This window comes from Pyrus communis, chromosome 9 (assembly GCF_963583255.1).
Source record: "Pyrus communis chromosome 9, drPyrComm1.1, whole genome shotgun sequence".
NCBI classification, from domain to species: domain Eukaryota; kingdom Viridiplantae; phylum Streptophyta; class Magnoliopsida; order Rosales; family Rosaceae; genus Pyrus; species Pyrus communis.
In genome coordinates, this window is record NC_084811.1 from 20,197,309 (window position 1) to 20,269,397 (window position 72,089).

General features: G+C 36.8%; 4 protein-coding genes and 1 pseudogene across 4 annotated transcripts in view; 3 read left to right on the top strand and 2 right to left on the bottom strand.

Moving 5' to 3' along the window:
- The window catches only part of LOC137744741 (pentatricopeptide repeat-containing protein At2g41720), a 5,789-nt gene extending 4,409 nt beyond the window's left edge, over nt 1-1,380 (top strand). The window contains exons 8-11 of the mRNA XM_068484533.1: nt 1-6; nt 470-590; nt 983-1,108; nt 1,293-1,380. The exon at nt 1-6 is cut by the window's left edge and continues 99 nt beyond it. Of these exons, the coding sequence (XP_068340634.1) occupies nt 1-6; nt 470-590; nt 983-1,108; nt 1,293-1,360 (321 nt within the window). The 3' untranslated portion in view covers nt 1,361-1,380. The remainder of the gene's footprint in view (nt 7-469; nt 591-982; nt 1,109-1,292) is intronic.
- Nucleotides 1,381-1,653: 273 nt separating this feature from the next.
- Nucleotides 1,654-4,964, top strand: LOC137744482 (AP2-like ethylene-responsive transcription factor At2g41710; annotated as a pseudogene).
- Nucleotides 4,965-5,207: 243 nt separating this feature from the next.
- LOC137744742 (uncharacterized) lies at nt 5,208-7,271 on the bottom strand. The gene is made up of 5 exons (XM_068484534.1): nt 7,160-7,271; nt 6,436-6,544; nt 5,932-6,351; nt 5,784-5,839; nt 5,208-5,685 (listed from the first exon to the last, which is right to left on the bottom strand). The coding sequence occupies exons 2-5, from the start codon at nt 6,491-6,493 to the stop codon at nt 5,509-5,511; spliced, it is 711 nt and encodes a 236-aa protein (XP_068340635.1). The 5' UTR covers nt 6,494-6,544; nt 7,160-7,271; the 3' UTR covers nt 5,208-5,508.
- Nucleotides 7,272-26,835: 19,564 nt separating this feature from the next.
- LOC137746196 (ABC transporter A family member 1) lies at nt 26,836-48,265 on the top strand. Its single transcript, XM_068486270.1, has 40 exons — nt 26,836-27,287; nt 28,756-28,835; nt 29,073-29,241; nt 30,218-30,300; nt 30,921-31,137; nt 31,506-31,723; nt 31,863-31,923; nt 32,122-32,208; nt 32,711-32,943; nt 33,066-33,180; nt 33,268-33,357; nt 33,773-33,996; nt 34,085-34,197; nt 34,433-34,539; nt 35,197-35,259; nt 36,008-36,094; nt 36,510-36,608; nt 36,691-36,875; nt 37,198-37,252; nt 37,359-37,430; nt 37,717-38,427; nt 38,578-38,756; nt 39,394-39,604; nt 40,086-40,169; nt 40,945-40,986; nt 41,075-41,171; nt 41,522-41,649; nt 41,752-41,856; nt 42,336-42,482; nt 43,086-43,343; nt 43,443-43,578; nt 44,176-44,255; nt 44,444-44,551; nt 44,826-44,976; nt 45,686-45,822; nt 45,916-45,990; nt 46,115-46,415; nt 46,663-46,796; nt 47,871-47,929; nt 48,011-48,265. The coding sequence occupies exons 1-40, from the start codon at nt 27,201-27,203 to the stop codon at nt 48,090-48,092; spliced, it is 5,670 nt and encodes a 1,889-aa protein (XP_068342371.1). The 5' UTR covers nt 26,836-27,200; the 3' UTR covers nt 48,093-48,265.
- A 3,463-nt stretch (nt 48,266-51,728) lies between these two features.
- Nucleotides 51,729-55,824, bottom strand: LOC137746135 (heat stress transcription factor B-3). The gene is made up of 2 exons (XM_068486215.1): nt 55,300-55,824; nt 51,729-52,596 (listed from the first exon to the last, which is right to left on the bottom strand). Exons 1-2 carry the CDS (start codon nt 55,540-55,542, stop codon nt 52,108-52,110), a joined length of 732 nt encoding a protein of 243 aa, XP_068342316.1. The 5' UTR covers nt 55,543-55,824; the 3' UTR covers nt 51,729-52,107.
- Nucleotides 55,825-72,089: the final 16,265 nt, after the last annotated feature.

Consider the following 72,089-nt stretch of genomic DNA (forward strand, 5'->3'; position numbering starts at 1 on the left):
TTTGAGGTAATCTACACATCAAACTTCCATTTATGCACTTGTTTTAGTCAAGGTAAATGCTGTAATAGTTTGCATCATGCTATTTGTTGGTTACACACACATGATATGAAGGCCAAAAGTCCAATTACATTGGCATCATATTGAGACAGTACTTGTTCTTACTTTATGGTGCTCTAGCAAAAGTTCTGCATGTTATACATTGAGTCTCGAAGATAAGAAATATAAGAAATTACCTAGCGAATCCATGTGTAAGAGTTGGGTGGAGCACTGTCTTAGAACAAAGATTTGAACTTCGTCAAACTGAAACCACAAATGTGCCGTGTTTGCATGCAAAATTTAATTTTTGCTTGCTTCTATAGGCTGTAACTATATGTGCTATATGTGGCCATTCAACAGTGTAATGCAAGATTCACCTTACACTATCTCATGCTTATGTCAAACTCAAAGTCCAAACAATATATTTGCGCAGGTACTGCAATGGATGGTGGATGCTGGAATTCGACCATCAAGCCAAATGTACCTTGATATATCATCTTTTGCACACAAAAGCGCTGGAGCCGAATATGCTACTCTTATAAAAGAAAGAATTGGTATGCACATGAATATATCCTTTTACCGAATTCTGTTATCTTGAAGACTATACTTTGTTTATGCCAGTTGAAATATTTGGAGGAATTGGTGTTCCCTTTGGGATGTGGTTGGGTAGGTAGGTATGATATATATGGGTTTAGTTAAAACATGAGCAATTCGATTGTGTGAGAATTTTTTTGTGTACCTGTTTTTGGTAGTACTAGTTTTCTGATTCTGTGATCAGAAAACAAAAGTTGTGCGGTAGCTGTTCAGTTTGTTGAGCGTGCCAATGATGAATATGTTTTCAGTCTAAGTGGTCTACATTTTTCCTTTTGCTCTTTATCTTCGCAAAGTCCTTCACGTCACTTATTGAATGATTAGATAACTAAAATCGGGTTATGAACTTGTGCAGAACTTTTAAAAAGAAAATCTGGTTACCAAGATTCGACAAGCGAGCCCTGCGATACACAGTCCACCTCCTCGCTGATAAGTAGAACGAAGGAAGAGAACCACAGGCTGCTGGAATCAACAATGGCTGGTACGTATGCAGTTGCCGAGTACCATCTGTAACATATTTGATAGGCCGAAATGCAATATAGGAGATGATGTGTAAGTTTTGTAGAGCTCGTCCGAGATGAGAATGGTTGGAATGTTAGTAATTGCCTGATGTACAGCCTGTAAATGAATTCTTGTTCCACATTCATGTGTATCTGTTTGGACAGAACCAAATTGCAGTCTCTCCAACCGTTTCGATGTAAACAGATTCAAGTTAAAGTGGCATAATTTGTAATCTCAAAGACTCAAGGTGATGATGTAGCATGATTAATGGTACCATAGATTTCTCGTTACAAACGCTTTGAAATTTTAACAATCAGAATGCTCGTTGGATGTCATTACAGCGTATTTGAGACCGTCAGTCAGTGATCATACCAAGTAGATTGTATTATGGCCAAGAAATTCGGATCCATAATACTCAAAGGTCAATCCAGTGAGGAACGAAACACATTAAAAGGAAACTTCAAACAATTAGTCTGGCCTTGCCGATGGACTTGGTTGGCTCTCCGGTGGCTCCTCCTAAGAACCATGCGGCGTCCGCGGTTAACGCCGCTGCTACGCAGCATGCACTTTGAAAAGCATCCTAAATTACGCAACTACCCCGCTTCTCATCCTAGCCGTTACAACCTTTTCAACAATAACTTGTCGAAGCATCATGACTGCCATCAAGAAAACAAAACAGGGGCACATTCGTAATTGCACCTCCCCTTCATCTTCTCTCACTGTAGCTTTTCCCGTCCACGGTGATTCACTGAAACGAACACAAACAAAACCCGAACAACTCACTCACACTCAGGCACTCATCTCTCTCTCCATTTCTCTCTCTTTAGGGTTTTAGTTTGGGTTAAACTGGAGTGGTCCCAAGACCGAAAGCGGCGGCAGTGGCGGTGGGGAAGCAGAGGCGTCGGAGGAGGTGATGGCGACCGATCAGCTAATGGTGTACAGGGGGGTGACGAAAGCGAAGAAAGAGAGAGGATGTACGGCAAAAGAGCGCATCAGCAAAATTCCTCCGTGTTCTGCTGGAAAACGCAGCTCCATTTACCACTCGGTAAGTAAGCTCCTCTTTCTCTTTCTGTTTGGTTGCTAAGAAAAAAAGAGAGGAATTTTGATTAGATTTGATTGGGAATTTGGGTATGAAAATGTAGGCACAGGTGGACAGGTCGTTATGAGGCTCATCTCTGGGATAAAAGTACTTGGAATCAGAACCAGAATAAGAAGGGAAAACAAGGTCTCACATACCATATATATATATATATATTTGGTATGTGTATAAATATTGTATACATGTGTAATTTCTGACAAGCATTTGATTTCTTGGATTGTGCATGCAAATGTTGGCGCATGATGATTCGATACATATTCCAGTTTACTCGGGTAAGTTGGGGGTTCAGTTTGTCATAGATTACTCAAGAAAGTGGCAATTTCTCGTGTAAGCTATCGGTTTAATTATTAATCCTTGAGTAGCGTAAGGAATTTACAGGGGCCTATGACGATGAAGAGGCTGCAGCTAGAGCTTATGATCTTGCTGCCTTGAAATATTGGGGTCCTGGCACTCTCATCAATTTTCCTGTGAGATTAATGCCATTGATTTGCTGATTTCATTTTATTGTTTTTATTCACTTGAAATTTCGTCCCTTTTTGGTATTTGGTTTAGCATTTGTTTTACTGTTGAGTATACCGTAAGTAAGAGAACACACTTAAGTTTTTCAAATCAGCATCTCTGTTCTTCATGCCAATAAGTAAATATTTTCGAGTTGTCAACTAAAATATTATATTTGTTCAAGTTAGCTCTTCCTTCAATTATTACACAAGGGATCTTGAAGAGATGCAGAATGCCAGAAGGTGTCAAGGGAGGAATACCTTGCATCTCTTCAGAGGTGTGTATATAGATTTTGAGTACACATTTTTTTAAAAGAAAATTTGAAAGTACATATTTGAATCTGAAAGCTTTGCATATTTCTAATTGTAATTCTCCTCCTGCAGAAAAAGCAGTGGTTTCTCAAGAGGAATTTCTAAATATCGAGGGCTTTCTAGGTATGCTTTACCTTTAAATGTTACTTGTATGCCCAATATATTAGACTCGTTTCTCATAGGACTTCTTGGCACATTATGTTATTCCTAAAGGATGCTCATTTATAAGTTTTGAGATTGAGCTTTGTTTCTTTTTCTTCTCTTTTTTCGGCGTCAACCATCCCAAACTGGGTTGTGGACAGAAGTAAAAAGCTTGTTGTATTTGATAGTTTGTCACAAGAATTCTACATAGAAAATTATACATCATTCAAACTCATCGAGTGATACAAGAAAAACTCAATCCACAAGTGGTTTAAATAATGTTTGTTATTTGTATTTTCTTCCATATCGTGTTCTTGGTTGTTAATGTTTATAGCCCCCATTTTGAACCAAACAAACCGTAGAGAACCTATCCATCTGGTGCATTGCATCAATACAGTATCAATTTTTTGTGTTGCTGATTTTCAGCTTGTAGAGAGGCAAAAATGTCTCCAAATTTGTGCAAAGCCAGTAATTTATATTGTGTTTCTTCATTCCGTTCTGAATTTTTATTCTTTGTACACATAACAGTCGTTGGGAGCCGTCATTGTGTCATATGGGTGGATCTGAGTACTTCAATAGCATACATTATGGTAAGTCCTAAACGGATGCTGAACTGAAGCCATATTTTGGATAAGAGGGCTCTGAAAAATCTGTTTCCTTGATCTGAATCTTCTGCAAAACAAAGTCGCATATGGAGGCTTTCGAATATATTATATTCCTTTCATCTGGATTACTACCTGAATCAGTGCCACTTTGCATGTGTCTTGTATGACTTAAAGGTACAGGCATTGATCCAGCAACAGAAAGTGAACTTTTGGGAGCTTTTTGCATTGAAAGAAAGATTGACCTAACGAGTTACATCAAGTGGTGGGGACCCAACAGATCTCGTCAAGCTGAAACTGGCATGGAATCGTCAGAAGAAACAAAAAATGGTTGTGTTGGAGATATTGGAGTTGAACTTAAAACATTAGAATGGGGAATCCAGCCTACTGAACCATAACAGATGCCCCGTTTGGGCATCTCTCATGTAAGTAAAAAGCATAAAGGTACCAGAGTCTCTGCCATGAGCATCCTCTCATGGTCAGCTGCCTATAAGAACTTGCAAGAGAAAGCATCACAAATGGAGGAAAACAATGCAGATAATGATGAGAATGAAAACAAAAATACCTTCCACAAGATGGATTATGGCAAGGCAGTTGAGAAATCCACAAGTCATGACGAGAGACTTAGTTCTGTATTAGGAATGAGTGGTGGAATGTCTCTCCAAACAGATGTGTTCCCGTTGGCTCCCTTCTTGTCTGCACCACTTCTGACCAACTAAAATGCTATCGATCCCTTGGTAGATGGCATTCTTTGGAAGTCGCTTGCTCCTGTTCTTCCTTCTGGAATTTCTTGTACGACTGAAGTTGGTATTTTCAGTTCAAGAATCTCTCTCCTTTTGTTTTCTTGTGTTCTGATTCCATGAGAAATAATAAGCCAATACTTTGCTTGCTCCATATGGTAATGCAGATTACAAAGACAGAGACAAGTTCAACTTTCACTTTATTTCAGCCCGAAGAATGATGTTGCATTTCCTTTTGCTCTAAAAGTTGGTGAAGTGCATGCTAACAGTTTCTTGACGACCTCTATTCAGAAGGTTTTACCTACGCATGACATGCGATAAACGCAGGGAAAAAAGTGCGCAAACATTTGATGTGGCCTTGATAACGAAGAGGTTTGTACTACATGGGGTGTATCTTTTTATAATGAAAAACTTTATTGTATGCTGACAAGCTGGTTTCATAGAATGGGTGCGTTTCTTGTTCTTGATTTGAATAATTTGTACAGAAAGCATGGTTATTTGTAAAAATGCATATATTTGAATCACTCTGGTTTCAAATGAATGATGGTAATGGAAAAGGTATGAAACCGTTGCACCGTAATCTGATCGAGTTAAGCTTACCATTCACGATCGATATGATCCTTGCAAGACTCTGAGGGTATGAATTGAATTGAAGCTACAATATTCAAATTTTTCATTCCTACTTTCGTAACCAAACAACCAGATACAATTAGTTAATCAATAGCTAGCGACCCGTCAGTCGTAACTACTATATAGTGTGCATTGAACAAAAGAATCAAAGCGTTCATCACATGATGGGGACCACAGAGTTTTGCATCAAGGAAGAAGAGCATTCACATTCTCACTTACAAACAAACCAAGAATCTTCAATCAACAAAAAGGAAACCATCTAGAACTACTGTGACTAACATCAATTTCAAGTTGAATTGATGCTCCATCGCATGTGAGTATGTCACATTTAGATTGAAGGGGAATCGATCCAGTGGAAATTATGGTGTGTTCGCCAACTTGAAGTCACAGTCCTCCCAAATCAAAAGGGAATCAGTATAGCCATTTGGTGAATTTGGAGTCTTGCAAGGAGGTGGAGAGTCAAGGTTGTCAGACTGCCAGGGGTTTCGATACTCAGGTATCTCTTCCAAATCCATATACTTCGAGGGACTCTGGGGCTGAAACAAAGAAAAACATGAGGGTTAAGAAAAGTCGAACCCAACAAGAGTAAATGCAGAAAAAAGTAATCTTCTTGGCAATGAAATGCAAAACTTACCTCAGATTTACTTGGCAGTGAAGATGCACATGAAGATGTAAGCTTCTCGGAAGAATCTGAACAAAAAAATGAATGATCTGATAAGTTGAAATGCCCAGGAAAATAACCAATTTCAAGAAACTCAACTATTTTTTAAAAGATGTAATACCGCCATGTACTCCAAGTGCCATCAGAAACTGACGAAACTGATGAATCTCATCAATGTCCTGTGCTTTCATGCACTCTTGATGATTGTGCAGAAACCCTTCCTCTGCAATATTATCAGGACAAACAGGCTGCTTTGGCATTACCCTCTGCTTTGTGTTGTTCTTCACCGGTGCAGCCCGTGTGTTTGAAATATCACGTAACGCGTTCCTGGTACTGGTCTGAACTTTATCTGAGGCTTTAGACAAGCCCTTGTTATTGCTTGCATCACCACAAATGATTACCTTGGAAGACTGCTTTTTTGATGCCTGAGTCAGAGCAGCAGGCTTCCCTGAATTCGATAAATCACCAAGCGGTTTCCTTCCACCAAGCCCGCCTTTCTTTTTTGTTTTCAAGGCATCACCCTTCCCCACAAGAGAAGCTCCTGCCATACATATTACAAGGGTTAAACTAAAACAGCCCAGCAAGAATTTCAGACACTAAAAGCATAACTAGACTCGATAATTACCCTTAGAGTGAACACTCAGATTCTGATCTTGAAACAAAGCACCGAGTGTTGATGCCATTGCCGCTTTTTTTTTTTTTTTTGCAGCCAATTCAGTTTAATCTTCTGCTAACTGTAGAAACAATCCGAAAAGAGAGAAAAATAAAGGAAGGTAAGCATTAGATATAATTCAGAATACGGAACCGAAGAGAAAAGATACAATGCAGAAACACCTGTTTAGCATATTCCTTCTCACAGACAACTTAACGTGCAGAATGACCACTGATTATAACATGGCCAAAAGTAGGGCTTGAAAATGAAAAATCACCCGAAATCAAAATTAGGGCTTGAAAATGAAAAATCACCCGAAATTAATCTACAAGATTTTTACAAAAGACTCAAGAATTAGGCACCCAAGAACAAGGAATCCATACCCCCATGACCCAAAACAAAAATACAATTCTGGGTTACCTTGTTCATACTATTCAACTGCCAATTCAGCTACAAATCACCACCGAATCCCTAAAATCCTCCCTAACTCAGGATTAGGCATTCGCCCCCAACATTGGGGGTTTTTAACAGTTAAATATAGATAAATGAAGAAAGACTCGACTGAATTCATATATAAAATGAACCCTAATTCGAACCCAATACGATTACAGAAACCCTAAATTAGTTTTAATTGAACCCTAATTAAACCCAAATTAATGACAAGGAATCGGAAATTGAAAGACGAGGAAGTAATTACCAGTGAAAACAGACGAACTGAAAGAAAAAGTGAGAGTGGAATTTCAAGTGACTTCGTAGAATAGCGTCGGAGGGAGAGACAGATGAGAATTACAGAGGTGCGGGAAGATTTTCAAATTTGGGAATTGAGGGGGTTTGGGTTTGGCCATCTAAGTGTAGATGTTAGGGGTTCCAACGGTAACTTAGTGTGCTTTCACAATGTTACCCCTCATTTGGAAGCCTATCTACATAAATGACATAACCATGTTTATCCGTCGGATAATAGACACTTTGAATCCCTACCGTCCTTTCCAAATTTTGACATCGTCGCTACGTCTAATTTTCGTCCAAAATAGTTCTCCTTCCAATTTAGTACCTTATTTTTTTTCATTTGCCCTAAAAAAAAATTTCTTCTTTCCTTTTTAATGATATAATAAACTATAGAATTGAACTCTATGTTTTTTACCTTCGTTTACAATTGGTCTACAAGTTAAAAATCTGTTAAATGAAGTTTTTGAATTAACAAAGTGTGCACTATTAGATCATGTCATTAAGGTCTTTTATAATAAGTCGGAAAAAAGTAAGTGTGACACTAATATATTGAGCTTCTTTAGGAAGCACGTTCCTACAGTGGGATGTAAAAGGCCTACAAATCTAAAGTATGACTATCACAGTTATTGAACTCATATTAATGTAGCAGTAGTGTTATAGGTATCAAACTCAAGTTGTCTAATTCCTATATATAAGTATCACACTCACTCAAACTACTATGAAAAGCCTACTTCTGCCAAAAAGTTTGTTCGTCTTAACTCTTATGTGGCACACATGAATGAAGAAGAATGATGGGAGAGGCTGGAAGACATAAGGAAAAACGAGTGAAAACAACTTAATAAATTTTAGTTTTGGTTTTGTAGTTTTCATTTTATCTATATTTCTTCTACATCTCTCCACCATCCACTCTTTCATCCATTTGTTTTTACTCTTTTTCATCCCTCATTTTCTCATGTGTTTCCTCTCTACCATTAACAAAAAAAGTGAAAGACCAAAAACAAAACAAGAAAAGGTTAATTGCATATTTGCTGCCTTTGCGACCAATTAATTCCTTTCTATTAATGAAGCTTCCATTAGAAAAAAAAAAAAAAAAAAAACAAAACAAAAGAACAAAACCGTCCTAAAGTACGTAGAAAGGTCCTTTAATTGCTATGTTTTATGCATAAAGAAATATGATTTTTAGATTAAAATCATGAGTAAGATCAAAATCTAATTTTAATCCCTTGATATATTAATAATCTCATTTATTAATTATATTTTTATTTTTTTAATTATTTCTCTTTTCTTTCTAATTTTTAATGTATTAATTTTATTTTATTATAATTTTCATTTTCATTTCATTTATCCTACTATATTTTATTGTAAACATTTAGATAAACTAATTTTTGTTATACAATATATTTCAATGTACTTTGTCTTCTTCATTTAGGTACATTAAATTCATTACAATAAATTTATGTGCATACATTTAGGTACACACATTTCGATACATACATTTCGATACAAACATTTAGGCATTAATTCAATATAATACATTTTGATACTAACATTTTGATGCATACATTCCGGTATACACATTTATGTGACAACCCGTCCCTAATTTTACGTTTTTATTAATTTTAAAAGCGTGAATTTACAAAAATTCCCTAGAGGCAAGGACTTTGATTTCCGTTGAGACGGGTTGTCACATTTAGGTACATTAATTTAATACATTACATTTCGGTGCATATATTTCGGTACATACCGGTACTAACATTTAAATACATTAGTTCAATATAATACATTTCGGTACACAAATTTCTGGTACTAACATTTAGCTACATTAATTGAATCCTTTCAAGTTTGAAGAATGTTAAATAAAATTAATAAATTAAAAAACTCCTTTTTGGTCAAAAAATAAATTAAAATTTGTATATTAATAAATTTAAATATTTAACGGGAGACATTAAATAAAATGCACATTAATTATTTTGAATTAAAGGTACATCAAGGGATTATAATCAATATGTAATCTAACACTAGGTTTATTTTAAATTTCAATTTTCTTGAATGATTAAAGTTAAAAATAAAAAATAAAAACCCTTAAAATAATGTATAGTTGTAATATTCTGAGATAAGTCTTGAGAGGAAGCCCATAAAAGACCTCAAGGTCCAAAGATCAAGTTACCAAGCTCATTAATCAGCCCAAGAGTTTTTGTAGACCGAGCACCGTCACCTCCATGCGCCAATTGATGAGTCGAATTTATAATTTTTACTTTACCCTATTATTATAATGTTTTGGTAATTATTTTGGTAAGATTTTGATAGTTTGAATTATATTTTCAATGTAAGACTTCTGAGTCTTTATTGAGCAAAAAATAATCAAACGGGTGAATTTTGGAGTGATTCCAGTTGGAGGACGTTTGTGAGTTTTTCAACTTATTTGTGTCAAAGTTTTAGATTTTTTTTTGCCAAGCACTTAATTTATGGCAATGGAAATAAAGGATCAGTGCACAAAGTCATCAATGTGACGTTTTGGGCTTATTTGGGCTTTTTGTCATCCAAGATGGTGGCTTTTGGCGATGTGCCCTTATGCAAATATGTTCAGGACATCTCAAACTTAAAAATGAGTCACGATGTGCCTGTTTTTGAAGGTATCTAAGGCCTTGAATGTGGGAAATCTTTGAAGGGGCAGATTCTCCACATTAGTGTAGGATTATGTTTTCTAGTTTATCGTAACTTATTTTGTTTCCTAGTTTCATTTTATGACATTTTCTAGGAAGGATTTTTCTATTATAAATAAGGCTTATTTAGCCATTAGGGTTCTTAACGCACTACTTCAGAAAACTTGGCTTAGAGAGCTTTTGACGATTCAACTTTATTTTACAAGGTATTTTCTATCCATGCTTTTATGTAGTCTTTATTTAATTGTTTATGATATTATGCATGTCTACTTTGAATTAGTGTTTGAAACTATCTATTTGTCTTAATACTTTGCGACCATTAGGATGTTTAATTAAGTAGTTTGATGCAATTCGGTCAGAATACCACTGGAGGACTGAGTATGGCTTCTTGTGGTTGATAATTGTAATTTCACTTAAGGTGAATATCACGCTCTTAAGGGTTGCTTGGTTTTTTAAGAGCAACTCCACCCCTAAAGACTTTGCGCCAGCACCCAACTCATTTATCCACTTCAGTGAACAGTAATAGGCCAAAGCATCTCCATCCCGAAAAAAATGTGCTGGCACCCAGTCTAAAAATGCACTGGCACAAATGATATCCACCCCTACAAAATGCGCTGGCACCCAGTCCATTTAAAATATTAAATAATTTTTTTATAAAATAATAAATTAACAAAATAGTTTTAATTTCGGATAGGATTTTTAATCAATCTCGTCACGCCACGTGTCATTATCCGAACGTACTATTTTGTGAATAGATTTCCGTTAAGATTTTCAACCAATCCCGACAATTCACGTGTCACTTCCTATTTACAATAATTTAGGCAAGATTTCGATAAGATTTTCAACCAATCTTGTCACGCCACGTGTCATTATCCGAACGTACTATTTTGTAGATAGATTTCTGATAAGATTTTCAACCAATCCTGACATGCCACGTGTCACTTCCTGTTTACAATAATTTACCCAAGATTTCGATAAGATTTTCAACCAATCACGTAGTGCCACGTGACATTGTCCAAAACCTCATCTTCTCTTTTTTTGTCCATATAAACCCTACATCCCTACATCCATCCTCACACTAAACTCAATCCTTTTTTTTAGCTCAGAATTCTTCTTTATCGTTTTCAAATCTTGAGTTCTTACAATGTCTTCTTCAAGGAGAGTGTATAAACAGTTGCAAGAGCAGCAGAAAAGGTTGTTGGCACAATAGGAAGAATTGGTCAATCTTGACGAAGGTGGAGGTGGAGATGAGGCCTTCGCAATGGAGGAGGATGAGGATGATCACCATAGAAGGCGGAGGGCCTCACATTCCCGCCGTATCATGGAAACTGTGGGTCAGATAGCCAAACCCAGACGTGCGGCAAACATCGATAGAAGAAGGGAAAAATGAGGTAAATATCTCTTGGAAGATTATTTTATTCCCAACAGCGTTTTCCCTGATCATGTTTTTAGACGTTGTTTTAGAATGCAACGAAGTTTGTTTGATAAAATCATGAGTGCTGTTTGCAACCATGATCCATATTTTGTGCAAAAAGATGATGTTTTTCATGTTCTAGGTCTTCTTCCTGAACAAAAAATTACGGCTGCCTTGTGAATGCTTGCATATGGAGCATCTACAGATCAAGTGGATGAGATCACAAGGATGGGAAAAACAACAGTTCTGGAGTCCTTGATGCAGTTTTGCTCTGCAATTGAAGCCCTTTACACCAATGAGTACCTTCGAAAACCCACGCCAAGGGACATGCGGAGGCTTCTGAGGAAGGGTGAGATGCGAGGCTTCCTTGGCATGATTGGAAGCATCGACTGCATGCACTGGACATGGAAAAACTGTCCAAGTGCGTGGCAATGAGCTTATGGCGACAGAAAAGGAGCCAAAAGCATCATTTTGGAAGCGGTGGCTTCTTTTGATACATGGATTTGGCATGCTTTTTTTGGTGTTCCAGGAGCTCAAAATGACCTAAATGTCCTTGCCCAATCTCCAGTGTTTGACGAACTACTACAAGGAAATAGGCCGAGATGCACATATTGGGTTAATGGTAATAAATACGAGGGACCATACTACCTTGCAGATGATATTTACCCAAGGTGGTCAACATTTGTCAAAACAGTGCCACATCCATAGAGTGAAAAAAGAAAAACACTTCGCAAAGTGTTAAGAAGGGTGTAGAAAGGATGTCGAGCGTTGTTTTGGTATCCTGCAAGCTCGTTGGGCAATTGTCAGGGCTGCAGCTAGAATGTTTGATGTCGAGGCTCTTCGATCCATCATGATGACATGTATTATTCTCCACAACATCATTGTTGAAGACGAGTATGATTATGATATCGTCGATGAATAGGAGCCGGATCCGATGAACAACTCAAGAACACAAATCTACTATGCTCATGACCGGACCGAAGATCCCGTGCAACGCGAGCCGTTGGAACTGGATGGACGTTACAATGAATTGGTCATTCAGCGGTACACTTCATTGCAAGAGCCATACTAGCACACAACCCGCCAGAATGACTTGATTGACCACCAGTGGGGATTGCATGAAGGCGAAGATAATTAAAATAAGGCTTGTGGTTGAAGAATAAAGTGTATTGTTTTTTAAGTAATCTTATTTAGTGTGTTTTTTTTTTTTTTTTTTTTAAGTTTATATGGTGAGGTTATGTAATTTTATTTTGTGTTTTTTTTTAAATGTTTATTTGGTGAGTTTATGTAATCTTATTCAAATATTTAAATAAAGTACAAAAATTACATAAGAAATAAAATAAAGTTCTAAAAATAAATAAGAAATTACATAAGAAATTAAATAAAGTTCTAAAAATGTTAAGAAATTGCATAAACAAATAAATACAAAATTATACAAAGTCTGTGGAGTTAGGATATGTGGTGCTAGGATCTTGGTTGCTAGGATTTCTGTAGCTGGAACCCCCTTGACTTGTTTCGGCATCTCTTGCACGCCTCCTTTGCACGACATCTCTTTTTTCTGATGTCCAAAAATATTTTGAATTCGGAGACAGTCCTACTAGAGACTTGTTCATAGTGTCACGATCTGCTTGAGTCATCCTTTCTTCTCTAAGCATCTCATTCTCTCGATGAAGTGCTTCTCTAATAATCTCGTTCTCTCGATTAACTATTTCTCTTTGTCTCTCAGCCGCCGCATCACGAGCCTCAGTAGCTGCTATTATTGCTGCCATAACAGTAGCTTTTTCCTCATCTCTAGCCTTTTCCCATGCCATGTTCAGTTCACCTTGGCGAGCAAGTTCCTCCATATATTTAGTGTAGTCATTTTTGGAAGAACTACCTTTTTTCTTTGATGCCTTTTTACCTTGAGGCCTGAGGGACTGACAAGTCGGTTGGGTCTCCGGCACTTCTTCAGGTGTCCCTTCCGTGTCTTCAAATGTGTTGGCTTCTTGTTCAGCCGTGTCTGCTTTTGGCGAACTGTGTAGACCCATACCGTGTATGACAACTTCTGTATCAGTTGCCACAATTTTGTATCTAGGGCAATCTTTGACAATTTGCCAACATTCCCATTTGTTGAATGATTTGTTACGATTCTTTGCATTGTAGAATGCTTGTGCTTGTAGTGTCTATAAAAATGTGGGATAAGATAGTATTAAAAAATACGGGTGTAACACAAATAAATAAATTAAAATATTGATGGGCGTGGAATGCATATAAATTACATAAGAAATTACATAAAAATAACATAAGAAATTAAATAAATTAAAATATTGATGTGGGTGGAATGCATATAAATAAATAAAAATATTGTTACCTGATCCGCTAAACTTGTCCCACTACGCAGATTACCAGAAGCATGAGAGATGGCATTTTTCCAACAAGTAAAGGATGCGTTGAGTTTTTTCCAACGACCTTGAAGACCTTGACTAGATCTGGCATCTTTTCTATGTACTGTAAAGCAACATATTATATTGCAAAGATGTATTGATGCAGAAAGATTATTAAGGTGTTAGAGAAATAAGGAAGAAATGTAGAGAGAAAGAGAAATGTATTATTGTAATGTTTTTTCAATATTACTCAATTACACTCACTACATTTGTTATATACTAACTCTACAAGCTTGTTCAGTAAGACTTGTTATAACTGCCTTAACCTCCTTATAACAAACCTACTAATCCATTGACACATGGCACACTATCTAACCATTCATTATATATTGTTAACATCCTCCCTCAAGCTCAGGAGGAGGATCACGAAGGCTGAGATTGCAACAATGAGCACGAAACAATGGTGCAGAAAATCCTTTAGTCAGAATATCAGCGAACTGCTCAGTAGACGAAACAAACTGCATATGAAGTAACTGTTTAGCAACCCTTTCCCGAACAAAATGAATATCAATCTCAATATGTTTGGTTCTTTGATGCATCACTGGATTGCAGGTAAGAGCAATGGCAGACAGATTATCACAGAACATTGTTGAAGGAGTCGATATGGCAATCTGCAGAAATGCAAGAATCTGCTTTATCCAATCGATCTCAGTAGCTGTTGTAGCAATAGCGCGATATTCTGCTTCAGTAGATGATCGAGAAACTGTTTGTTGCTTCTTGGATGACCACGATATGGGATTATGCCCTAAGAAAGCAACAAAACCAGTTGTGGAGCGTCTGTCATTGGGATCCCCTACCCAGTCAGCATCACTAAATGTATTCAGCTCCATCTCACCTTTGACATATTGAAGACCATAGTGTTGAGTCCCTTTAAGATAACGTAATATCCGTTTGACAGCCAAGTAATGGGACTCCATAGGGCAATGCATGAACTGACAGACTTGATGCACAGAAAATGCAATGTCAGGGCGTGTGAAAGTGAGATATTGTAAAGCACCCACGATACTTCTGTATAATGCAGGATTAACAAATGGTGTTCCATCATCCTTGAGGAGCTGATGATGAGGCAAGCAAGGAGTGGCACAGGGCTTTAACAGATGCATCTCTGTCCTTGTCAATAGATCATTAACATACTTGTGCTGGGAAAGAAATAACCCTTCTGCAGTTTTTGTAATTTGAATGCCAAGAAAGTAGTGGAGTGATCCCAGATCCTTTATATCAAACTCTGTTGCCAATGCAGCAATGACTGCTGGAATGAAAGTTGTTGCACTCCCTGTGATGATTATATCATCTACATAAAGAAGGAGGATGACAACCCCAGATTCAGTGTGTTTGACAAACAAAGAAGTATCTGCATAAGTTGTTTGAAACCCCAGAGAAGGCAGAAAATTAGTAAACCTCTCATTCCATGCCCTTGGGGCTTGTTTGAGACCATATAGAGACTTGTGAAGTTTGCATACTGAGGAGGAATAGATAGAATCCACAAACCCAGGAGGTTGGGCCATGTATACCTCTTCGTGCAGGATTCCATGCAGAAAAGCGTTTTTGACATCAAGCTGTCTTAAATCCCAACCAAACTGTGCAGCTAAAGTAAGAACAAGCCTCACTGTAGTAGGCTTAACTACAGGGCTGAATGTTTCACCATAATCTATCCCTGCCTCTTGATTGAACCCCTTGGCTACAAGCCTAGCCTTGTATCTTGAGATAGTTCCATTGGCATGCCTCTTGATCTTGAAAACCCACTTACACCCCACAAGATTTCGATTTGATGGTAAGGGTACCAAAGACCAAGTGTGCTGGGAATGTAAGGCTTCAATTTCCTCCTCCATAGCCTTAACCCATACAGGAGATTTCAGAGCAAATTTGTAAGACACTGGTTCAATCTGGGATAAATCCACTTCTGTAGGCTCAGAAACCAGGGCAAGAAATGCTTTCTTCTTGATAATGCCACTCTTTGGTCTTGTTTGCATAGGATGTAAGTTTAATGGAGGAATAGGAAGAATGACTTGTAAAGATTCTGGGGAACACTCAGGAGCCACAGGGATAGCAGAGGAAGTACACTGAGGTGAAGTGTCAGTAATGGGGTAGCTTGTGTCTTCTGGTGATGGGGACTGAGTTGGATCCAGTAGATATGGAGACTAGAGAAATCTGGCAGTGGCAGAGTTAGGGGTAGCATGAGGACTATACACAGAAGTGGGTGATGGTGCTCCAACAATAGTATTGTTATTAGTAATAGACACTGAACTCACTGGAATTGGAGAACTAGACCTCTGGGAATTGAGATATGACTTAGAGCCAAGAGAGGAATATGGGAAATCACATTCATCAAATAGCACATGTCTAGAGATATAAGATCGCTTGGAGGTAACATCAAAGCAAATATAGCCCTTGTACTTAGATGCATATCCCAGAAAAATGCATAAGTTGGTTTTAGGTTGCAGTTTGTTCCTAGTATAAGGTTTTAAGAGTGGAAAACATGCACAACCAAAAATCTTTAGGTGTTGAACATCTGGAACAGATTGAAAGAGAACCTCAAATGGGGATTGGTTATTTATAGTTGAGGAAGGCATCCTGTTTATAAGGTAGACTGCAGTTTGACAAGCAAAAGACCAGAAGAATGCAGGTAGAGATGTAGTCTGTAACAATGTGATTGAGGTTTCAACAATATGTCGATGCTTTCTTTCTGCCAGGCCATTTTGCTCTGGAGTATAAGGACATGAGATGTGGTGAGTGATTCCCTTGGCTATCAAAAAAGATTGAAACACAGTACTTGTATACTCCCCACCCCCATCACTTTGTAAGGTTTTAATACTGACTGCAAAGTGATTAAAGATGAATTGATATAATCGAATAAACACAGAACATACTTCACTTTTATTATGCAAGGGAAACAGCCAACAATATCTAGTGCATTCATCAATGAATGTCACATAGTATTTGTATCCATCAATAGAAATACAGGGAGCAGGGCCCCATACATCACTATGCAGTATTTCAAAGGGAATTACAGATTTTGACACAGACGGGGAAAAAGGTAACTTGCTGAATTTGCCTTGTAAGCAAGAGTGACACAAAGAAGGTAATAGATCAGAAGAAACTGGAATATTTGATTTTCTAAGTATAGTGGAGACAATAGAATTGGAGGGGTGACCTAGTCTGCTATGCCAGAAACTGGAATGCACTTGCTGGCCAAGAAATGCAGCTTTAAACCCTTGTTGCTGAAGCACAGCTGGTCTGGATATTGGTATTGGATATAACCCATTACTACACTTCCCCTTGTACAGAATCCTCCCTGTGGCTTTGTCCTGAATCCAGAAATAAAAAGCATCAAAAATTAGTGAACAATTGTTATCAAGACAGATTCTGTGCACAGATAACAGATTCTGAGTAATTCTCGGAACATATAACACTGAATTAAGCTTCAACTTTTGAGTAGGTGTATGAATGACAGATGAACCAGTATGTGAAATTGATAAACCTGCACCATTGGCAGTTTGAATGGTCTCTGTGGATGGGAAAAACGTAGCCAATGAGAGATTCTGCAAGTCTGCAGTGAGATGATTTGTTGCTCCTGAATCTGTAAGCCAAAACTGCTGAGAAGAAGCATTTGATGTTGGAGTGGATAATGAGGAGTTGACATGCATTGCAGACATTTGAGGGGTGGTGCCAGACACATTTGCATTACGAAAATGGAAAAATTGGGCAGTGTGGTTCTTTTTGCCACAAATCTGGCATCCTTCAGCTATAACAGCCTCAGTGTTCCGGAATCGACATGTATCAGCAAGATGACCAAGTTTTCCACATATTTGACAGGCTGACTGTGAGGGAGACACACCAAGAATACCAGAAGTAGAAGTAGTGTAGACATTTCTAAAGTTCCCAGATCGAGAATTAGGATTATAGTTGAATTTACCTCTGCCCTTATGCTTGTTGTAATTGTTCTTGAAGTAGATATGTGGAGGATTTGTACCAGAAAACCCCGAAGACTGAGTGCTCAAATACCCTTGACTCAAATTTGCAGGACTCCCTTGATGAGAACTACCAGTATACCTGTTGGATGAAAAAGACGAGTTCTTGGAACCAGATTTAGAATTCTTGGCCATCATTGCAGAAAGGAATGGTGTAACAGCAATATTCTCAACCATTGCTTCTTCAGCAAGCAACTGAGATCTCAAGTCTTTGAGAGAGATTACACTGTCTCGACCTCGAATGATGGATCTGATAGTATTATATTCCCCTGACAAGCCATTGAGAGTTAAGATGACAATATCATCATCTTCGAAATGCACTCCTGCATCAGTCAAATAATCGCGAGCTTCCTTAATGCGCTGCAAGTACTGGGATATGGAATCAGGGCCTTTCTTGATATTCTGTAACTCAGACTTCATTTGGAATATGGTGGCACGAGAAACAATGGAAAATTGTTCCTTGAGTCGAATCCACAATTCTCGAGCACTTGTGCTGCCAATGACACAAGATACCGCCGATGGGGAAAGTGTGACAGTGATGAGCTGCATCAAGGCGCGATCATGCATTTTCCATACCTTGTATTCATCTGTATCAGTTCTGGATGAAGAATCCCCAGAATCAACATTAGACTCCCCAGACCCCGAAGATAAAAACCGTGCAGGACAGGGAAGAGAACCATCCAAGAACCCCATAATTCCATGGCCTTCAAGGAGCGATTGCATCTGAAAGTGCCAGGTGAGATAGTTAGACTCATCAAGTTTGACAATAACCGACGTAGGAACAGTAGAAATAAGAGAGGTGATTGGCGATTGCACAATTTGTAGTTGAGTGGCAGTCACCATTGCAGCTTGTGAAGGAAGAAATTCACACAGGAAATATATCGAACACTTGGCGGGCACAATTGTAAAGAGGAACAATCGCGAGATAGGGAAACTTGTAGAGGCCCGAAATCAGAGAAAAACACACAACACAATACCAGAGAAGAAGAAGAAGAAGATCTAGAGCAGCGGAATGAAGAAAACCAAGATCGAGATAACCGTGCAAGCAAGAATTGCTCAACCGGCGAATGATACCATGTAAAGCAACATATTATATTGCAAAGATGTATTGATGCAGAAAGATTATTAAGGTGTTAGAGAAATAAGGAAGAAATGTAGAGAGAAAGAGAAATGTATTATTGTAATGTTTTTTCAATATTACTCAATTACACTCACTACATTTGTTATATACTAACTCTACAAGCTTGTTCACTAAGACTTGTTATAACTGCCTTAACCTCCTTATAACAAACCTACTAATCCATTGACACATGGCACACTATCTAACCATTCATTATATATTGTTAACATGTACATCGCAAAACGATTTCGTAATTTTACTCCACATTTCTCGCTTATCCATCTCATTACCCGTAATCGGGTCATGAGTAGTGTGAACCCAACATTCACACAACGTAACATCTTCAATGAGCTTCCACGAAGTCATTTTTTTCTCTCAAAGTGTACAAAATATTCAAATGTAGAAAGTGTAGAAAATATTGAAATGTGGTGTAAGGTGGAAGATGAGGGTTAGGTATTTATAAAAAAAAATAAAAAAAATAATTTTTTAAAATTTTTCTGTATTTTTTAAAAAAAAATTCACAATTTTTAATTAATTTTTAATAAATTTTAATGTTGTAATTAATCTAGACCGTTGGATTTGAAAAATAATCAAATCCAACAGCCAACCAGCTGCCACGTGGCCAACGGTCAAAATTATGACCATTGGGCCTTTTTTTTTGTTTTTTTTTTTTGGTGAAAAAAACGTGGACCGTTGATCTGTGATCGGACGGTCCATTTTAAAAGTCAAATTTAAATTTTTTTTACTGTTGGAAATCCAATGACTCTGAGGAGGGCCACGTAGCCCTCATCCGAGTAAACGCAAGTGGCCTGAGAAGCGGGCCCCGCCGCCTGCAACTTTGTCTCCTACTCCAGTCGCGAGTGTTGTGCACGCGCTAGCCAAATAGGCCGGCTTCTGGGTCTGTCCGAAATGGGCTGGTCTGTTGCCTGGCTTGGGCTGGGTGCCAGGCTGTTTTGCGGGCTGGAGGTTTTGGACAGGGTGCTGGGCAAGTCCACCTCCGGTGGAACTGCTCTAAAAGGTTTTTAAAAAACTTAATGAGTCTTGCATGTTCATATTTGATCTAATTATCACAGACGGATTACATGTTTAATATTGATTGAATATCACGAGGATAATATGCATAAAGAAAACCTAACATTCAAAGTTACATCTGTAATTCATAAGTAATTGATAAAATTACATATGATTGTTAAGGTGACGGGAACTTTAGTGTCATTCTACCATTGTTTTGTCAAAACTGTGTGTTTTCAATTTGGTTTCCTTAAAATTATTTTCTTACCAATTTCTTTAATTGTTTTTATTAAAATTCGTTTTTATTATTTTAAATTTCAATATCTACCTTTTCTAAATTTTATTTTAAAAAATTAATTAAGATTTAGTTTCAACATAAATTATTGTAAATAATTTCTATAAAGAACGATCTTGTATAAGCATTCTTACAAATATTTTTATCCATACTTTTACAAATAATAATAAATAAATAAACTAATAAAAAGGGCTTGAAAATTTTGAATTTTAACGATAAGGACAAAATAAAGGATAAAATGAATAGTACCAGAATTAATTTTTTAATATAAAAATATAATTTTTCATTAAAATTCCTTAATAAAAATCCAATCACCGATTATCAACATGCAAGGAAAGCCTAAGGTGGGACCTCTGTCAAACCTAGTGCTCGGTCTGGTTACGTTCCAATCACTCAAGGACGAGTGTTGTGCTCGATAGGTTTTCGACGTGGAAAACCAAGCAAGTATGTCTGTTTAAAAGTTACTTTTTCCACACGTGTCAGCCAAAGTAAAAGAGAGAGTTAACCTGCGACAAGTTCCACTCATACAACTCATCGACCAATTAGGACGGTCCAAAACTTAAAGGCCCAAAGACTATATAAAAGGAACGAATACTCCAAAGTAGAGGTCAAATCCAAGAGAGAATTTTAATTACTTTATGAAAAGCATCCTGGTAACACAACAAGATTTATAGCATACTTCTTTAGTGGAACCACTTAAATTTGTTCATGTTCGTATCAGTTGCACTTCTACACCCATCAAAGATTGACGATACTAGTTTTTTGTTGAACTCCTAGTTTTAAGCGTTAAAAGAGACCTATTTAATGATTTTATGTGTTTAAGTTCAACTGATTGTTATTTCTCTGGACTTGTTTTTGTAACAATTATATTGTTTTAGTTTTCATTTTTTAAGTAATGAAAACTTGTTTAATAGTGTTTTAAGCTTTTAGAAAATGAAAACTGAAAATCAAGATTTGAAAAACTCGCAAGTACCTTTCAGTTTATATATTTTTGAAAACTGAAAAACAATTAACAAATACAAAAATTATAAAAAGTTGAAAGCTGAAAATTAAAAATAAAATAATTATCAAATAACACCTAAACATGAAAGTGTAAATCACATGCTACTCACCTTCTTTTATCAACTGGTTGAATGGCAGGTTTTGCTAATTTTTTGTTTTGTAGGTATTACAATGTTAATCATTAATTATTTGAAAGTGTAAATCACATCCTATTCACTTTTTTGATCATCTGGTTGAATGGCAGGTTCTGCTAGTCTTTTGCTTGGTAGGTACGACCATTAGTTATAAAAAAAGTTATAGCAATGGGGGACTTTCAACCGTGGATTTGATGTTTACGTCCCCATCACCGCACTTCATTGTTGGTTAAAATCTCACTTATAAAGAATTTCTCAAGAGTCACTCAGTACTGCGATCGGATGATATTCTTTTCTACTTGAAAGTAAGAGGTCTTAGGTTCAAATCTAATGGATGACGAATTTGACACTAAATTAAACTACTTATTGTGTGGCTTAGCCGAACTCTCTCTTCTCTTAATGTAAAAATATCGGTGTACTTAACAAAAGAAAAAGAATTTCTCTGGAAATTGGGTACAATCAAACTTCATATTCTTTTAATGTTTTATTTATGAGGGAAGGGAGGAAAAAAAAGCGCTGTAGATAAGGCAAAAAATTTAAAATAAAAGAAATGTTAAGCGGACTTTCTTAAAGTGAGATTGTTCATTGACGCTCTGTCACTTTACATTTTAATGTCAATTTTCATACCAACATTACACAACATTATGCCCAAAGCATGATATGACAAATAGTCCATGGAGAGACCCACTTTAGAGAGAGTCCCTAAGCATTTCTCTTAAAATAATGTGTCGAAATCTTACCCTATAATTATGAAAGACTGAAAAATGAACATTGGTTATGGAATTCATGTACTTAGTAGAGTCACTCATTTAACTGTGATGTATGTTGTAATGAGAGTGATCATACAATAATCAATGTACTTAATATAATCACTCATTCAACAACCATAATTGACAATAAATAGGTGACTGTACTAAATACATGGATTTACGATAGCCAAATCCTAAAAAAAAAAAAAAATGTTAATCCTAATAAAGGAATAATACATAGAAAATTGTATAGGTACTCTAAAAATCTAATTGTGCACTCCAAACTTTCGATATTTAGAAGAAAAAAAAATATTCTTACGAGGAGTACACAATTAAATTTTTAAAGTGACCAATAACAGTTCCCAATACATATTGTTGAGAATAACAATTACCTCAAAATAATAATTAATAATATGAATTTGAAAGAGAATTAAACAATAACATTGCATGGGTCATCAACTAATTAATATCAATACTACAATTAATATGTAGACGCTCCATGATTCATACTTTGGAGCCAACTGTAATTTGCAAGTCATAAACACAGTAAGATTTTTTATGTACTCGAAACATAAGTAGGTACATTATATGTCATAATACAACTGGAAAGATAATACATTTTTCAATGTCATCCACTTATTATAATACTTTATGTATCGCCTTTGTATTATATTCCGAAAACCCTGAAAATCTCTCATAGACACCTTTATACGTTCAGATGCATATGATATGGCTTTATCGTGCTTATTTAAACTTCACTTTGTCGTACTTTTCTAAAATTCGACCCAAGTTTCCTTGAAACTCTACTCAAATACTAGGAAAATGAGTGTCCAACAAAAATGAAAAATGAGTGTTAAGAGAAAAATAATTTATAAAAAGTAATAAATAAAAAAAAGTATTCTTAGACCTACTCCAACTCTTGGAGTAAAACTCAAATTTTAGGTTCTAAACCTACCCAAACTTGCTCCAACCCTGTTGGACCAAATTTGAGTTCTAACCCAAAATTCATTTTTGGGACAAATTTAGGCCAAAATTCCTGTTTGGGTTAGTGGGCCAGTATGTGTGTTTTTTTTAGTTTTATATTTATAAATTCATTAAATCCAATGACCAATATCTAATATGATCAAATCCAAGGGTAGAAAAAAAAAAGACCTAATGGTCCAAATGCAAATCCAACCGCTAGAATAATTAAAAAAACATTCTTTCATATGTTTTATATTCTTTCATAGTGTTATAGTGTTCATAAAATTTAATTAAGATAGTCTACATAAATTTTCTTTTAAAAAAAATTACCTTAAGAAAAAAATTATCCTAAATTCATTATTTAATAATTTCGGGCTAAAATTTAACCCGTAAGGGTTGGAGCAGAAAATTTTTTTTTGGTTAAAACCTATTTTTTTAGGTTAAAATTTTCATGTTTTAACCAAGAGTTGGAGATGGTGTTAGAAGTTCAGTAAATTATTTAACATGTACAAAGAAATAAAATATGAGAAAATAAATTAAATATCTATAGAAACAAAGGTGTTGGTTCTTTTTTTTTTTTTTTTTTTGAGCAAATGAAACAAAGGGGTTAGAAAAACACAAAATCACTCTTGATCATAGAATAGATGAATTGAATTTGCAAACACGCACCCACATCATCTTTCTGTCACAATTGGGCCTACTAAACAGGGACCCGCACACTTGGGCTGGGTGGGAAACTGGGCCCTACAAGGAAGCTTCCTTCTTGAAGGTCCCTTACACGTGTACATTGACCCGATGTAGTCTACATTGAGAGAATCTTGATTCTTGAGTGGGAATGTTATGTGATCCGGCAAAGCCACGTTGCCATGTTCATACCAGGGAAGTCGGAACACTGGAAAGAGTAATGCTAGGTTGACTTTTTTTAGGTTAAATTTGTAAATTATGATGTGTTAATAATAATAAATAAGCTCATTAAATAATACGTACGTAATAATTTAATCATCAATAACAATCACATCTTATGGTTTATAAAAACCTCAACCTCTTATATTAGTACCATAAAAATCTCAACAGCTTATGGTCAATAACAACCACATTTTTATGGTACTAACATTCTAAAAACTATATTTACATTGAGGATTTGAGTTTATTATTTATCATATAACATACAAAGATATTATATTTTTGCATTAGTATTCTAGTGAATTTGATGGTATGAGATGAAAGGTCAAGCGATTACGGATTCCTAGTACTTTACAAATATTTTTTAGAGGTCGTATGAATATATAGTGAATTTTTAAAGAAATAACAGTGTCAAACATATGGTATAAAAAGTATTGGTTGAGTAATACACAATCTCTTTATTTATTAAATGCTAAGTGGCACAACCAAGCTCCAAGAACAGATGGTCTTTCTTCTTGGTTTAGAGCTTATGTTGTACAACATTTGCATAATGATGGTGGTCTTCTCTCCTTCATCACCTGCCCATACCGTTGGGTGGTCCTCAGAAGTCCTCACATGCGTTTCTTTGAACTTCTAGATGGTCTTGGGACCACCTTGGTCCATACATGCATCCATTTATGCCCATCGGTATTAATAAAATAAAAATGTGTATACATTTTGGTTCAAATTTCTTTGTTTTACTGTGAAATGATGTGTAGTGGTTATCAATGTTAAATAAATTGTTCTCATATTAGAGGTTGACACAAATATGATTTTTACATGTGTTCTCTCTAATATTTTTTTGATAAAGAAATACGAAAAGTTTGTATGAGATTGTGTAAAATGACTTTTGTAATACAATATATTGCATTGTGATATATCATAGTTAGTGTTTAAAATATCGGTATCGAAGGAAATATCAATATGAAAATTTGCGTAATACTGACAAATGAAATGATGAAAATTTAAAATGAAACTTCAGGAATTGTCAAACATTGTTTTGAATGAAATATAAGAGATTATCCTATATTTAACAAATGTGTCAAAAATATCGACGATATCTGTCGATTTTAGCATAAACTAAAAGTTTATCTGATATGAGGTGAAGTTAGACTTCACACCCCATTTCCTCATCTTTCTATGATTTATTTGAATATTTACATGAAAATATCGACAGTATCAAATAAATTTTAAATACTTATAGTAACCAATGATATATAGAAATACCATCATAATTATATATATTTACGTCACAATGAAAACCAATGAGGCCCACAGCCCTAGTGACAATGAAGCTTAGAATTTGAAAGACCTAATATTTTGTCTTCGAGATTATCATCCTACAACTACTGCCTACAACGTCATCTTTTATGTTCATGGTTTTTTATAGTTAATTATGCATTTGGATACTTTGATTAATTTATTGCTTTATCTTCTTCGCTGGGACTGGGAGATGTGTTTACTACTTTTGGCGGTGGGTTGTACCCAAGTGGTCAAACATGACGCTAATAACTACATATGTTAAGATGTTGAGTTATATATATTATCTATTGATTTAGGTTTGAATTTTATAAACAAGCATCAATTGAAATGCGTCTTGAAACTGTTATTTAGTCTTTATTTATCGTTTGAAACAAGTTTTGTCTCATTTGCTATTAAAAATGACATTTTCAACTTTTTTAAGTCTTATTTTACCTGATTCCGCTAAAGGATTGTTAAATTTAAGGGTATTTTAGACTTTTTGCACATATATTTACCTCCAATTCACATACTAAACCAATCTCAATTCCATGTTTGACAACTCTAATTCAAAACCTCATGAGTTAGGCCCTTTTAAAAATAAATTATTTAATCAACAGAAAAATTTTGAGCAACAATGTGAAAATTTTAGTTGCAAATTGTGCACATTTGCTTTAGATGATTTTTTTGGTTTGAAAAGTATTTTGGCATGATAGCTTAATAGTGTTGTGTGTGTGTGTGTGTTTATTTTTTTATTTTTTATTTTAATTTTATTTTTTCAGATCATATTTTGTGCAATTGATAGATTTTTTTTTATATGGGTGAAACTTGTGGTTAGTCCAGTTTCGATTAGAAAAATATCTTGAAATAAGCTGACCATGTTTCCTTTATGTTGTAATGAGTATTTTTCAAGTGCAAGGTTTCGAGCCAATACATGAATGTCTTGCAAGTGAAATAATGGTAAGAACAAAAATGTTACCTTATTTTGTTTGATATAATGATTTTGTTGTTCGAGATTTTGTTGATTTAATAACTTATTTTAAAAAATGCCCAAAACTCATGGGTATATAATAGAGTCGTCACAAAATGGAATTGAGATTGGTTTAGTGTGTATGTTAGAGATAAATGTGTAAAAAATATCCTTGAATTTAACAGTTCTTTAATGGAATGGGGTGAAGTGAGACCAAAATAGTTGAAAATGTTAGTTTCAGGGAGCAAAATGAAACAAAACTAATTTCAAGGATCATTTCAACTAATAAGCCAACAATTTATAAGGTATACAAATTTTTGGTTTCTCTCACTAGTCTCTTGTAATCTAAAGCAAAATTTTATATAACAATACAATATGAATACATTCACCACACACCATGATATTTGGTATAATAATACAATATTACATGTAAATCTTTATGTACATAACATTACATGTTAAACTAAAATATTATGATAACGATAAAACCGTATCACGTAAGTTACTATTGGGACAACGTATCCTTATTCATCTTGCGGGTGGGTAAACGTCACTCTCAACCCTCAGCGGGTATTATACGTTTTTTCAACGACAGAACTGACCGGGAACGGGAAGGTGCCTCCGCCGCCCGCCCAATCCAAAAGCACTCAACTCAGCCAAACGCAAACGTACAATTTTTCCACCAAGTCCACTTTAATATTCCCACCCCTCGAAACAAACACTTAATTTTAATTAATTATTTCTAAAAACTACAAAAATTCCTTGCTTTTGTCGTTACGATTTCTTTTTCATATTTTCATATTTGATATTTTCTTTACTTTTCCTTCGTCTCTTTCACCAACCCTCCAGAGAGAGAGAGAGAGAGGATAGAGAAAGAGAGGAGAGAGAGAGAGAGAGAGAGAGAGAGCTGCTCCTGACACTAAACAGATGTCTAATTTGGACTTTTACTCAAGCATTTCCCAGTTGCCACCTCCTCCCTCGTAGTCAGCACCCCCTCTCTACTTTTGTCTCTCCGTCTCTCTCTAAATTCTGAAACGCAGAGAGAGAAAGCAGAAAACGAAGAGGAAAACCGGACTCTGTACGGTTGCGAGCTGCTAGGGTTTGAACATTGCATCGGAGATGGGGACCGGACGGAGGCAGTTGAAGATTATGCTATGGAAGAATTGGCTTCTCAAAGTTCGTCACCCTTTCGTCACCTGCGCTGAGGTCTCTCTCTCCCTCCGCATTCCGTCTACTTTTTGTTTCAGTTTTTGAATTTGTTGTAGTTTTGATCTTGATTTATTTGCTAATGTTTCCAGTCTTGATTTTTCTTCTATGCTTTTACGTGATCATCAGAAATTGGGAGTTCTTTTTGTCTGTTTTTGTTTGATTTTAGTGTGTAATTCGGTCAGGAATTCGTAAAATTTTAATAATCGCTCAGCAGTTATAGCCCCATTTGTTCTGTAATTCATTTCAATTTTTGTAATTTTTGTTTTGGGTGACATTTGTTTTCCTATTTTTAGGATAATTTCTAAATTAGAGTTGTGGAGAAAAGCTCGAGTTATCCGACCGACGACTTTAAAAGAACTACATCTTAGAACGATTATATGTAATGTTCCGTAGAAATAGAAGAGTAGGTAGGCGGTGAAATTCAAGGGTCAAGTGATTCCAGAGAGTGAAATTCTCTCTATCAGATCAATCATGAGGGTTGAGAAATTCAAGATGATGCGGTTCATAAAATGAGAGTGAATGAGTACTCTAAGAAGTTCATGTACTTATAGGCACTGCTACGTTTGGACGAAATGATATACGAATGTAGCATATGCGAACATATTTACAAAAGCTTTGCATCGATATCTACTAAGAACCTATCCAACTGATCAAGATGCACAATTAGAATCACATCCATACTATTTTATGCCTTTTGGAAAATATAATTTTTTTTGTTGTTTTATGTGGTTGTTTTGTAAATGCCAGATCATGAATCAGTAACTGCATCCCGTCTAGATAGCTAAATTGTGGAGTGTGCATATTCATTGGATACTTTTAGGATAGAAGGGTAAATTTTACAGAAGAACTGATAGACACTATGCCATATGGAACCAGAATGCTGGACAAGATGTGAGCATGTTGTATTGGATGTATGGGAAGACATGAAAGGATAGGATTTGAAATGAATTTAGAAGGTTAATTAGCACATATTCCGGGTTGTCTGTGTTCATCAAAGTTCAATGGATGCACCATTTAGCAGAGTGACTTAATGAGCAGAGAGGCTAGTGCTAGGGGAAAAGGAAGACAAGAAAGAACATGGGTAGTGGTAATTAAGAATGATAAGGTAGAGTGTGACTTAAAAAAATATAGCGTAAGGTTGGAGAACTAGGATTCATGTACTATTTGACCTCAAATAGTTGGGATCAAGCTATGTTGTAGTAAGTTGTTGTCATCGAATTTTTTTTGTTTACTTTATTCTTCTATGCTTCCTTAATTTTAATTTCAAAACTAAATGATGAAAATCTACCATTTTCCTTCTGAGTTTTGGTTACAAAGTGGCAGTTTTTCTGGCTGTGTTATCATGATTGTTCCAACTAGAATAATTTTTCTGCTTATATATCTCATTTCTTAATTTTTTTTGGATAAAATTTGTGTATAACAGTTGATAAAATCTATCTAAAAATTTCTAATGATTTTCTGCCAGATATTACTTCCTACAGTGGTGATGTTGTTGTTAATAGCTGTGAGGATGCATGTTGATACACAGATTCATCCAGCGCAGCCGTAAGTGTTGACAAACTTTGGCTAATTCTTGTATTGTGTTTATGTTTGTAGTGTCCATGCATGCATGTCGTGTGTGTGCTGCATGCAGTTATGTGCTTGTTACCTGATTTAGTACTATGTATATTTTAAGGGATGTTTTACTTTGAGCAATACTCTCTCAAAAACCTATATGGATGTTTCACAAAATTTCTTATTTTGTTAGAAGTATTACTGCTAAGTTTTACAATGCTTAACCAGGTATATCCGGAATGGGATGTTTGTGGAAGTGGGCAAAGGAATGTCACCTAATTTTGAACAAGTATTGGAATTACTGTTGAATAAGGAAGAGTTTCTGGCTTTTGCACCAGATACGGAAGAAACAAGGTCAATGATTAACATAATGTCGGTTAAATTTCCCCTCTTGAAGGTAACAATTTTTAACATTCTTTTGCATGCTACTTCCAGATTTTGTAATGTGTGAATGTGTTTCTGTGCTAATGTTTAATTGGATGCATTATTTTCTTTAATGCATCCAATTTTTTACACCTCTTCTCTATTTCACAATTTATTTTCAAAATATTGACATTGAATTCTTTGCCTTGTATGAATTTTATTTTACAACTCTAGATAGATTGGATATTATTGGTTCAGACTTTATTTTACCCACAGTTAAGTATCAACGCTATACTGATTTCAATCAAGCAAAATAATATTGCTAAACAAACATCTTGGGTACTATACCATCCTGCTCTAGTTTTTAAAATGGTGTTTTCATGTAGAGGAATGCTTCATCTTCAGAAAAATAATTTTGGGGCTAATATGACATATGGTTCTTTTTTTTTGTTTTTTTGTTTTTTGATAAAGAACGATTGTATTAAGATCAAAGGTAACAGGTAAAGAGGTTGGTCAAGAAGATCAAACCAAAACAGAAAACAAAATACTGTTGACATATGGTTCATTCATCAACAAACTAATGCAGGCAATTCTTGATTATGTTTTATCTCAAATTCTAAATCATAGCATTGGTTCAGACACACTGGAAACTACTTGGACACACATGATGGTGAAAACTAGGTTTTCTGTCACAACTCACAAGTGCATTATATATTCTTATTAGTAGTTTCCAATGATTGATCCACTGTTAAATAGTTGTGAATTCTACTGTTTTTCATTTGTTAGAAGAATCTCATTTTCTTCCACTTTTTAACTGTACATTTAAATGTAAAATTCTGGCTTTTTATTGCCATATAGCTTTCTTGGTCATTTTAAGTGAGGCCTTTGCATAGATTTAGTGTTCTTATATCAAATAGAGAAATGAAATAACAGCTTTTACAATGTGTCCTCCTTTAATTTCCTTGGCAAAGTTTTCATGGCTCAAGTTAATTAACGCACATTTCATACAGCGTGTTTCTAGAGTTTACAAAGATGAACAGGAGCTGGAAACCTACATACGCTCAGATCTCTATGGTACCTGCAATCAAATCTTGTAAGTCATACTTTTGTATCACAGTACAGATGAAATTTTCTTAAAATGTTCTGTTATAATTGGGACTGACGGACTATAAAAGACTAGTGAAGAACTACAAATTTCAAAAATTATTTTTTTGCTTACTTTCTAGTCCGGCTCAAATGTTTCCTTCTTAATCTCTTACATATTTTGGTCACTTGGACTGCATGACTGTAGCTTTTCCTGCATGCTTGATTGATGTGAATAAGCTTTCATTCTTGTAGATATTGTTACTAACTTGGTGCATTATAGTTTTCCTCTTCTGAATTTGCTTTTGGTTTCCTGGATATGATGCACACATCTTCATGGATTTAGATGTGAGGTCTATCATACATGCTTGATTTTGAAATGATTTATATGATGCACAAATTAAATCCTGTTATGGTATTCTTTTTTGTGCACCAATATCCCCCTTAAAAGGACCTAGCCATCTGACTTATGCTTATAGTTTGAAACATCTTTTATTGCTGTACTGTTTCGCTTAATTGCTGACCATTATTAGCTGGATGGCTTTTTGGTTTAATGAATTCGGCCTGTTTGTTCTATGAGAATTGCATTATTGAATTTGGCTGTGTGAGTAAATTCCACTCTTTGTTTAGGAATTGCTCGAATCCAAAAATCAAGGGAGCAGTTGTATTTCATGATCAAGGTCCTCAATCATTTGATTATAGCATACGTCTTAATCACACATGGGCTTTCTCGGGATTTCCTGATGTCAAATCCATCATGGACACGAATGGCCCCTACCTGAATGACTTGGAACTTGGTGTAAATGCTGTTCCGACCATGCAATACAGCGCTAGTGGATTTTTAACTGTAATGTTGCTTCATTCATTGTTCAGTTATTGATTTTTGTTTTCTTAATTTCACTGGTTCCTTTAGTTGTTAAATGGAGCTTCTTCCTAACTATATGTCAGTAGCAGGCTTTTAATGTTCTACAAAACTTTTTGTAAATCAAAATATACGAAGAAGCTCGTTTACAAGTTTAACGATTATTATTCAATGATAGTTGCATCTTCTAAATTTCTTCCATAATAAATATGTTTACTATTTTTCTTCACAACTTATTTTCCGATTCAGCTTTGAGGAATCCCTTTTCTTCAATTAAATTATTGGTGAAACTGCATCAACTGTATTTGTGAAAAAACCGCATCCATTTTTCTAATGCCTTTGTACAACTGCAGCTCCAGCAAGTACTGGATTCATTTATTATTTTTGCGGCCCAACAATCTGACACCAAAGATATAGAACTTCCTTCATCGCTGTCATTTGGTGAACCTTCCTTTCTAAACGTTCCATGGATGCATTACAGCCCATCAAACATTCGAATAGTCCCATTTCCAACTCGTGAATACACTGATGATGAGTTCCAGTCCATCATAAAAAGTGTGATGGGTGTATTGTACGTATAGCTTGAGTTTTGTATATCTACATTTCTTTTATAATTTTGTATTATCTGTGTTGGGACTTGGGAGTCAATATTTGTTAGCTCAGATGTTCTGACAAGCTCTATTTGGTTGATCTGGAACTTGGATGATCAGGTATCTTCTGGGATTCCTCTACCCAATTTCTCGGCTGATCAGCTATTCGGTGTTTGAGAAGGTTTGGTAACTGTTATTATAACTTTAATTGGTACAAAGTTGATGATTTTCTTAGTCACCATATTGTTTCCATTTATTTATATATTCTACCTTTGTTAATGTATTGGGCCAGTGTCGTTTTTCATCCTCTATGTTGATTTGTATGTTTTGGATTGAAATCTTTGGACTGCAACCCTTTTTTGTCGTTGCAATGTTTCAGGAACAGAAGATAAAAGAAGGTCTTTATATGATGGGTCTAAAAGACGGGATATTCCATCTCTCATGGTTCATTACATATGCTTTGCAGGTTGGTTCTCTGTTCTTTTGTATTTTTGTTGAATTTCCACTTTGCATGCTCTTTGCATTTGTAGTAGAATTTTTTAATGCACTTCAATTTCGAACTTTCAGTTCTTTGGCTTTTCATAGAAATCTAACTATTTTTGCATGGCTCTACTATTTGCCGTGTCACACAATGATAGGGTCTTAGCATTGATCAATTTACAAGGCAAGGAAGTGTGTCCTTAGATTGCTTAAGCACATAGTGTTAATGTAGCATATCAGTAGTGGGTTGGGTTAGATCGTGAATATAATTAGGTACACTAGACCAGAAGATGGAGAAATTAGGATTACTTTTTTTTCTTCTCAACTTTGAGCCCATTTGCGGGCTCTAAGGATTGGGAAACTGCATTCGATGGTCAACTATAAGTTATATTCCTTCCTTAATCTAGTTTAAGTTCCATTGGCGAAAGAGTAAAATAAAAGAACTTTGGACTTTCCACTGCTTTCTGATTGTTTGATTTCTTCTGCAGTTCGCTATTTCTTCTGCAATCATTACAGTCTCCACTATGGATAACCTTTTCAAATATAGTGATAAGTCAGTTGTGTTCATTTACTTCTTCTTCTTCGGACTGAGCGCGATTATGCTGTCATTTTTAATCTCGACATGCTTCACACGAGCAAAGACAGCTGTTGCTGTTGGGACGCTTGCTTTTCTGGGTGCTTTTTTCCCTTACTACTCTGTCAATGATGAGGCTGTCCCTATGTAAGTACTGAGCTTTGTACATTTCTGTGGTGCCTCTCTCTCCTTCCCCTTCCCCCTCCCCCTTCTTAATGGTCTGCAAATCCTGTAGTGCAGATGGGTTTCATATACATTTTCTCTTTCAGGATATTAAAGGTTGTTGCTTCTCTGCTTTCGCCCACGGCATTTGCTCTAGGGTCAATTAACTTTGCTGATTATGAGCGTGCTCATGTTGGCCTTCGTTGGAGCAACATATGGCGGGTAGGTTGTGTATTTGTGTCATTTCCTACCAAAATTATTTTAACCTCTATCAATGTGTTCTAATTTTGAGTACTATTATCGTTGTAGGCATCGTCTGAAGTGAATTTTCTGGTCTGTCTACTGATGATGTTGCTTGATGCATTGCTCTACTGTTTAATTGGTCTTTATCTGGACAAGGTATATATTTTGGAATCCCATATTTTACTAGAGTTTCCTAAATATTCAAACAGATGGATCTATAACATGTCAATATGCCTTATAGGCTAGAAATGTGGATGTGATCAGCTTCTAGAATATTTTATTGTTCAAGGAAGTTAAAAATAGGGAAAAAACTACCAACATTGTGATCTAATATTGGCTTCATCTGGAGAACGAGGTTAAATCACCCTTGTTAGTTTTAAAAATAGATCGTTGTTCCATTCCTTGATAGCTTAATCTTTTGAGAATCCACTGGTTGTCTAAGAATCTTGAACCACCAAATGTCCATTAGTTATTAATTTTCAACGTATTATGTTCAATTATATTTTAGATGGTAAAGATTGAATGTAAACTGTAGAATCCTCTTGAATTCAAAATTTGCTTATGTGATCAGGTCCTTCCGAGGGAGAATGGAATTAGATATCCATGGAACTTCATTTTTCAGAAGTGCTTCTGGAAAAATTCAAGCATTAAGGAACTTCATAATCGCAATTCCAGTCTAGAAGTTAATAGCCATGACAAGGACTGCAAGAAGGCAAGTATTTCTGGGAAAGATAATGCCAGAGCATCTGTGGAAGCGATAACCTTTGACATGAAACAACAAGAGCTTGACCATAGGTAGGTCTGTTTAATTTTTGAATTCTTGGGAATTTATTTTTTGACAAATTCATTATTCTGTTCTTTACGTTTTGTTGTTTACTTGTAGATGCATCCAAATAAGAAATCTGCATAAGGTTTATGCCAGTAAAAAGGGGAAATGCTGTGCTGTTAACTCATTAGAGCTCACCATGTATGAAAATCAGATTCTTGCTCTTCTGGGTGAGTGTTTTCAATATGCTACTTACCATTATATTGACATTTTAGGTCTATCCATGCAATCTGGGTGTGCACAAACATATTAAGCAGAAGCTGTGGTACATACCAATTACCAAATGAGACATAAATAGTCATTTCATAACTGTCATTGACTAGAAAATGAAAACAAATAAATAGAGTTTTATAGTCCTTGATGCATCATTTTGTTTGTATTGATTTCAAATTTTGTCAATGAAAGGACACAACGGGGCTGGTAAAAGCACAACGATATCAATGCTTGTTGGCCTTCTTCGCCCTACTTCAGGGGATGCTTTGGTTTTCGGGAAGAATATTGTTACAGACATGGTAATCTTTCTTTAACAAGCATCACTAAAGCATTAAGCAGTGGTAAAATAAGGGATTAAAGTTCTGAGGTGTCCTCATTCTTACTCAACCCTAATTGACTCTCGTACAACATGATTGAAGAAGATTACTGTCTCTGTGATAAGAATATGACATGAGAAGCTGGCCGATCATTAGCCAACACGTTGTAGGGTTCAGGCCAGGAGGAGGCTGTTGGGCCTTGTAGTGTTTGCACATTAAATGTCCACTTTGGAAGACTATTGGATATCCATTTTTTTCAGAAAAGAGGACGACATTGACTCTTTTCAATCCCCAAAGAAACACAAGCCAAACTTGAAATCTTTTAACTATTTGATTATTGTCATAGATTCATAAATCATTTCACTAATATTTGGATACACTCCGTTCTTTATTTTCCTTGATCTATTAATTGATTCCATAGTTTCCAGTTTAGCTAATCTTTTGCAAGGATGATCCATCAGTGGGATGTAAAAACTGGACAGTTTGGTCCACTTTGAAGTATCTTCCTGTATATATGTCTATGTGATACCAAAGGCTTTCTTTTATATCTTTCTTATCAAACACCTTCTGCTTGCTTTTGTTAATAGTTGGGAACAGTTCAAAGGTGTGTGATATTTTATGTTTAATATGAATGTGTAGGATGAGATACGAAAGGAATTGGGGGTGTGTCCTCAAAATGATATCCTTTTTCCAGAATTGACAGTAAGTGAGAAGCATGCTCCGTTGTCCATTTTTGAATCTGATAATTCCTTTGAAGCTACTAGCAAGATTATGCTTTATCTTCTACATGCTAAAAAAATTTGCTGTAAGATATCTTATGGGTACTTTAATGTATTTTATGTGAAGTAGGTGGAGTTCATCAAATGATTAGATGCTTAAGAACTCTAACTCAATCTCCCAACCATTTGATTTTGTTTCATAAGGAAAAAGTAACCATCTCCAAGTAGTTATATTGTATTTATTGGATGCTGATTGTTGCAAAAAATGGTTTTCCGGGTGCTTAGAGAATCAGTTCGTGTTGTAATTATGTTTTGATGAGTAAATCAAAATATTAAGTCGTGAACAACAAAACTCTATAAGCTACCTAAATTTCACACTAGGGGTAAAAAGATCAGATTTCTAGCCAAAAAAAAAATCTGACAAGGAAGACTTCCTTATTTCTACAGTGACCGAGGCTGCAGGGGCTGACCAAAAATTAACTTGATCCTATAGTTCATCCACAACCCTGAATAATCCAAAAGAATCTATCTATCTCATCTCATTTTTATGACCCTCAAACTGCATCACCCTGCAACCGAAAGAATATGGGGTTGATACTGATAATTTATTGACGCTTCTTTTAATTTTCATATCATATTTCCTTCAGTTGATGCTTTTGATTAATAATGATATTTTGTGATACATAGAAACACACACATGCAGTGATATCTGATTTTAATATTTTGTCCAGGTGAGGGAACATTTGGAAATATTTGCTATACTGAAAGGTGTGCAGCAAGATCTTCTGAATGGCGCTGTTGTTGATATGGTTGATCAAGTAAGTTATTATTGCAGAGCTGTGTTCTTTCATGGTTCTGCTTGCTAGTCTGAGCTACTGGTTCTTCTTGCCACTGAAGCATCACATACAGCACAGTATCTTATGTTTATACATTCTGATTCCAGAATCTTAGGCCCTGTTTGGTATCCTTCTGGGATCCAATTTCTTTGTTTTTGAAGTTTCATGTGCAACAAACATCTGTTTTTTCTTACTATTTGAGTTTACATGTTTATCCTGTGACAGAAGTCACAGTACTAAATTTTTGGTCCCAGTATTTTCAGAATATTTGATTTTATCAATGCCATTATAATGCCATGCTACCTTTATTTTATTGTTCTATAACATTCTTATGGGGACAATTTTTTGTTTCATAATCAATTTAAGAGATTTGTTTTATCGTATGTGATTATATCAGGTAGGTTTGGCTGATAAAATGAACTCTGCTGTGAGGGCTCTATCTGGAGGCATGAAGAGGAAGTTGTCTCTTGGAATTGCACTGATAGGAAACAGTAAGGTGGTGCAAAATTTCAATGGCACTATCTTGTTACTTTCCCATGTTGGAATGAATCGGAAAGTTTTATTGTTTCCATTTTCAGGTTATAATTTTGGATGAACCTACTAGTGGAATGGATCCATACTCCATGCGCTTGACATGGCAGCTAATAAAAAAAATCAGAAAGGGAAGGATAGTGTTACTGACAACGCACTCAATGGATGAAGCTGAAGTACTTGGAGATCGTATAGCCATCATGGCTAATGGTTCCTTGAAATGTTGCGGAAGGTTTCACTCGTTCAAACACAGCCTATAGTGTTAGAGTTTGTTATTGAGTTATTTTTTTGACTTAGTTCTTATCTGAATCCTTGTTCTGATCAAGTTACATATTCTCTGTGAGTTAAGAAGCATGGTTTTGGTATTGGGTTGAAATGTGCCTTTTTAATATTTGGGATATGTATTCTGTCCGCTTAAAAGCTCGACTATATGTACGTATAGAACTCACTATCTGGAATGTTCCTCTGTACTTCACCCATGCATAAAAAATTTAATGCATATTGCTGTGAATATGCTATACAATTTTCTCATGTTGAATTCTCATTTTTCACAGTTCCCTTTTCTTGAAGCGTCAGTATGGGGTTGGTTATACTTTAACCTTGGTGAAAGTAATGCCTCTATTTCTGTTCATCTTTTGCTGGATTCTGTTGATTGGTATCTCTTATCATTGCACCACTCTAAAATGCTATGCGTTGTTATTCTTTTTTATGTCAGTCGACACCTACTGCCTGTGTAGCTTCTGACATTGTTTACCGCCATATCCCATCAGCAACATGTGTGAGCGAGGTACTCATCGCATCTATGACTCAAGCATTCATGCTGATTTAATAAAAGTACTTGACATGCTATTAAATCAGTGATCATTTACAATAATGTCTGTGTAGCTTTACTATTTCTTTATTGACAAAAAATAGTTTTCTTACTTTTGATTGTTCCCCTGCCCTTGGTTGGGAGGGAGGGCAACTGATATAGGTGTTTACTTCATTATAGTTCATTAGTTAACAAATTATTATGCATATCTAAACTGCTAATGGTACTGTAAGTTATATGTGGGGTTTTGTATCCTGTGCAGGTAGGAACGGAGATTTCCTTTAAGCTTCCTTTGGCATCCGCATCATCCTTTGAATGTATGTTTAGGGAAATTGAGAATTGCATGAACCGATCTACGTCAAACTCAGAAACAAGTTCTGGCGAGGAGAAGGACTATTTGGGCATTGAAAGTTATGGAATATCTGTAACAACTTTGGAGGAGGTATTCTTGAGGGTTGCAGGATGCGACTATGCTGAAGCTGCTAGTTTTGAACGGAAGACTGGTCAACGGTGTCTTGATTCTTTGATTTCTCAGTCTTCTCATGATTCTGCTCCCAAAAAGATCTCTGAGTCAAAAAAATCCTTTGGATATTATAAAGAGATTCTTGGGTTCTTATTTAGAATAGTGGGAAGAGCCTGTGGTTTGGTTGTCGCTACAGTTTTAAGTTTCTTAAACTTTGTTGGTGGTCATTGCTGTAGCTGTTGTTTCATTTCGAGGTCAACTTTTTGGCGACATTCTAAAGCATTGCTCACAAAGAGGGCGATATCTGCTCGCAGAGACCGGAAAACAATTGTTTTCCAGCTTGTTATACCTGCAGTTTTCTTATTTTTTGGTCTTCTGTTTCTCAAGCTCAAGCCACATCCTGATCAGCAGTCTGTTACATTTACAACTTCATATTTTAATCCACTATTGCGAGGTGGTGGTGGTGGTGGTCCAATCCCTTTTAATCTGTCCTTGCCTATTGCAAAGGAGGTTTGTCAATCACTTTGACTTTCATTGATCCTTTTTTTTTATTATGCTCATTTTGTACCCTACAGAGTTATGGGGGTACCCCTGTCAAATGTTTTCTCATAGCTTGCAAAACCAATGGTCATTTCTGCTTAAAAGCTATTGTTTGTGCAGGTTGCACAGTATGTTAAAGGGGGTTGGATACAAGAATTCAGACCTAGTGCATATAGATTCCCTAATTCAGATAAGATATTGGATGATGCAGTTGAGGCAGCGGGACCAACCCTGGGACCTGTTTTACTTTCAATGAGCGAATTTTTAATGTCTAGCTTTAACGAATCTTACCAGTCAAGGTGTGTTGAACTGAATTTAAAGTTTTTCCTTCTCACAAATTTATTGCATTCCCCTACCATACCTCCCCTCTTCCCCTTTTTATAGGTCTCTTGAAAATGAGGTTTTCACGAGTCTCCCCTATACTAATTTTTTCTCTAAATTATGTGTCTAATGTAATATGTTTAGAATAAGTACCCTTTACCCTACACAAGAAGCTTGCATCTGTAAGAAAGCATAATATTTGTTCTGGAACTCAATCTAGTGTAGATGAGATATATAGAGCAGAATAGGTGGGCCCTGTGATGGTATAGATATATTTCATCTACCCATCAATCTTGTTAGCATTGCAAGTTGATTGAGGTAGATATTTGGTCATTTATCAAAGATGGGACACAAAATTGTGAAATTAATAGTGCAAGTCATGATCCTTTCGGCTACGCATGTTGGTTTCATTAGCAAATTAGCAATCCTATAATTTCACAAGTTTTGCACATGTTCTCTTCAACTGTAAGTTCCATCTACATTTTTCCACAACAATAATGCTGAATGAATGATTTCTTGTGACAAAATCAGTAGCTGAATTTCTAGTTGACTATAATGAGCTTGGAAATTCTTATTTACGGTCTTTTGCTTCACTGTAATGTGTGCATGATGTAGGTATGGGGCAATTTTGATGGATGATCAGAATGATGATGGAAGTTTAGGGTACACTGTGCTACACAACAGTTCCTGTCAGCATGCTGCCCCAACCTTTATCAATTTAATGAATGCTGCAATTCTTAGGCTTGCTGCTCGTAATAAGAATATGACAATCCAAACGCGTAATCACCCTCTGCCAATGACAAATAGCCAACATCTGCAACGTCATGTATGTTATTTCCATTCAGTAATATTCTTAAGATTTTGTTTTCAAGTTCACCCTTTAAGCACTAAGAAAGTCATTCTCACTCTAGAAATATATATATATATATTTTTTTTGGCTTCAGTGTTGATTGAATAACTACTTTAATTTTCATTTTGTAACATTCGGAATAAGTGAGACTTATTTGTGTAATGGAATGTTCAAATTCTCAAAGTTGCTCCTCCTGTCCTTTGTCATAACCAATTTATTTAAGTATGGTGATGCCAGGATTGTTTTCTTCAACTATATGTTATGATTTTGTAGTTTGAATTATGTAACACTGATTGGATTTTCCAATGTTAAATATGGGAAACGTAAACTGTTCAATTTTGTGGCCATTAATGGTGCAGTTGTGGTTTTAAACCTCTTCATTCTTTAGATAGGGTTCAATTCAATTACAGATGGGAGGATCTGTGAATTTTCACATTTACCTGTGTTCATTTTGCAGGATTTGGATGCATTCTCAGCTGCAGTTATTGTTAGTATTGCATTTTCATTCATTCCTGCATCATTTGCCGTTCCTATTGTGAAGGTAATGTGACATACCTTCAACAGTCCACTTCGAATGTGTTTGCTTCATAATTGAGTGATTTACTGTACTATTTAATGCTAGTCGTTAGGACATGGTTAATTGAAGTTACAGCTGTAAGTGAAGATGCCTTAGTATTTACTCCATATTAGTGTTGGCAGGCGTTTAATTGTATATGTAGCGGAAGCGGTAAAAGATAATCCAAATTTCTCCAAGAGAATTCTAGGAATGCAGAGTAGAACTCTAGTTAGGGATACCAATGAAGAGTCTCTTCATAGACGTATTGAATTCATACATATTGAATGCCTTCACCAGGCTACAAAGGGTCTTATTTATAATCTTAATCCACTAGATACATTTATGATGGATTAAGACTATTTGTGCATTTAGGCCAAGCAATAAATGCACATTATGAAGATAAATTGTACCAGCAGATACAATGTACATCACAAAGCAATGACCCTTCATGTACTACATCATTCTAGTACAAGAAAGTAACTTTTTATTGATGACAACTACAATGACCTTGACCACTACAATGACATAAGGGCTATAATAAAGAAACAACCACAACCAACTCCCAGACAGCACTATGCCTACTTGTAGCAAGCAACTGCTAACCTGGCTTCAACTGAAATAGATTCCAATATTGATGACAAAAACTTTATGTCAATTAAACTACGTACCTACCTAAGAGTTGTTCAATGTAAATTTGTATGTTCTATACTGCTCTGAGTATTTCCTTACCCCGGAAAGTTTTTTTGGTTGACTGATGCAGGAGCGTGAAGTAAAAGCCAAACACCAACAACTGATTAGTGGGGTATGTTTCTGTTGGTTAAATAACCATTCGCTTGTACGTTCGTTACTGACTCATAAGATTAACCAAATTGTTTTATATTCATCCTCAGGTTTCTATTCTTTCATATTGGGCTTCTACTTTCATATGGGACTTCATCAGCTTCCTTTTTCCTTCATCGTTTGCAATAATTCTTTTTTACATCTTTGGTATGTCTTTGAACTTGTAGTTCTTCACACTTTATTCTTGTACGAATTTGAACTTCCAACTTCAGTTCATCACTGATATTTTTTGTAAAATAGAATGTCGTCATTTCTTGTGTTAAAATCTGAAAATTGGCAGCATTCAAAATGTTTATTCACAATTTTGTTTGTTTGTTTAGTGTCTGCTGAATAAGAGATTGTTTTGATACAGGATAATATAACATAACATAATCTACACGAACAGAAGACACCAATTAAGGGCATTAAGCTCCATGCTTATTCTATATTTTCTTGAGTTCCATCAAACATTGGTTATATCTTCAGGTTTACTTATTTTACGAGAAAACTTTATATAGGTCTGGAGCAGTTCATTGGAAGCGGATATTTATTGTCAACAGTTGTCATGTTTTTAGCATATGGATTGGCAATTGCATCATCCACATATTGCCTTACATTTTTCTTCTCTGACCACAGTATGGCTCAGGTGGTGTATTTTCCATGTGTCATTCTCTTATTCTCACATTCAGACATTAAGCTTGCAACTTTTGGTTATTAACGTTGTACTTATATGCTTATTCATATCCAGAATGTGGTTCTCTTGGTCCACTTCTTTACGGGACTCATTCTTATGGTTATCTCATTCATCATGGGGCTTATAAAGACAACAGCAAGTGCAAATTCTTTTCTTAAGGTTGTATTCCTAAACACATGTAACTTACCTTTTATTGGTATTCTTCTTAATGCTACTGCTTTTATTACTTTAATACTTTGATTTACACTTACCACGTCTAACTTTCTTGTGAAGTTTTGGGTTTTGTGGAAAACATATGCATATATATAATGAACACTCTGCAGGAAGATTAGCTAGTCCTTTTAAAATTTACTTCAAAATGTTGATTCATTTGGAAAAGTAGGACTAATTGAAATGTTGTACTTGATCTTACTATTGTTTCCAAATTATTCTGTTTTAATTCGTAAAAGCATTTTATTGGTGTGAACCATCTAATATTTTAGGAGCAATGAGTCTAGAATTGTTTATCAACTGATGAGGGATATTCTAGAAATTTGAGCTTGCCTCTTACTAAATGTCGTGATTCAATATAGAAAACTGGGTACTGATGTCGTGTCGATACAATCTTATCTTCCTAACATTTAGATCTATGCTTCCAGAACTTTTTCAGATTATCTCCAGGGTTTTGCTTTGCTGATGGACTTGCGTCACTGGCTCTTCTCCGGCAAGATATGAAAGATAAATCCAGCAATCAGGCCCTTGATTGGAACGTTACTGGTGGCTCAATTTTTTATCTTGGTATTGAGGTATGTATCTTGGCCTTGTGCGGGAAACTCTTCAGCAACTGTCTGCCGGAAAAGTAATATTTCTTGAGAAGTGGACGTTTCAGTAGATATATAATGGTAACAAGGAATAACAATAAATAGAGTTTTGGTTTGCTCAAGTGTTCTTCTATATAGAACCATTCCAATATTTACATGTCAGCAAGATGAAACCCTACACTTGAAACTTTGCAGAGTCACATTGTTTTCCATTATGTCAAAATGTAAGCTGTAAATGGATGTGCCTTGTGGAATGACCAAACAAAGAAATTGAAGCAACACATGTTGTTTATGTATAAGATTATGTTACACTATCCTAACAGCTTAAGCCATTGGGATATGATGGTAATCAAACCTATAATCAGACATCCGGGTCCTAGACATCCTGGATTTGGAGCCTCCCACTACAATCTATATGAAAGTAGGAGATCTTGGGTATACATTCTTGTGGTTGCAGCCTTCTGTACAAATTGAACTCTACTTTTTAATTTTTGTAACTTATTAATTTCTTACTATTTCGATAGAAAGTTGTACAAGGTTGCTGAGTACCTTTAGCATGTGCTGATTCAAATTTCTCACTTGTGGCAGAGCGTTTGTTACTTCCTTTTGACACTTGGGCTTGAACTCTTACTTTCTAACAAGTGGACACTAGCCACACTGAAGGAATGTTGGAACAAAATTAGAAGCATCGAACATGGGACCCCAAGTTATCTAGAACCCCTTCTGAAGAGTTCCTCAGATGTTACTCTTGACCTTGATGAAGATATCGATGTAAAGAGAGAGAGAACTAGGGTGCTTTCAGGTTCCATTGACAATGCCATAATTTATTTGCGGAATCTTTGGAAGGTATTTTTATATATGCTTTAAATGATATTGGTGGTTCTTGGAATTTGATAGTGATGATTTACAACCTTGATGGTATAAGCAATATTTGTAAAATTTCAGGTGTTTCCAGGAGGAAAGCATCATAGTGCAAAAATCGCGGTACATTCATTGACTTTCTCAGTTCAGGAAGGAGAGTGTTTTGGTTTTTTAGGAACAAATGGAGCTGGAAAGACCACAACTCTGTCAATGCTGACTGGTATGTAACCACTGGACACCAGAATATCAGATAATTACTCTTCTGTTGAAACATTTAAAATGCATAATATTGCCTACTGATTTGTTAATTGTTATTTATACTCATTTTTTGTGTCATAAATTTGTAATTAGTGTTTAGTTTTCAACCAAAGCTGAGGGAACCATGTCTTGAGGGAAATAATTTCTGCACACCCTTTTTTATTTTTCTTTGCACCCGTCCTTTTATGTCCCTTGATTCTTCTTTGCTTTATTTGATCCAATGACTAAGGATAAACATGGGTGTGCATGGGGAGAAAAAGGGTGTGTGGAATCATCTCCCTGAATATATTATCTTAAATCGAGTTCAACTCTTTCCTACCCTTTCAGTGTCTTCTAAGATGAATATCATTATTTATATTGTTTCATCAATGCATCCATAGCTCTCCACATGAACCTGACAATATGTGATTTCTGTCAAACACTAGTAAAAAGGTTTCTCTTTTGCATTGCTTAATATTAATTTTCTGGTCCTGTGTGCTTCTGCATTGTTAATCGGCATATTTCCAATGTTGAATTATTATGTCAATTCCTTCGTTTTGATTGAACAATTTCCGTGCAGGAGAGGAATCTCCAACTGATGGCACTGCTTATATATTTGGAAGGGATATATGCTCTAATCCAAAGGCTGCTCGTCGACATGTATGTGTTAATTTTTCTTCAAATTTGTGCATTAGTGTGCGAGAAATATTAAATTGTGGGATGTCATATTTGTTTGTGCAGTGTGCGGGGTGAGTATATAAATTTATATCCAGGGACTTTTTTTTTTTCCATTGTCTTCATTTATGGTAAATCCTAGCGAACGTTTCTCACTTTGTATTCAATTTCAGATTGGATTTTGCCCACAGTTTGATGCTTTGTTGGAATTCTTAACTGTTAAAGAGCATCTTGAGCTTTATGCCACAATAAAAGGAGTACCAGATCACCGGTTGGATGATGTATGTATATCTGAAGTTCATAGAACCTTTTTGTTTTGGTTAGGAGTTCATAGAACAAAATTTTTGTTTAGCACCTGTCTTTAATTCAGATTTATTTTTCCTATTTGCATAGACTTTAATGAATTAGAATTTCACATTCAAGTTGTATCATGCTAAATTCCAAGGCAAATATTTTTCATGTCTAAATATGTGGAATGAATTTGGCATTCTACCGTTGATAGTTTTGAATAATCAATCAATTGGTGGACCCTTAATCCTGAAACTTTTTGGACAGGTTGTAATGGAAAAGTTAATGGAGTTTGACTTGTTAAAGCATGCCAACAAACCATCATTTTCTCTCAGTGGGGGAAACAAGCGTAAATTATCTGTCGCAATTGCGATGATTGGAGATCCTCCTATAGTCATTCTTGATGAACCGTCAACAGGTATACATAATTGTTCTTACTCTAACATCTTGTTAGCCTAGTCCTTAAACAATTTATAGTATAGGACGTTGTGATCAGTATCTTCAAATTTTTTTGTTCCCTGTTTATATGATGAAACTGCCTTCAAATTTGTGGCATAATATTTATGAAGCTACTGAAGATGACTAAAAGGGGATGAGTGAGATTCTTTGTGTGGTTCATATGTGATCTTACTATGGCTGTCACTCATAAGGTAACTGACTAAGAAAATAAATCTCAACCTAACCAACCTTATTGAACGCCAAAGCATCAAGAAGCAATTATCGGAGCCATATGAGGGGGTGATAGCAGGTGGTTCCAACAGCTAGCTAGGGATGTCAAGAGAGAACCAAAACCGTTTCTTTCATTGGAAGTTGATGAAGATTCTCATTGTTGCATTCAAATTACAAAGAACACATTTAAATGTTTCTGCATGAAAGTTGGTATAGGTTGTGCTGCTCAAGGCTTGGAAAATGTCTTTTAACACAACTAATTCATCTTGAATTATGTTTTATGAAATGTAGAGGATACTCCTACTAGGTATGGATTGTGAAGTACATGTATACTAGACTCCCCCCCCCTCCCCCCGGGCCCACGTTGTTTCTACTTAAAATATTGTGTGCACCATATAAAAGTATTTGCTTTTTATTTGGGTAGAGTTAGAATTCTTGCTGACTATTAATTGTACTAGGTATGGATCCAATTGCCAAAAGATTCATGTGGGAAGTGATATCTCGTCTATCAACCAGACGAGGAAAGACAGCAGTAATACTTACTACGCATAGCATGAATGAAGCTCAAGCACTTTGCACTCGTATGGGGATCATGGTACCTACTTACCTTACCACTCTACTTGAAACACTACTCTACTGTTTCTACTGTTGAGATCACTGTATCACCACTATGATGATTTTTTTTAAGGTTGGAGGCCGATTAAGATGCATTGGTAGTCCCCAGCATTTGAAAACTCGATTTGGAAATCATCTTGAGCTAGAGGTATTTCTCTCTTCTTTTCCTTATTTCCCTTCATTGTAGAGTGGGGTGGTTAGAAAAGAATTATAACAGGACATGATATATATGGGCACATTGAAATATTTTAAACTTTGTTGCCTGCTCTTAGGTTAAACCTTTTGAAGTCAGCTCTGTGGACTTACAAAATCTGTGCCGAGTTATTCAAGAATGGCTGTCATCTGTTCCATCCCATCCCAGGAGCTTACTTGATGGCCTTGAAGTATGCATCGGGGCAGATTCCATTCTGGCTGAAAATGCCACAGTGGCAGAGATTAGCTTGTCGCGAGAAATGATAATTATGATTGGACGATGGCTTGGCAATGAAGAAAGAATAAAGACACTAATATCTCCGCTGCCAATTTCTGATGGGGTGATTGGTGAACAGTTAATTGAGCAGTTGGTTCGAGATGGTATGAAGGATACATGCACTTATTAACATCTGTTCGTTTAACTCTGAATTTTTTTGGCTTTCTTACTTGGTTGGAAATTTTGGATGGGCATAGACTGCTGTACAATTTTTGCTCTATTTTCGTGACGGTGTGATGACATGAAGATGTCAGAAAGGTCCCGGGGTTTAGGGCTTAGGGTTAAAATTTATTTCTTTGTTGTTTCTTCTTTGTCTTGCTATATTTTTCCTTACTCATGGATTTTGTGCAGGGGGTATACCATTGCCAATATTTTCTGAGTGGTGGTTGTCCAATGAGAAGTTTTCAGCAATTGATTCATTTGTCCTCACATCATTCCCTGGTGCAATATTCCAGGGTTTTAATGGCTTGAGTGCTAAATACCAGGTACAATTTATCTTATATTAATGTTAAAAATTGTTGTTCTTGTTGATTTCATTTGTGTGGATAATGGAATTTAAAGAAAAAAAAAAAGAATAGATCTTAATCTCTGTTCTGCTGTCTAGTCCATATCCATCAAGCATTCAATGGTTTGAAAGACGTACTTTGGATAATGCAAACTTTCTCATATTCCGGATACTATTAGGTCCATAACATAACACGCTGTCTAAATGCTCAGACTGTGAGCCCGTAACTAACCAATAGGTGGTCCACATAGGAACAAAAATACTGTCTATGAGTGTGCAAGTGCATGTCGGCCACATAAGAATTAGAATAGCTTTCATAGTGGGTCGGTGGAGCCTTTGTTCATTAACACACCATAGTGGTGTCTTCATCTTTAGTTTTCTGAACTTGGTCATGCAATGTTAAATGGTAAAGTCACGACGGAATTGAAAATATTTGGCACTACGTTTTAAAACCATTATTATTTTAGGGTTAGCTTTCTTAGCTTGTTTTCTACTACCCTGTGGTATGGGCTATTCTTGTCAATTGTCTTTTATGAAGTGTACCCAGGTAGTGTCAGTTTGTTGAAATAGTTCTCAAAAATGTCGTCCACAGTTACACATTGCCTACTTTTGTTGGTTTTTTCACCGTTTTCATCTCCAAGAAAAGTTTTGAGAATTTGAGTTTCACAGAGGCATTCTCAAATCTTGAAAATGCAACCTTCAATTTCTTCTTTTGTTTTGCAAAGCGGTCCTCCTGAAAGCCGTTCAATAAAATGCTAGTTGGTTTACTACAGTTTTCAGAAATAAAATGATAGGAGAGGTTGGACCGTAATCCATTCATATTCTCCACCCTTATCCCTGAATTCTTGATTTCTGGTTAGTGTGGGGCAAGGTACGTCTATTTTGAAGTGTTTTAGATGCCCGAGTACCCTTTCCACCTCTCTACTTAACGATGGCCAGTAGGATGAATGTTGATCGGGGATCTCTAGGATTCACCAGTGGCTCTAACAAGATTAATATGCGCGTATGTTAAGTATGGATAGCAACTTGTAATTTGTCTCAACTTTTATTGCAGTTGCCATATGGACAGGGCCTCTCGCTTGCAGATGTCTTTGGGCACCTCGAACGGAACAGGTGAATTTCATCATGTCTTTTCTGTCTGTTAATATTTCCTCGAGCTCAATCTGACCAGTGTTTACATTCTCTCTTTTGCAGAAATCAACTTGGCATTGCGGAATACAGTATTAGCCAGTCCACTCTTGAAACTATATTCAACCATTTTGCGGCTAACTCGTGAGATCCTAACCGTCTATTGAGGCAAATCTAATTTGAACAGTTTGACAGCACTCGGCAAATCACTCAAAGGTTGAGACCATCAGATCAGAGACTGTAAATATCAGAAACGGAATTTGTACATAAGATCGAAATTCGGTGAAACGTAATTTGTTGCGAAATTACAGATTAGAGTTATACCCATTATATCATACTTGACGACATGACTCACAGATGCGAGGAATGCCCAAAGTCGTGCATTCTGTTATTACTTAAAACCCTTACCTAGTAGTCAAGGGGTGACAGCTCCTTTGTGTACATTAGAAAGAGTCAGAAATGCACTACAAAGGTGGTAAAAAGAGGAACCTTTTCTCTCGCCCCCCCTCTCACCCCATATATGGACATAATGTGTTATCTCACACCTTCATCAATATATTTCGTGGTCATCAGGATGTGTTCATAAGCGTTCCAGTTTCAGCTTTTTCGGACTCCTTGAATTTTGCTTCGATGGAGTCAAGGGAGCGTAAAACTAAAAATTTTAAGCAAACAACCATTCAAGACCCTATTAACTTTTATGCTGAAGCAACTTGCGCCTTTGTTTGGTGTTGAAGCTTCTTCAGTATTGGTGCTAAAATACACAATTATATTAGCAGAAACATGAAAACCAACCACCACTGTATGGCAATGAATTTTCACAGGCTTCATATAATTAATATTTTTCACCAAGCCACTTGTAGTCGAACCAGTAAAATTAGTCACGCTTCTGATTGGAGAACGCCAAAATAATTTCATTGATTGGGATACGTTTATATGTAGATATTGTTTTCCTTGTACAAAAAGTATAGGCTACAATCTAGGCTTACAAGTTAGGAGACAAAACTAATACAATATTTACAATATTCCTAAAATATATTTGACTTCCTAATACCATTCTCAACCCTTCAACGCCACCGCATCAGCCACCACGCAACCAAACCCCACCCAACCACAACCACACCTAACGCCTAGATCCCCGTTTCTCCACATTCCACATCAACCCCCAACTCCACACCTTCATTGTTCTCAAATACAAAATATAACCTCAAAACAGATGTTCATAGTACATTATTTGGGAGGACGTAAAAATTTAGGTTGAACTAATCCATCTCACATATATGGAGGGATTGAAGAAACTTCAATTTAAACCAATATTTTAAAAGACAAAGGTGTGGGCGAGGCGTTTGATGGATAGCCCTGCCCAGGCGAAAGCCTTGAGGTGTGAGGTTTTTTAATATATATAAGGTAATTTAGCCAAAAGTCAATAAAAACTTTACTATTAAGCCATCTATCAATGACATATTTTTGTTTTGGACTTAAACATCGATACATTTTTATTAATTAGGCATGGGTCGATGATGCCATATAGGCTTTAAGTCATTATAAATAGTTAGAATTTAACTATTCTATCATTCTCTCTCTATAAATGTCATATGGGCTTAAGCTATTATAAATACGAACTTAGATTTTCTCCAGATCAATTTTGTGGAGATCCTTTGGACCAATGGATCTCATCCAATGATACAAATCCAATGGCCAAAATCTTTTATCCTTCATCTTTTCCTCTCAACTCTTCTCTTTCTCCCTCACTTCAAAGCTCTCAACCTCAAACCAACAAAAAGAGGGGTCGAACAAACCAATGTCTTTTGGTTACAAAGATCTTTTTCATAACTATGGAAGAATTATGGAGACAAAAATCTCAAAGATGAAGAAGAAAGAGATAACAAATTAAAAGCTAAAACAATAAGGGATAGCAAAAAAATAAATTAGACTTAGAGCACAGATGACTTGCAATTGAATTTGGGGTTTGTTAACAAAGGTGGGGTGTGGGGATGCGAGGGAGAAAAATTAGTGGAGGGGGAAAAGAGGCGGCGAACGAGGCTTTGGCCGTTGGATTTCTATTCCAATGGAACTGATCTTGAGAGGCTCTGAATCCTAAATAGTTAGAACATGTATAATCTATCTCACTCTCCCTCTCTCTCTCTCTCTCACCCTTCGTTTACATGGAGGAGTCTACTCAATTCAAAAAAAAAAAAAAAAAAAAAAAAAAAAAAAAAACAAAGAAAAAAAGAAGAACCAGGAAATGGACACTGCAAATGTAAAAAAAATAGAACTAGAAAACGGACATCGCATTACAGTGTCTGAATTTAATTGTAAAAAAATAAAGTCAGGAAATGGACACTGCTTTACAGCGTTTGAATCTAAATGTAAAAATTAGAAGTCGCGTTAGGTGTGAAGTGTAGGAGACATGTCAGTGACGGAAAAAATACAACCAGGAAACAGATACTGCAATGTAGCGTCTAAATCCAAAAGTGAAAAATAGAAACAGGAAACGGACACTGCATTGCAGTGTCTAAATCCAAATGTACAAATTAAGGAACATGTAGGAGGCATGTGAGTGATGGAAAAAACGAAACCAGTAAATGGACATTGCAATGCAATGTTTGTGTCCAAGTAAAAAAATAGAATCAGGAAACATGCAGTGTCTGATTCGTAGTGACTTATTCCAAATATAAAACTATGAGAAAGTGAGTGTTAGTTGAAGTGGGTGCCAATTGTAGTGGCAGATTTTGTAATTTTTGTTTATTTTAAATGTATTTAAATATCACAATACATGATTGACCTATTTATAATTAAAAGAAATATTGTTGATCTATTGTTAATATTGCAAACTTTTATTGATTTTCACAAAATTACCAACATATATATATATATATATATAAATAATAGTCACAAACAAGTTTAACTCACATAACCAAGTTTAATCAAGCAATCAAATTAATCAATTTCAAACATCTACTTAAGTAGCGCCTGTTTATATGAGAGTTTTGGATAATAATATATAATAGTCACAAACAAGTTTAACTCACATAACCAAGTTTAATCAAGCAATCAAATTAATCAATTTCAAACATCTACTTAAGTAGTGCCTGTTTATATGAGAGTTTTGGATAATACTTGGGTGGGATAGATAGTCTTAAGAAAAGAGAAATAAGGAAAAAAATATAACCTTTTTAAAAAAGGAATAATATAACATTAAAAAAAGTATAATACAAATAAAAAGATGTTTTTTTTTCCTATGGCCAATCATGAGAATATTCAGGAAAATAATAAAAACAAAACAAAACAAGCCACTCAATACTACGGTTTGGTGGTATTCCTCCACTTGTAAGTGAGAGGTCTTAGGTTCGAATCTCGCGAATGGTGAGCTGAATTCCTCTCCCGCTTAGTGTAAATATATCGTTGTATTAAAAAAAAAAAAAAAACAATGCTTATCTAATATATACATCTAGTATATGAGGAAAATAAATATTAGAAACAAAAAGTGAAGAGAAAGAAGATAGTGGGGTAACAAAAATATCTTTAAAGTGGGGTTAGTTTAAAAAAATACTACAAATAAAAAAGTGAAGATAATGGGGGTAATAAATATAGCAAAGTGAGGTCAGTTTAAACATTAAAAAAAGAAAAAAGAAAATTAAAAACACCAACTCAGCCTAAAAAACCTAGCCGTCTTCTTCATCTTTTTCATCTCTTTCGCTGGTGTTCATTGCCTGCAACTCTAAAAAATTTCCAGATTTTTGCAACTTAAAAAAGAAAAAGGGACGCCTGATCGACGCCTCAAACGCCTACGCGTGCCCCAAGAAGCCTAGGCGAGTATTTCGCCGACGCCCATAAATAGAGACGAAAATGCTGCAGCCTCGTCTCTAAGGTCGCCTAGGCATGCCCCGAGGCCAACCTTTTAAAACAATGATTTAAACAAATAGAAGCATTTCAAATATGTTGTACCAGTTTACAATTCTGATGCCTTTTTTTTTATCCCCTTTGGTTCTAATTAACATTGCATGTATAAGAATTTACATACGTTTCATACATGAATAATTTAAACGTATGATCTTTTGATTAGTCTACCGAAGCCACTTGATTTTAAGTAGCTATAGCTAGCTTGTTTAAAATGTCACTGTATTTGAAATCTTTTTCTACACAAATAAATGGATGCTACTTTTTTATTTGCATGCTTGAGATAGTAAAACGCTTGCGTTTTTACTAATTTCAGCTCTCTTTCTCTTCCTCTCCCTCTCTCCCGCAACCTCCAGTCTCACTCCAAACAACTTTGGAACTCTTTCATTATCTTCCTCCTCTTTCTTAGCTGAGTCTCCATACCTTGCCACCAAATGGAGAAGCTCCTTGCACTTCCGTTTCATGCTCGTAAGCTCTGAGCACAAAACGCCGTTCTCCTGCTTCAGCCGTTTGTTTTCATCAACGAGAGAGCAAAACTCAGATGATGATGAAGTTGAGGAGGACCTTTGGTCTTCATCAAACTCATTTGGTAGTAGTGCAGCTGCTCCAGCTTTCTGGGTTACTGCATTGTTGATCGGCTGTGGCTTGGTGGCCCATGCTTTTCTTCTACGGATGTCACATAGCTGATCCTTTTCGCCCTTCCGGAACTTGTCGTTGCAGAACTCCCACCTGTTTGTGGCAACTTTGCGAAATCCCTATATATACGCATGGCATTTGATTACACATGAGGTTAATACCAAACCATTGTAAGAGTTCGTTACACTCACACACTCACACACACACACACACACACATTACATCCGCAATTCCCTACCTATATTAATTAGCAAAGATAGGCTTTCTACCCACATCAGTTTCCTAATGTCAACTTTTTTTGTATAATGAAGAGGGGAAGACCCATGTTTGGCTTTAATTTTTTTTTTTTTTTGAGCTTAATTTATAATATTTTTAAGAGTTAGAATTGAGGTACACATATTTTTTTGACACAGATTTCGTAGGGTTGTAATGTATTTTAACGATTTAATCGTTTGCTTTTAAGGTCTTCTTTTAAAAATCATGTCTACCAGAAATCACTCAAATTCAAAACTATTAACCGTTGGATTAAATAATGGTCATTTTAGTGTTTCTTTGTACAACCGTGTTCGTCTATTCTTCACTATAAATGAATGTCTTAATAGTTTTGGATTTGTTTAAATTTTTGTAAAAATAATATATGAATGATGAATTGAAATCTAAACTGTTCGGGATGTTGAAAAAGTTACAAATGGGCCCTATAAACTGTGTCAAATAATAGGCATCCTCCGATCCCAACCCCTTTTTAAAATAATTTTATTAAAAGAATCCTCTTTGTCAACTAAAGAGGATTGAAGGACTATTAGAGCATTAAATGCCAAAGAATTTTAAAATATTCAAGAGCATTATTGTAATTCAATTACATTCGCTTTCTCTTTTACCCTCTACTTTTTATGTTTATTCTCTACTGCAATAACTTTCTCCTAAGCACATGCATAGCACGTGTGAAGGTTACTAGTCAGATTAAAAATAAATGAAATCGATAAAGAAATTCTAGTAGCTCCTTATTTTGTATGCCTATTTTTGTGGATAGAGTATTATTCTCTAGAGGTACTCTAAGATAGCTTTCCCTTTTCTTTTTTTTTTATTAGAATTTAAAAAAAAAAAAAAGCATGATTGGAGAGATTCTAACTAACTTTTTTGTTTAGAGACATTTTCTTTCCAAAATTAAAAGAGATACTAATTTCAAACTTTTAATCTAATTCGTATAAATATTCAACAAAAAAATAGTATAAATAAAGAAAAATGATATGCACATATTTTTTTACCTCTACATGCCTTTTTGGAGAAATTACGCATTGAGTCAAAATATAAGGCTATATTTTGTAGAGCGAAAAAGTTTTTCATTTATTTCATGGAGGAAAGAAACTTATTTATGTGGCATGTGATGTCATGATCATTTTTTAAATTGTCTTTGCATTTACAATTGTACCCCTATATGTCTGAAAGTTGGATCTCTAACTCCTTACTTCTTTCTCTGTCTCCTCATTTTCTTACCTCTCTCTTCTCCTCCTTCGTCCTTCTCTATCTCTCCTACTTCTTATTCCTACTTCTCTCTTCCATCCTCTTCTTCTTCGTATTATTCCCTACATTTAGGAGTGTTTTTTCTTCTATGAGAATGATTGAGATTTTTTATTTTGATGTTTGATTATAGTATTGTTTTTTCAAAGTATTTGATTTTTTAGGTTTTAATGATTTGGATGCAGGAATTTTGAAACTGATCTTGCACAAATGTAGGGATTTTGAAACTAATATTGCAGAAGTCCTGAAATTTTGAAACTTATCTTGCAGACTAAAATTTTGGAAATTGATCTTGCACAAGTGTAAGGATTTTGAAACTAATATTGCATAAGTCTTGAATTTTGAAACTTATTTTGCAGACTAATTTTTTTTTAAACTTATCTTGCATAAGTGTTGAAATTTTGAAATTGATCTTGCAGAAATGCTGGAATTTTGAAACTGATTTTGTAGAAGTGTAGAAAATTTTGAAAATAATTTTGTAGAAGTGTATGAATTGTGAAACTGATTTTGCAGAAGGGCAGAAATTAATTTTACGAATCTAAAATTAGTTTGAAACTTTTATAAATGGTTTCAGTTTTTAGTTTTGGCTTAGTTAAGTAAGTAACATGGCTGAAATTTTAAATTTTGATTTGTTCGTTTTTGGACTGGGTTTGTTAGGTGGCGATTGTCTCTCATTGAAATGATTCAAAATTGGTGAAAGTCTATAAAATATATTTTGTATTTTTCTCTGGGTAAGTAAAGAAAAAAAAAAAAAAAGTGTGTGCACAACTTTCTACCTTAAAGAAAAGTTCAAACCGCATTGATTGCTTATCATTGAACATTGGCAAGTTGCCTTTTTCTTATCTTGACAGGCCCCTGTCAATGTCATACCACATTAATTTATTATTCTTCATGACTTAGCCGGCTCCAATTAAATTAAAGATTCATAAAATATGTCAATTTCATGTTTTGGAACGTCGTGAAAGTTCGGATGTAAGACTCAAAACAAAAATGTTTTGTTTATAAAAATCATAAAAATTAAAGTTTGTTAGTCCATCTAATAAGAAAAAGAATATCATATAGTAGACCCTTTCATACTTGCCCCCAAAAAGTTTGACTAGAGAAAATTCAAGGAACTAGGTCAACTTGGCCAAATGCTATTTTTATTGTTATATATTTATTTTCTTAATTTCCTTTTTATTTTTTTTCCAATTTATCATGAATCAAATCACGTTTAAGGTAATAATTTCTTTTTTAATCTAACATATGCATGATTCTAAGAATAAATCTAACACATATATGTGGGTTAATAAATTTATACGTACATAAGTATTTAGCTGCCTGACAAAGCTAGAGAAGTTACTGTGCTTGAAGAGTGTTGGGAGGAGATCCCGGGCAAATTCCGCCGTCTGCCACACCACGAACGCCGACCCATTGTCGTTCCAGGATATCACGTCGTCCGTTGCTGGATCCTCCACCAGCATGTAGGTCTTCAACAGGAAAGGTGGCGGGCTTGACTTCCTAACATATTCTAACAAACCCTTCTGCTCATCACACACACCCTCCATGTACTTAGTATCTAATATTGGAACTGAACTACTTCTGAGAGAGAGAGAGAGAGAGAGAGAGAGAGAGAGAGAGAGAGAGAGAGAGAGAGAGAGAGAGAGAGAGATCGAGCTAGAAGAAAAGAAGAGGATAATTAAAAGAAGGAGATTAAAGATGATAAGGGGAGAAGAGAATGAGGGCAGTTAAGAACTCCCAACCCCAACAATAGAAACCCAACACGACTCCAGAGTTCATGAGAAATGCAAGGGCTTTGTTCCCCCCCCTTCTCCTCTCTGTGCTAAGTTATATAGAAAGAAATGGTTAAAACGTCTCTGCCAAGCCTACCCCCTCCTTATATACTCTGGAAAATTATTCATCTCACGCGTATCGCATTCGGTTATATACTATATAGATATGTATATACATGTATACGTGTCTAAATATATATATATATATATATATATATATTCATGTCTTATTCATATTATTACGCGTACTATACATGCACTTGACATACTTAAAGAATTAGGATCTTAAGACGTCAACCACCCGATCTTGATTATGGTCAAACTTTCATCACCATTTTGGACGGCTAGGGATAAAGGGTTTGGTGGTTACTGCTTTTGACCATTTGATTAAAGACAAACCATTATCTTGCCACGCATGTGCACTCTCAGTTTGATATATTCCATTAATTGATCAACCTAAGGTTCTAAAATACGCTATGCGCTAGTCAGGCGGCGGGTTAAGGTTTAGCGTCCATGCGATCTAAGTACATTTATTATATATCGTATAAATAAGTGCCTTCTTATACTTAATACATAATTGTATTGAGGTACATAAATTACAAAATAAAATGACATGTAGATTATAAAGTATTAGAACATATTGAAAACAAGGGGAGCAAACATTAATGAGTGGTCATCCAAGTAGTCAACAAGTCTCTGACATTTTATTGAAAAAAAATAAAACATAAAATGAAAGATCGATTTTCTTTCTAAGTGAGTGTCCCGATCTAAGTGGGTGCCTAGGAGTGTCTAAGCGGGCGCCTAGGCAGGCTAGGCTAACACCTAAGCAGGTTTGGACGCCCTTTATTAATTTTCAAATGCCTAGGGATTAATTGGGGCGCCTAGATATACTGCAAGTTGCTTGATGATTCGAATCGTCTAATTTTTAGATTATATTTAGAGATCAACTTTGCAAAAATCAACAAAGTAAAAATCGTTTTAACTGTTTGGCTAACATTCTCAAACTTTCAAAGGTTAAGCGAGAAACATGATTTGCCTACTTATTGGATAATCGTTAGATGACTAAATAATTTTGAACTTAGTTAATGTTTTGCAATTGTAATCTTTATAGGAAGACCTAGAAATATATGGTTCAGATCATAGACAACATTTTAAGATAAGAAAAAAGAGCCGAGAAGAATGAGAATGTTGCTAGCATTTCTCTTTGTACTATATTTATTGCCACATTGTTTTTATAAACATGGCGTATATATCAATAAAACTAAACTCTATAATTTAAGAGATGTGATCGACAATGTAATTAATAATGCAATACATGTGATATTGGTATGAAAAGTACGATCTAATACATGAATCAGTGCATGTGCAACCAAGCCATTTCATCACAGGATCATAATTGATTAATCATACGCATAACCTTATCAAGAAAAAATATATATCCGGTCACATTTTTGTGATGACCTTAATCGTTTTTGAACGGTCAAGATGAGTCGAGGTGGGTGCATGGGAGTGTTTTGTGATTGAAACACTTCACTTTCTCTCAAACAAGCTAGGTAGCTAGCTAGGGTTTGTTTAAGGTCCTTTTCAGGTGTACTGTACTTTCTAGACTAACCAAGTTTCTACACTCTTTATTTAACGCTGTCTGTTTCTGTCGTGCTACTTCCTCAATCCATATTATTTTCGTTCATTTTTCGGATTTTGGTTTCTTCCGCAATCATCTGATGCTTTTTTCGGGGTTTTTCTACGAAGGAAATGAGTTTTTGACTTTCTACTTTTCCATGGCTCAGTTTCTCCAAGTTGTTAAAATGCAAATCTACACACAAATTAAGCTCGTATAGAACACGCTCTAGTCATTTGGAAATAATATGATCAACGTGTGAATGGCTGATAAAGGGTAATTCTGCCCCTTGATGTGGACTTACTTTGCTTTTCTAAGGAGCTAGGTAGATTTGACAAAATAAAAAGCGTAGCTAGAAACTGCATATGATTTGTAGTTCACTTGATGAAGAATATTCGTTTTTTACTCGATTGTTTTGAACTTGATACGACCTTCTCCATATTGTTTGTATAAAAATATCAGATTTTTACTTCCACTTGCTTCTCATAATTGATACCAAGGAGGAGGTATATGTATGTTCTGAGTTAAAGTATGAAGAAGGAAATCTCGACATGTTAAATAAGTGAACTGTTAAAAGCGAAAAATGGAGTTTCTTTTTACAAGTATTATACTACTCATAAGTCATAGAAATAAACAAATAATTGTAAGGAGCATATACAAAGAACTTATTCGACCATTTCTTATTAAGATTGACAGAGAAAATTCCCTTAAACAATAATATAGATTTGAATATTAAAGGATGTGTTGTTTTACTAAGATATTAAATCAGATTATTTTAGTATATATGTGTATTTTGCAAGAAACATGTTAATTTGTCATGGAAGAGTATGATGCACGCCCTCTGCTAAGGAGTGGGGAGGTTGAAGAAGTCAGGGCATGCATTTGAACAATTAGGAAGGTTCTTTATCAGAGTTGGGCGCTGGGCTTTCTTGACTTGACCTTAATTAAATATGTTCTATTTTTCTTTTTTCAATAATAAATAAATAAGAAACATTTTGAAATGGAAATTTGTTGCTGGTTTTGTCCTCAATAGGCCCTCACCAACCACAAGTTCGCTTTTTCTATTTGAATGTGTAACTTGGTCACAACGTAACATATGGAATTTCAACTTTTATTGTTGATGTAAAAAGGTGACTTAAATTAATCATGTACAAACGTTACAGACATAATCCATGTATGGTAGCAATACTAATTTAATGGATATTACATTCCGTTAATTATGGAGAAGATTTAACATTTATTGATTCTATTCTAACATACACCAGCAAATTAGGCGATCTAGATCAGACGAGTTTGAAGTAAAGAACACCATGACGGGGCTAACAAGTTTTGGTAAGTAGGTCACCAGGCTAGTCAACAAAAGAGATGTAACAAACGTGTTGACTACCAAAGACCACCTTTTCACGAACAAAGTGTTAATCCAGCTCAATATGGTGAGTACGCGCATGATGAGTAGGATTAGTGGCGAGAAATGTGGCACTAAGATTGTCATAATGAAGTAAAATAGGAAAAGGCAACCGAACCCCATGCTCTTGAATCAGAAAACAAATCCATGTATTCTTGGCATATGCTTGAACAAGAGAGCAGTATTCAGATTCAACATTAGATCGCAACACTGTTGGCTACTTTTTAAAGCATCAAAAGATGAGATTGGTGTGAAGATAAATAAGATAATCAGTGGTGGACCGATGAGTGTTCAGACAACCCGCCCAATCAGCGTTAGAATAAGCACATAATTTAGAAAAGGCACGATGTGAGTCAAAGTGATGTCGAAATCCATAACACCTTTAATACATCGAATAATCTTTTTGGTAACAATCATATGAATGGTGTGTTGGTGTTTAGGCTCGAAATAATATTGTTGGGCCGAGTGTAGGTTTGTGCTTGGCCCAAAGCCGTTTCAAAAATACTATGGGCTGTCTGGTGATCCCGGGCCATTCAGCAGGGATGGTTGAGTCCTATCACAAGAAGAAGTAGTTCAGATAAGCGAAGGGGTCAAGGAAGTCCTAGTGCAATTAGGATTCTCGACCAACAATGAATAAAGCCTAAAAAAAGGGTGAGTTCAAAGTCCTAATGGGGGTACGGTTGGTCGAAGCAAAGTTGGAACGGAACAAGAAATCCTAATCCATATATGATTTTAACTCGATCTCAAGAAGGAGTTGGTGCTATAAATACAAGACATCATGTAACAATTCGGGACCTCCAATTCAACACACAACTGCCTTGCGCAAAACCTCTCAAACATCTTAAGATTTTTTTATTTTCTTTTTCCCGCCGACACATCTTCAGTTTGGATAAAAAGCACTGTGAAGGCAATTGGCAAACACTTTCAGTTTGGATAAACAGCACTGTTGCCGTAGAATCAGCCGACCGAGGAACACCTTTAGTTTGGATAAACAGCACTGCGTTGAGGCCAACTGGTTACCTATCCAAGCCTCGGTCGAGAAGGGTTTTTGAATCCTTATTGGTAGAGGTCATCTTATTAGCTTTCTCGGCGAAGTAAGGTGTTACGAGTTACGACATTCGGCGTACTGGACGTCGAGTGATTTTATGATTGGATACTCATAAGTGAGTTTCAGGGTTCGGCATTCTGACGACCGGACCACATTCACCATCAAGACATACATCACCTTTGAATACTTATGTCCGTACAATCTGGTGTTGATTCGACATGCTTATACTCTTACGAATATAATCACTGTGATCGAATCGGGCGCCGACGATTTGTGAACTTCGCAGAACTAGTAGCCTTGTCTTCAGGCTGGAGAATCCAAAGGCCAAGATTTGTTCCTTCCTCGGCCGCAGTTGCAAGATAAAGAAGTCAGCGATGCGTTCAACGCAACATCAGCAAATTTTACGCCTCGGTCGAGCTCGACCAACGAGTTGGCACGCCCCGCATTCAACTGAATGACGTAGTTATCTTATTAGTTACTCGGCCTGCGCACCACGTAGGCTTTGTAATTTTTAGGGTTAACATTTTGGCATGCCCGGTGGGACCGACTGCTAGACCTTCGGAGTTCATGACTATTGAGACACGATCCGTAAAGAAGAAAACAATCATGGAAAAGTCAACAACTGACTTACCAGTGCAAGGCCCTGGGCAAGATTTGTCTCAGGCACAAAATCCGATCATCGTTGCACCACCCAAGGCTACAAGTGCGACACGCCGAGAGAAGGAAATTTGTCTCTGCGGACAGCCTCGCAACCCAGAAATTCCTAACCAAACGGCATGCATTTTTGTTGAAGGAATAGTGGAAGATTGCGATGAAGATGGTGGGAAGGGTTCTGATTCGCCAACTAGGTCGTTTATTCGAAGACGACTTGATGAACAATATCGACAGGTCGAGCAGTCGATTGGCTAGAAAATGAATGATTTACTAGAAGCAATAAGAAGCAATAATGATACATAGACCAGGATGCTTGAATTATTGATCAGTAATGTTAGTTTTTGGCTCGTCAATTTGTGTCCTTTTCTGTTTAGGATTGTTTTAGGGAAAGGGTGCACCAATTCTTCTCCTAAAAGGGCTAGGAAAGAATCTTAGTTTCCTTATTCAATGTAGATTAGAAATCCTAGAAGTCTATTTGGAATTGGAAAGGAAGTCTAAATTCCTATTCCAGTTAGAATAGGAATTATAATCTGTAAAGGACATGTAAGCCAACCCTATATCTATAAATAGGGTGCGGCAAGGCTGATTTTCAGCAGAGAGAGAAAACAGCCAAACAGCAGAGAGGTTTGAGATTAGTTCTAGGGTTTGCATAAGTTCTGTAATCTCTATTATTAATTAAAGAAGCGGTGATTTGTCTACCTAGGGAAATCACAACTGGACGTAGGCATAAGTTCTGCTGAACCAGTATAATTCTTGTGTGTTTCTAAGTTTTCTATATTTGCTAGTTTAGTCTATTGCCGTTGGTTACATCAAAGAACAAGGTCCAGTGAAAGGGGTTTTTTCAACAATTGGTATCAAGAGCTAGGATCAAGGTGTTCTACGATGTTAAAAGGGAAGATGAATGCGGATCAAGGACCTGCGTTAAAACCCTTTGACGGCAAGGATGACTTCACGGACTGGCAAAGGATGATGAAGAACGTACTGATACAGCAGGATTTGGATGATGCACTTGATGGTAAGAAGCCGGAAAGCATGACAGAAGCAGCATGGAATAAGGTTCTCAAGAAGGCCAAGAGTTCCATCGAGATCCATCTCACAAGATCAGTTCGGTCACACATCATCGAAAAGATGTCTGCCCAGGAAGCATGGGAAAAATTGGAGAATGTTTATATGGGAAAAACCGTGTCCAATAAACTTTTTCTAAAGGATGAACTATTCGGGCTTCGACTAGAAGAAGGAGGTGATATTGAAGATCACGTATGCAGGTTCCAGAATTGCATAGCTAATCTTCAGAAAGTCGAAGAAACTTACAAAGATGATGATATGGCTATCATCCTGCTAAGGTCTCTACCTTCGTCTTTCAAGCACTTTCGAACAACTCTAATGTTTGGAAAAGAGTCCTTGAAGCTTGAAGACGTAATTCAAGCTCTTCAGTCATATGCTAAACTAGATGATATAACTGAAAGCTCTCAAGGCCTTTATGCCAAAGGCAAGGAGAGGGGGCGGGAAAAGACAAGAGAAGAGAAAACTGGCAACAGAGGTAGGTCAAAATCCAAGAAGAAAAAGGAAAAGAAGGAAGGTTGCTTCGAATGTGGTTCAGCCGATCATTGGAAGAGGAACTGCAAGATTTGGAAAGAAAAGAAAGCCAAGATGGAAGGAAGCTCAGGTTCCGCTAGTGCAGTCACCGAACATGAGAGTGACGGGGAACTTCTTTCGGTAACATCGGACTCCAAGGCTTTCAATTGGATTTTGGACACTGGATGCACGTTTCATATGTGTGCAGTAAAAGAATGGTTCGATACTTTCAAAGAAGTCAGCAGCGGGGAAGTCTTAATGGGGGATGATTCTTCATGTCCTGTAAGAGGAATCGACACTGTTCGAATCAGAATGTTCGATGGGATGATACGAGCTTTAGGGAACGTCAGCTATGTCCCTAGACTAAGAAAGAATTTGATTTCCTTGGGCACTTTAGATGAGGCTGGTTATGGGTACAAGTCTAAAAAAGGAAGACTCAGGGTAACCAAAGGATCGCTAGTGGTAATGCGGGGTGACCTACAACCCAATAAGTTGTATAAGTTAATTGGGACCACTATAGTCGGGGGAGCAGCTGTTTCTGTAAATCAAAGTATAGAAGACAAGACTGAACTATGGCATCATAGGCTCGGGCACATAAGCCAGAAGGGATTGCAAGAATTACACAAGCAAGGCCTGTTGGAAGGCGTGTCAGCTTGCAAACTGGACTTTTGTGAATACTGTGTTCTTGGGAAGCAAAGAAAGGTATCATTCGCAAGTAGCAGTGCAGATAGCCGAAGTAAGGAGCAACTCAGCTATATTCACTCAGATGTTTGGGGTCCTGCTCCAACTAAATCAAATGGTGGAGCCAGGTATTTTGTTACTTTCATGGATGATTTTTCTAGGAAGGTTTGGATTTATTTCATGAAGCAGAAATCCGAGGTTTTTGCAAAGTTCAAGGAATGAAAACAGAAACCGAGAATCAAACTGGAAGAAAGATCAAGCATCTGAGAAGTGACAATGGAGGTGAATATACAAGTATTGAGTTCACCGATTACTGCAAGCAGGAAGGCATCATAAGGCACTTCACAGTAAAGAAGAATCCCCAACAAAATAGAGCTGCTGAGAGGATGAACTGAACTCTCATGGAGAGAGAAAGGAGCATGCGATTTCATGTAGGATTGCCTGATAGTTTTTGGGCAGAGGCTGTTAATCATGCAAGTTATTTGATTAACAGATCACCATCTACAGTTCTCGGTTTTAAGAGTGCAGAAGAGGTATGGTCTGAGAAGCCGGTGGATTATTCCAAGCTCAGGGTGTTCGGCTGTAGTGCTTATGCACATATTCCAAGTGATGAAAGGTCCAAGCTCAAACCGAAGTCTATACATAGCATATTCCTAGGTTTTGAGAAAGGAGTGAAGGGTTTCAAGCTTTGGGATTTCAACAACAGGAAAAAGGTAATCAGTCGAGATGTTGTCTTTGATGAGACAACCATGCCTCTGAATAAAGTCGAGAGCAGTAGGGAGAAGAAGGATGATGCTGGAATTGAAGCAACAAAGATTCCGTTAATCAGTTCAGATGAAGAAGAAGCTCAGGTGGAGCAAATTGAGCAAGAGGCCGAATCTGATGGTTTTGAGGAAGAAGAAGAGCATCAGCATCATTCACCAGTTAGGAATCAGGTGGAGCAAGAAACAGGACAGATTGAAGGTACTCCAATCCGCCAGATATCCCAAAGGAGTCAAACTCCACCCAACAATCCACCTGCATTCCAAAGATGCATATCACTGGACAAACCTAAGCGGAACAAGAAGAAACTTGACAGGTTTGGGTTTGACCAAAACGAAGTTAATTATGCTCTTAACATTAGTCAAGGAGATCCGACTACTTATCGAGAAGCTATAGCAAGTGATGAGCAAGATAGTTGGATAAGTGCTATGACAGAGGAAATGGAGTCTCTTTACAAGAACTCTGTTTGGGAGTTGGTTCCTAAACCCAAAGACAGAAAGCTAGTTGGATGCAAGTGGGTATTTTGGAAAAAGGAAGGACTACATGAACAAGATGCCGTGAGATTCAAAGCAAGGCTCGTGGCTAAGGGGTACTCACAAAAGGAAGGGGTGGATTATGATGAGATCTTTTCACCTATAGTCAAGCATACTTCTATCTGATTGCTTTTAGCAATGGCAGCTCAGCATGACATGGAGATTGAGCAGATGGATGTGAAGACAGCGTTTCTTCATGGGGATTTAGAGGAGACGATATTCATGGCTCAACCAGAAGGGTTTGTTGAATATGGGAAAGAAAACCTAGTATGTCAGCTAAAAAAGTCCCTGTATGGCCTGAAACAGTCTCCAAGACAGTGGTACAAGAGGTTTGATTCATTCATGCTGAAAATTAATTTTAGAAGGTGTTTGTATGACTGTTGTGTGTACTATCATGTGTTCCAAGATGGGATGATCATATTGCTATTGCTATATGTGGATGACATGTTAATTGCTTGTCAAGACAAGTCTAGAATTCAAGACTTGAAAAGGATGTTGAGCGAGGAGTTCGACATGAAGGATCTAGGTGCCGCACAGAAGATCCTTGGCAAGGAAATTCAGAGAGATAGGACCGCTGGAAAGATTTGGATATCACAAGCCAAGTATATTTAGAAGGTTCTTGAGAAGTTCAACATGCAAGAAGCAAATGTAGTTTCGACTCTTTTGGCAGCTCACTTCAGGTTAAGTGGACAACAGTGTCCTACGTCCGAGGAAGAGCAACAAGAAATGAAGAAGGTGCCTTATGCTAATGTCGTGGGCTGCCTCATGTATGCAATGGTATGCACACGTCCTGACATAGCTCAAGCAATCAGTGTCGTTTCCAGATACATGGCAAATCCAGGAAAGCAACATTGGGATGCAGTCAAGTAGATTTTGCGTTATTTGAAGGGTTCTTGGCGACAAAGGATTATGTTTGAGAAACAAAAGGAAAATGCAGGGGTGTTAGGATATGTGGATGCCGATTATGCAGGGGACTTGGACAAGAGAAGGTCAACTTCTGGTTATGTGTTTACATGCGCAGGAGGACCAATCAGTTGGAGGGCACTACTGCAACCAATTACAGCTTTATCAACCACAGAGGCAGAGTATATTGCATTGGCCGAAGCTGGAAAGGAAGCAATTTGGCTTAGTGGCTTGGTAAGTCAAATGGGAATCACTCAAGATTGTGTGAAGCTTAAGTGTGATAGTCAAAGTGCCATTCACTTGGCAAAGAATCAGGTTTTTTCTGGAAGATCAAAGCACATTGAAGCAAGATATCACAGAATCAGAGATTGGGTGGAGTCTAAGGAAATTTGGATTGAAAAGGTTCATACGGATGACAATGCCACAGATTTCCTTACAAAGATAGTGCCGACCAAGAAGTTCAAGCATTGTTTGAACTTGATCAATCTCGTTGATTGATTAAAGTGGAGCACCTCCTCACCTGAGGTGCAATGAGGCAAGAAGGAGGTTGCCAAGGTGAAGACTCTTGAAGTTTTTCCAGAGCTACTTCAAGAAGGTTTAAAGATACTCTGGGGTGCAAACGATCAAGACTTGGTTTGACTCACCAAGGTGGAGATTGTTAGTTTTTGGCTCGTCAATTTGTGTCCTTTTCTGTTTAGGATTGTTTTAGGGAAAGGGTGCACCAATTCTTCTCCTAAAAGGGCTAGGAAAGAATCTTAGTTTCCTTATTCAATGTAGATTAGAAATCCTAGAAGTCTATTTGGAATTGGAAAGGAAGTCTAAATTCCTATTCCAGTTAGAATAGGAATTATAATCTGTAAAGGACATGTAAGCCAACCCTATATCTATAAATAGGGTGCGGCAAGGCTGATTTTCAGCAGAGAGAGAAAACAGCCAAACAGCAGAGAGGTTTGAGATTAGTTCTAGGGTTTGCATAAGTTCTGTAATCTCTATTATTAATTAAAGAAGCGGTGATTTGTCTACCTAGGGAAATCACAACTGGACGTAGGCATAAGTTCTGCCGAACCAGTATAATTCTTGTGTGTTTCTAAGTTTTCTATATTTGCTAGTTTAGTCTATTGCCGTTGGTTACATCAAAGAACAAGGTCCAGTGAAAGGGGTTTTTTCAACAAGTAAAGCATTCGAAGATGGCAACGTTGGCCAACCTCGGCAGCCTTCTTTTACGAATGTTCCATTACAAGATGAGAAATGATTCACTCGGCTACAACCAGTTGACTTAAAGAAAAGAGGCGGATCAAGCAGTAGATCTGACGGACTTGACCAGGGAGTAAAAGCAGCATCCGTCAATATGACCGAGGTCCAAATAATGATCGGCTCGGCCCTAAAAAAAAGGCCGAAGTTCCCAAAATTTATCCACCCGTACCTGGCTTATGTGGAAAAGTTCGAATAACCTAAAGGCTTCAAGATCCCCGATTTCAGTTTGTTCGTCGGAGAATCGTCCTTATCCTCGTTAGAACATGTTGCTCAGTTCACGACGCAATGTGGGGACGTCAATAGCGACTTCCATAAACTACGGCTATTCAACTTTTCACTGACAGGGTCAGCTTTTGCTTGGTACATTAATCTCCCACCAAACTCTGTCCAGAGTTGGGAAGAATTGGTCGAGAAATTCCATGAACAATTCTATCGACCAGGGATGGAAATGTCCGTTTCATCGTTGGCTAGGATGGCTCAAGCTTCAGACGAATCGCCGATGGAATACTTAACAAGGTTCAAGTCGACTAGGAATTGGTGCCAAGTACCTTTTCCTGAAGTTGAATTCGTCAGAATTGCCCTAAATGGCCTGGACGTGGAGTACAAAAAGAAATTCCTGGGGGCAAATATTTGAGATATGTACGAACTTGCTTAACACGTTGAGCAGTATGATTATTTGCTCCGAGAGGAAAAAATATCAAAGTCCCCATCCCGAGGAACATTATACAGGAATCCTACGGTCAGCTATGCATTGGCCGAAAGCAAGGACCCCCAGTATGCTAGTGTGGACGAGGCTGAAATAGTGATAGATAAACTATACGTTTGCAAGGCATTAGCTCAAGTAAGTCCCAAAGACGCCAAGACTCGCTCGGCCGCCGAGGAGATGAGTAAAACATCGAAAGTTTACACTTTCGATATCACCAAAGTCGATGCAATTTTCGACCAGTTGTTGGTAGCAAAGATCATCAAACTTTGGCCAGGACACAACATCCCTGTTATTGTCTTCCTTCCTAGTGCTAAAACATGTTTAGTATAATGGTACAAGTAAGGGTGTCGAATCCACAGGGACTAATTGGACCTATATAATCACTTGTTTTGCAAGAACTCGTTACTAGAGAAATAAAACTAATCAATGTAGACAGATTTGTTGTTGTAACTTGAAAGCATAAGGAAATGAAGTAAACACAAATAAATGAATCAACAACTAATAAAATGGGATAATATCAATGGAGATGAAGCTAGGGATTCGATTTCACCATTGCTAAATCAAGTCCATGTTTGTTAAATCAGTTTATACTCAGTCATCTACCTATTTCTTGAGTTTGTTTCACTTGGATATGATCAACCATATGATGTGTGGATTTGATCAAATGTCTCTAATCATGAACCTAATTGTGATGTGCAACTTTGGTTCCTAATCAAGATTATGTAGTGCACAAGAAACTTTCATAAAACCCAAGGGAACACTCGGCAGGATGTTTGCAAAACATTCCCTTCGTTCATTCACATATCCACCAAGATTATGCATGATATGTGCTTTAATCTTGGCTAAACAACCTGTGGTTAACTCAAATGATGATCAAGCATTTAAATCAACTCACTAAGTCACAATTAAACTAGAGAATGAAACAAGAAATAAATAGACTAACTGAGAATTCTGAATTAACTACATGGCAATCTTACAAGGCTACATCGAATCCCTAGAGAGAGATTAGTTACACTTCATGTTTACAAAAGGTTTGACATAATAATAAATAACATGAGTGAACATAGAATTAATAAGAAGAAACCCTTGAAGCAAAACTGATGTTGAAATCCTTTAAGAGTGGCCTTCGGTGTTGGTTCTCCAAGTGTGATGTACAGGAAATGGATCGGCTTAAGGTTGGATGTTCTCTGCAAATGGGAGAGCAAATGGACAGAGATGGAGCGGCTTAGAATGTGTGAATCATGGAATGATCCAAGAACCCCAGAGAAGTGAGTTTGCACGGTTTTTATAGAAGGGAAATGTCACTGCCATCATTAAGAATGGAGCTGGAATTGCACATGTGAGATGGAAGTGCATAAGTGAGCTGGAATGAGTGGGTTTCTGGGGTGGTGGATGCACGGCACTAGGGAAATATGCATGCATATGGCTATTTTAATTGATCATGCATGTGTATTGGCTGCAAAGCTGAAATGGACAACCTGGAATTGGGTGTACAAATCTGGAAAGGGTATGAAAGTGCACGGCATGGGCAAGAGGGAGTTGGAATGGCATAATGTGAGCTGGAACTGCATGGAATGGATGGATTTCTGGGATGGTGGATGCACGGCACAAAGATAATATGCATGTATGTGGTTTATTTAATCAAAGGTGCATGTGCAATGTCTGCAACAAGGGAGTGGACAACCTGGAATTGGTTGTACCAAGCTGGAACAAGGGATGAAAATGCACGGCATGGTGTGTGATGTTGATGTAAAAGTGGCTGAATGGTTTAATTAATGGGAGTGGATATTTTTGGTGCAAAAGGGAGCTGGACAAGGCAAGGGAATACACGGCACAAGTTATGTGGAATAAGCAAGGTGTCCGAATGTTTTTGCCTTGTTTAGAACCACCCAATGTGACTCCAATGCACCACTTTCCTAACACATATTCTCCTGAATTTCAGCAACCACATTAGTCCTAGATTCCACATTTGGACTTCAAATTAATTCCCAAGAATCCTTTCCACGTTTGTAATAATGCTCAGCTACCAAAAGGCGTGCTTTTGCTTCATTTGCCTTCCAATTGATCTTATTACACACTTAGCTGCACACTAACACCAAATAATGTAAAATGCAACTAGTTTAATCCAAAACATCACAAAGACGCCAAATAAGGAAGATATAAATGCATGCAAAATGTGCCTTATCAATCCCTAAGGTCGAAGAATTGAAGGGCAAAACATATTGCAAGTACCATAATTCAAACAAGCATGCTACCAATAATTGCGTTGTGTTCCGTGATGCGATTCAAAATTGGATCGAGAAGGGTAAGTTAAAATTCCCGAAGAAACAGATGGCGGTCGATGTCAATCCCTTCCCCTTAACGACAATTAGTATGGTGGATGCTCATCTCCCTAAAAACAAAGGAAAAGGAAAGGCCGAATTTGTCCCGGTGCAACATGTCCGTAAGCAGAATGGTCAACCAAGACTGAAGATTGATTTATTTTCAAATACACCACCCACGGAGCCTTCAGGGTCGACCATCGTTGAACCCATGTCAGGTTCTAGTTTCGAAAAAACTGATCAATCAATGATTTTATGCGACCACTGTAAAACATGAGTTGAACCTAAAAAGAGAGAATCTTCGGCACCAACTTCAGGTCCACCATCCACGGCCGTTACAAAACCGCCAAGGGAACTCAATGTCGGCCCACAACGCCAAATGTTTGAGAGACTCGGTCCACAAGTACAAGCAAAAGACCCAGCCCCAGTCAGATGACGTCTTGACTTTGACGCACCATTCTATAACGAGGATTATTACTCGCGCAACTCAAGCAGTTCAAGTTTGTCAGTCGATCGAAAAACCTTCAAACCGCCTAAGCCATGAGATCAACGTTGGTACAGTTACAATTCTCCAACTGGTTTGTATACGGCGTTATCTAAGTCTCAAAAACGTCGTCGCCAGCAGATAGATTGCATGGCTCGACGACAAGAAGCGCAGGCTAATTTGACTACCTAGTGGCAGCTAAAAGAGGCAGTGGGAAGCGGTGACGATCGGCCAACCCGGACTATCATGGCCGAATTACTCCAAGGGAAAAAGGCAGTTACTCACGATTTTGAGACCACCATTGAAGAGTCCAAGAAACGCATCAAGCTCCTTCTTCGACATGGGGATATGAGAGCTCGTCTTGAACATTTTAGACAAAAGGCTGAAAGCAAACTTCCCTCATTACCACCGCAGGAACCGTTTGTCAAAGTACGGCGTAATCTGCAACCTCCATTCCTCGGTGAATCCTTGGAGTACATGCGGGAATTTCATAAGAAATATTATGCTAATGACTTATACGGACTACCCAAGGCATGTGAGAAAGCCCTTGACCTAGCATTAACTTGCCCTGATGCCGAGCAAATTATCCAAAAAGCTTTTGATCCAGTAATGAAAGCTAGGTTCCAGTATATACGTGAGGCTTGGGTCCTCGGCTTTGAGGTTGACCTATACACATATATAGACACCGCTGAGTTACCTTTTTCACTCGAAGACCTTCAGCATTTACGATATCATTTCGAAGTTTTCTCGATCGTATCTCTTTTCGGCCTTACGGTCGATGAGGAAAATCATGTGGCACGGTTAGACGCATACCTGGACACAAGGAATGCCCGAATCGCCTACGAAGAACGAGCCCGTAAAACACTACAAGAACGAAATCAATCTTCGGTTGTAAACGCGCTCGAGAAAGATAACCAGAATAGAATAGATTCAGTCCATAAGCCCTAGGAACAAGTTCATACCGAAGCGCTAAATAGTCCAATTGAAGACACTCCAACGACTAACACTACACCTATTACTCTGGAAGATGACGATCAAGACCCGATGGGTCCCTCGGTCCTTGAACATATGGAGATCAGTATGGTCCATGTCTTACCGGCTGAGTTTCAACCAAGAACCCAACATTCAAATTTTTTGGATGGGGATGTGGCTGCCGAAGAAGCAACACAGGTGGATTTCATCGCTGCTGACGAAGATGGGGAAATCAGCAAAGGCGACAACCTTAAGGCAGCCCTGGTCGAATTATTTCCCCGCTCCCCTTCTGTTAATCTCTAACATCTAAAGCCGTTATATGTCACGGCTCATATTAAAGGATATCCCATTTCCAAGGTGTTTGTCGACTGTGGAGCCACAGTCAACATCATGCCGATTTCCGTCATGAAGGCATTACGCCGTTCCAATGACGAGCTTATCCCATCAGGGATAATGATGAACAGCTTCATCGGAGACAAGTCTCAAACTAAAGAAGTGTTCCCGTTAGAAGTCAGCGTTGCCGGTTGTAACCACATGACGACATTCTTTATAATTGACTCAAAGACTGACTATAATGCATTGTTCGGCCGCGATTGGATCCATCAAACAAGTTGCATTCCTTCATCGCTATACCAAGTTCTCATCTTTTGGGATGACAAATCCGTCATAGTGCACCTAGCCGATCATCAGCCATTTGACACCAACATGATTCAGGCTCACTATTATGACGATCACGTCGCCTACATCACCCTTCAGGGTTTTAATGAGGATGGATGGCCGACCAGAATTTCAGTTTAGAAAGCTATCGAGGTAGGCGTCGAGACTGTACAACAGGATTCGCCGAGACTCGGCTTGGCAGATATAATTATCAATGCCGATGACTGACACTGCCAAATAGGAAAGGCGTCGGGCCGCAGTTTCGTCAACCATGGAACGTCTGTTAGCTCACTGGTACGCCATTTCCAAGCAACCACTTTGGGCATAAACTTAATAGAATTTTTGACCGAAGCGGATAACAGCCTCGTTCTATCGTTCGACAAAGTTCAGGCCGCACCGGTCGAACTCGAAGATAATCGGCCCCAGGTTAAGAACCCATTGGAAGAAATCAATGTTGGCACAGCCGATGAGCCTTGACCATTGTTTATCAATGCGTTATTACCACCTCCTATGAAGGTCGAGCTTTGTAAATTGCTTCATGAATTTAAAGATTGTTTCGCGTGGAATTATCATGAAATGCCAGGCCTTGACCGAAACCTCGTCGAACATGAGTTACGCATCAAAGAGGGGTGTAAGCCTTTCCGACAACCCCCACTCCGGTTCTCGACAGAAGTACAACTTAGCATAAAGGATGAATTAGTTCGACTTCTGAAAGCCAGGTTTATTTGGACCGCTCGGTACGTCGAATG

Coding starts and splice junctions, on each gene's coding strand:
- LOC137746135 (XM_068486215.1), bottom strand. CDS start 55,542: ATGGAGGGTGTGTGTGATGAGCAGAAGGGTTTGTTAGAATATGTTAGG. Junction 52,597..55,299: donor TCAGGCAGCTAAATACTTAT/GTACGTATAAAT, acceptor GCGTATATATAG/GGATTTCGCAAAGTTGCCAC.
- LOC137746196 (XM_068486270.1), top strand. CDS start 27,201: ATGGGGACCGGACGGAGGCAGTTGAAGATTATGCTATGGAAGAATTGG. Junction 39,605..40,085: donor GCCAACATCTGCAACGTCAT/GTATGTTATTTC, acceptor TTCATTTTGCAG/GATTTGGATGCATTCTCAGC. Junction 44,256..44,443: donor CAAAGGCTGCTCGTCGACAT/GTATGTGTTAAT, acceptor ATTCAATTTCAG/ATTGGATTTTGCCCACAGTT.
- LOC137744742 (XM_068484534.1), bottom strand. CDS start 6,493: ATGGCATCAACACTCGGTGCTTTGTTTCAAGATCAGAATCTGAGTGTT. Junction 5,840..5,931: donor GGCACTTGGAGTACATGGCG/GTATTACATCTT, acceptor TTTTTTGTTCAG/ATTCTTCCGAGAAGCTTACA. Junction 5,686..5,783: donor CACTGCCAAGTAAATCTGAG/GTAAGTTTTGCA, acceptor TCTTTGTTTCAG/CCCCAGAGTCCCTCGAAGTA.